The following is a 72,089-nucleotide window of genomic DNA, read 5'->3' as shown; positions in this document are numbered from 1 at the left end:
CATTCTCCACACTTTTTTCCTAGTATTTAATATGATTTATTAATATCAGGAGATGAGAGGAAGAGCTAGCGAAGGTTGAAGGCTTCCAGATGATGTGAGACTCTACCGTAACAAGAACCAATTCAGAAAAAAGATTTTTAATTTTTTTTCAATAAATCAGTCATTGTGTTTTTAGGAGACAATCGAAGTAGATTATTGTAATCAGAGACTACCAAAAATGCCATATTCAAGCAAATTTCTTAGAGGCTTTTACTGTGCAAAAATCAAGACAACAATAGGTCTAAGACCTGAAGAAAACCTCCTCCCAACATTTTCCATCCAAAAACTTTCATGCTTACTTCCAATGGTTAAAGGCTGAACATGCCCACTTCTTTTACTAACTACAATTCTTGCGGAGTAGATTGATGATAGATTATCATTGTGCATATTAGAGAAATGCATTACGCCATCACGATACATAAAAGATTCTATAAATCATGACCGCAGTACTACGCATCAAGGAAAACAAACAACTTTATGATAAAATGGAACCAAACGCAAGCATTTCCAGCGAAAACAAGAACATACCAAAAAGAATCCCAAGACCAGATGAGGAGCCAGTGGCGTTGACGAAGGCACGGGTGTTCACTCTTCAAGGATAAATGAGTGACACAAATTCAAAATCAGATAGCAATAAAATCAATAAAGTAACAAAGAAACCTAATCGATTCCGAGAAAGATGAGGATGTCAAGATAAATCACAAAAAGGAGAGACACTTCAGGCAAGGAAAGGGGACGAACCACTGTTAGTTGCCAATAAGCAAACGGCAACAGAGCATTGGCTCCTGTCACAGGAGGCAAAGGGATCGCCTTGATGACATTGCGAGGACCACGAGGTGAGAGAGCGCGGGCAATGACGGTCGGCCCCCGGTGGTGATCGGCTAGAAGAGGGGCGAAGTCCCAAGAAAGAGATGAGGATCGATGAAATTAGGGCGATGAGGAATCACGGCGAAATTAGGAGAAAAGCATTATTTTTTGTTCAAATTAAAATTTAAATATTAAATGGCTTAATAAATTTTTAATTTTTGGGTCCCTTTAAGAAATGGGTTTGAGGCGATCGCCTCTTGGGCCTCACCTCATGTCCGGGTCTGTCTGCAATCTGGACTCCAAGAACTCGTGCTCGACCTTCTTGAGGGGGAGGGTGATGCCGACTCTGATGACAAAGGGGCTATGCCGAAAGCCCAAAACCTTCACGTCCTCAATTCCAGCTCCGTCCATGGGATTGGGAGCACAAATTTTCGATGCCAATGTCAACGAGTGATGGGTCGCGGTCCTGCTATTTATAGGCGCGAGAGGCGAATGATGATCCAGAAGTGTAGTGACACAACTCCTCTGGTCAAGTCAAATGTACTCGAGATCGGGTCGCTCGTGACTCTACCGGACTAGGCCAGACAGCATACGAGCTAATCTGGCACGATCCAAATCCAAGCCAAGTACTATCATTGTCTATGTATTATCAATACAATAATTCGATCAAGTCTACTTCTAGGGTAGTAAATAAATCAAGTCAAACTAAATTTAATTTTATTCAAACTTATTTATTTATTTATTTATTTATTTATCTATCCAGATTATTCAAATTTATTTATTTAAAATCCTAACAACTAAACTCAGCTCCACTCAAATTGCTTTATAAATAGTGTACATGTTTTAATCGAGTTCAATTATATTTTTATAATTTATATTATAATTTATTTATTTATAAAATTTATACTATTTTTTATTTGAAAAGAATATTACAAAAATCTATAAAATTATTAGAGAATATTTTTCATATATACTATTTTAATAATTAGATTTTAAATAAGTATTATTTATAAATTATACATGAACATTATCTGATTCCATCCGGAGGTTGAGTTAGATGAAAGCTGGTTGTGCTATACCCGCGGTTAACAGAAAGTCATTGCGAAGTCTGCTCGATCTGGCACCTGCCGAAAGGGCTTACACGGACGGATGATGGGGGGTGATGACAAGGATGATAACGCGAGGGCTCTACGCACACTCAGACAAGCCACCTCTGCGTTAGAGACCAAGAACCAGGGAAAAAGTCCCCGGATCAGGCCCTCCGACACTCAAGTGAGGTACTTTTTCCCCAGAAGCATAATGAAAGGACGAAAAGTAAAAGACGAGAATGAAAATGACGAGAATGAAAATGACGAGTGAGCGTACCTGCATGGAGACAAAGCCTCCCTTTTTATACGGCAGTGGATGCTTCTGGAGTCTGACGAGTGTCAGGGAATGTCGGGTGTCAGGCTTTGTCTGGCAGTGAATGACACGTGGCATCTTTTTATAGGTCTGAGAAGGGATCAGGAGGCAATGAGCCACAGACCATTAGCATATTCCCTGACATGTGATGATTATTCTCTGACGGGTTGTTACGATTCTCTAGCTTGATTATCGCGTAGTGCCTATTCGCTCTGGTCTGTTAACCTTAGACTGGGTCTTTGTACCTATAAATCTTACCTGTGGGCCCAGACCTACATTCCCTGGCCCAATCCCCGGCTTGTGTTTATTGTCCCCCAAATCCAGATCTGTACGTTCTGCCTTGCCTTTGCCATTCGGCTTATCTCAGTAGATCCAGACCTCTGCCCACCGTCCTGCCTTGTTCGTCTTGATCTTTGTACTGTTTTGCCTGTCTTATCCTGCGAGTTCCTGACCTACAAACCTTAAGTCGCCTATCCTAACCTGTTCATCCTAACACGTGTCTCCCATCCTGTACGTCTTTGGTCCGCTTATCTTGCTCGACGAATCTTATCCTGTAGATCCCGACCTGTACACTTTGGTCTGGTTATCCTACCCCGCAAGTTTATAAGTTCTGCCCTGTATCGCAAGTATATAAGTTCTGCTCTATAATCCTTGGTTTGCATATCCCGATCTGTACGCTTTGGTCCGGCTATCATGCTCCACGAGTCTATAAATCCTGTCATGTAATCCTTGGTTTGCATATCCTGACCTGTACGCTTTGGTATGGCTATCCTGCTCCGCCAGTCTATAAATCCTGTCCTGTAATCCTTGGCTTGCATATTCCGACCTGTACGCTTTGGTGTGGCTATCCTGCTCCGCCAGTCTATAAATCTTGCCCTGCAATCCTTAGCTTGCATATCCCGATCTGTATGCTTTGGTCTGTGTATCCTGCCCCACAAGTCTATAAATCCTGTTATGTAATCCTTGGCTTGGATATCCCGATCTGTACACTTTGGTCTATGTATCCTGCCCCACAAGTCTATAAATTCTGCTCTGTAATCCTTGGTTTGTCTATCCCAACCTGTACGCTTTGGTCCGGCTATCCTGCTCCACCAGTCTATAAAACCTGTCTTATAATCCTTGACTTGCATATTCCGACCTGTACACTTTGGTCCGGCTATCCTGCTCCACCAATCCATAAATCCTGCCCTGTAATCCTTGGCTTGCATATTCCGACCTGTACGCTTTAGTCTAGCTATCCTGCTCCGCCAATCAATAAATCCTGCCCTGTAATCCTTGGCTTGCGAGTTCCTACTTGACACGTAGGCATAACTCCGGAATGCCACTTGTGCCTGACCAGGACCATTCCGTAACTTGGCCCTCTGAACTCCACGTAGGCCGAACTTTTAACCTCCACGTAGGCCGGACTTTTGACCACCACGTAGGCTTGACTTCTGACCGCCATATGAGCTTGACTTTTGACTTCCTATTGGGCTTGACTGCTGACCGCCCCGTGGGCTTGACTTTTGACCACGTCCGCTATCCAACCCCACTATCATGCGTTGTATCACAAGCCTCCCTCTCAAGTCTAGTCGAAGGAGACTCCAGTGCGACTGACTCGACCCAAGTCCTAGTTCACTCGTTCCCTTTACTGAGGCTTTAACCCCTTTTCTTTTACCTGAGTCCTTGGGAATTTCACCATGCGCTGAAGTGTCTCACTTCTTCCTAGGAGTTTTGAGTTATTGCACCCACTAGCATATCCGGGGAGATGCAACGCCTCCATAAATGAGTCCTTATTTCCTAAAGGTGTTCACCTTTCCCAAGGAGAATGCCTTATACTCATCTCTTTAAATAGAGTCATTCCTCGTCAATAGAATCAACTATTCTCCTACTTAAGCCTCCCCGGAACCTATAATGGGATCTAGCAAACCCTCTTCTTTGCATCAACAGATTACCTATCTGACTAAATTATTGGCCCAGAAAGATGAAGCTTTACTGGAGATGACTCAAAGTAGAGATCTTCAAGTTTCCCTTACTCGTGAAATGGAAGAACTCTGGCTGGCTGCGAAGTCCAGGACTCAGGCTGAGATAGCTTTAAAGTATAAGGCATGTTCCGACGTGAGGAGTCAGACTCATTATATTGCTTATATGAAATTGAAGCATGAGGATGTTGTGGCCCTCTTGCAAGAGGAAAATCAGATCAATGATGAAACCATCACCCATCTGCAAAGTAGCATCCAATGCATCAAGGAAGAACTGGCTCAAGCACAGGCTCTTTTAGCGAAGAGGAACCAAGCGTCTTGTTCTTGTAATAGCGTGAATCCTTAACAAATGTCGCTCAACTCTTATTAAATAAACCTTGTTTTCTACATGATCTGCCTGTTAAGTTGTGGGTCTATATTTCTTTATCTTTCCTATTATCATGTTCCGTATGCGCATGTCCCCAAGAGAATTTGCTAAAAAAGATAATTTAAAAAGGACAATGTACTTACCACACCTTTTTCTTACCGTAAGGGGTGAGAAGTTGTGGTTCATACGGCCCCGCATGTTTGCATCTCATATTGGCAATAGCGGTATGGATGCAGATCTGTTGAGCATGAAAGTATACCTCACAGCTTCCTATTAAGGCAAGAGCTAGAAATACTGACCGAGAAAGTCGATCGTGAGAGCAAGCTCACTTATAACTCGCACTAGGGAGAGAGTCTGGAACACCGACCTAATAAGGTCGTTGGACATGAGAGCATGTTCACTTATAACTCGCATTGGGGCGAGAGTCTGGGACACCAACCTGGAAAGGTCGTTGGGCGTGAGAGTATGCTCACTTATAACTCGTACTGGGGCGAGAATCTGGGACACCAACCTGGAGAGGTCGTTGGGCGTGAGAGCATGCTCACTTATAACTCGCACTAGGACGAGAACCTAGGACACTGACCTAGAAAGGTCGTTGGACGTTAGAGCATGCTCACTTATAACTTGCACTAGGGCGAGAGTCTGGGACACTAACTTGAAAAGTCGTTGGGCGTGAAAGCATGCTCACTTATAACTCGCACTGGGGCGAGAGTCTGGGACACCGACCTGGAAAGTCATTGGGCGTGAGAGCATGCTCACTTATAACTCACACTAGGGCGAGAGTCTGGGACACCAACCTAGAAAGTAGTTGGACGTGAGAGCATGCTCACTTATAACTCGCACTGGGGCGAGAGTCTGGGACACCAACCTGGAAAGTCGTTAGGCGTGAGAGCATGCTCACTTATAACTCGCACTGGGGCGAGAGTCTGGGACACCGACCTGGAAAGGTCGTTGGGCGTGAGAGCATGCTCACTTATAACTGACACTAGGGCGAGAGTCTGGGACCCGACCTGGAGAGGTCGATGGGCGTGAGAGCATGCTCACTTATAACTCACACTGGGGCGAGAGTCTGGGACACCGACCTGAAAAGGTCGTTGGGCGTGAGAGCATACTCACTTATAACTCACACTACAGCGAGAGTCTGGGACACCGGCCTGGAAAGTCGTTGGGCGTGAGAGCATGCTCACTTATAACTCGCACTGAGGCGAGAGTCTGGGACACCGACCTGGAAAGTCGTTGGGCGTGAGAACATGCTCACTTATAACTCGCACTGGGGCGAGAGTCTGGGACACCGACCTAGAAAGGTCGTTGGGCATGAGAGCATGCTCACTTATAACTCGCACTGGGGCGAGAGTCTGGGACACCGACCTGGAAAGGTCGTTGGGCGTGAGAGCATGCTCACTTATAACTCACACTAGGGCGAGAGTCTGGGACCCGACCTGGAGAGGTCGTTGGGCGTGAGAACATGCTCACTTATAACTCGCACTGGGGTGAGAGTCTTGGATATCGACCTGGAAAGGTCGTTGGACATGAGAGCATACTCACTTATAACTCGCACTAGAGCGAGAGTCTAGGACACCGACCTAGAAAGTCGTTGGGCGTGAGAGCATGCTCACTTATAACTCGCACTGGGGCGAGAGTCTGGGACACCGACCTGGAAAGTCGTTGGACGTGAGAGCATGCTCACTTATAACTCGCATTGGGGCGAGAGTCTGGGACACCGACCTGGAAAGTCGTTGGGCGTGAGAGTATGCTCACTTATAACTCGCACTGAGGCGAGAGTCTAGGGCACCGACCTGGAAAGGTCGTTGGGCGTGAGAGCATGCTCACTTATTATTCGCACTAGGGCGAGAGTCTGGGACACCGACCTGGAAAGTCGTTGGGCGTGAGAGCATGCTCACTTATAACTTGCACTGGGGCAAGAGTCTGGGACATTGACCTGGAAAGGTCATTGGGCGTGAGAGCATGCTCACTTATAACTCACACTGGGGTGAGAGTCTGGAACCCGACCTGGAGAGCTCATTGGGCGTGAGAGCATGCTCACTTATAACTCGCACTAGGGCGAGAGTCTGGGACACCAACTTGGAAAAGTCGTTTGGCGTGAGAGCATGCTCACTTATAACTCGCACTAGGGTGAGAGTCTGGAACCCGATCTGGAAAGTCGCTAAGAAACTCTTATGGGCTGGTCCAGGAATCGGATTGATATCTGCGGATTGGCTTAAAGGTTGTCCCCAAAATTCCCGCCCGAATGTTACACTGTAGATGTCTAGCCAGCTACGCGCTACTTGTGATGTTTCCTACCAATATCTCAGATAAATTTTAATTAGATCAGCTATTTGTTTATTTTCAATCTTAAGGAGCGCCAAATTCAAATCCCTACTTTTCTTCATTTTCCCTCCTCTTTCCAGAGGTGGCTTCATAATCATGACGTATGGTTTTCCTTTGCTTTTCCCAAGTTAACCGCACGCCTTTTCTCCTGACGTATAGTCTTCCCGCGCCGAAATACTACCGTACAAAAATTCCCCACCATGATTTACTTATCATATCCATCATTAATACCTTTCATAGGGACGCGACACGTGTCCCATGACCCTTTACCGTCACTATGGCTGATCAACGCCTTTAAGCACGCAACCCTAAATCCGACACTTCACATCATCATGCCTTCCCTCTTCCCTTTCAATGCTTCCTAGGGTTTTGGCTTTATAAACCCTAAAGGTTGTCCGCCGTCACCCTCTCACCATTCGCGCTGCTTCCGACTCTTCCACCTCTCCTCGCTCTTCCTGCTAAGTCTTCCTGTTGCTTGCGAGCTCTTCTTTTCCTTCTCTTCATTCCCCCGTAATCTCCTCATGGCTGAAGGTAATGAGGCTCTCTGGTATTCATATTATATTTTGGACTTAGACAATAGCGACCTGTTCCAGATCAGTACTAATCTGCACCTTACCGAAGACTATCAACTACGAGCTCCCCGACTGGATGAACACCCTTCTTCCCCTCCCCAAGGCTTTGTAACTTTCTTTAAGGATCAACTTTTGGGAGGTCTCCGATTTCCTCTTCATCCAATTTTCTCTTTCTTGAGTCAATATTTCTGTATTCCACTTTCACAGTTTGCTCCCAATGCTATTCATGCTATCTCTGGCATGGTCATCCTCTGTAAGGTATACCAGATTCCTTTAACCGCACAACTCTTCCACCACTTCTATTCTTTGAAACGATCCGAGCCTGGTGTATTCATGGTGCAATCCAGAGTCGAGTGTAAATTCTTCTCTAACATGCCTTCCTCCAATAAGGGTTGGAAGTCTCGCTTCTTCTTTGTCAAGCTGCTTGGGTCTGTGACTTGGCCGACCCAATGGCGCTCCAATCTTCCTACCCCTTTTGAATTACTAGAGCACCAGCATCAACCAGGCTGCCACACAGCTTTAGAAAAAATAAAGGGAGTCCGCCTTCTCCTGTCTATAATATTGTGAGAAGGTTTTTTGTACTTTTTTGGACTCAGCCCGATCCCCGCATATATAGGAGCTCCATTCGGCAAGACTTTGCTTTTCCTTCTGCTAGTCTTCACTAACTGAGATATCTTCTTCTTGCTTTGCAGAGGCTACTATGTTCCAGGCCTATTCAAGTGAATCTAGCAGGCTGCCCAGCCATGTCTTGAAGGTTGTGGGCGAGGAAATCACAAGAGGCCTCGCAACTCCTTCGACTGTTTCCTCCCATGATATAGCGGAGGAGCCATCAGAATCCTCTACTCCATTGCTTTTGTCCGTTGCCCCTCCTGAAATTGGGCCCACAGCTCTGGAACCCATCAAGAAAGAGAAGGCTCCTTCTCCTCCAGACAAATGCCTGCGCCTCCAACGAAAACATAAAAGAGTTGCGCCTTCCGTTCAGTCTTCTTCTTCCATTCCTTCACTCGAGCAAGCTTCCTCCAAGAAAACGTAAAAGAGTTGCACCTTCCGTTCAGTCTTCTTCTTCCCTTCCTTCACTCGAGCAAGCTTCCTCCAAGATCCCCAAAGTCCAGGTGCAAACTGCTAAAGTCCCTGCTCAGGAGTCTCCACGGGTGGCGGAAGTCCCGGCCCCTACTCCTGTCTGGGTCTTAGCTCCTGAGCAGGCTGGTCCTTCTACTGGAGACCTACCCTAGAGCTCTGCGACCCCTTCTACTCTTCATGTCGCCCCCTCTCCATCGGCTGCTCGCACCAGGGCCTGGTCTCAGAGGAGTGAACAGGATTTCACAACTTCCTGGCGCCTGCCCTCTGTGGCTGAATCAGACCCAGTAGGGGCTTCAGCAGAGACTGGTGGCATTCCTGTCCGCGGTAAAATTCAACTACACGGTACCCTAGCCACCTTTTGGCGGTCATCCAACAAACAGTTCTAGGGAGGCTCTCGGTGGGAAAGGCTGGATTTGGTTTCCCAACATATTATATCGGTGAGTTTTCCTTTTCCTGGCCCAACTTTGACATTATTTCTTACCCTCTCCTTTTTACCGGGCAGGCCTGCTCCAGTGGCCTGAGCTTGACCCAGTTTGCCACTGACCTGCTGCAAGAAAACAAGTCACTGAAGGCTCGTCTGCGAGAGCTAGAGTTGCCACTTACTCCCCGCGATCCGCTTGACCCTCTGGATTCTTGTCTGCACACGGTCAGGGAGTCTGCTCAAACCTCCCGAGATCTGGCTCAAGAGTCTTCTGCAAAGATAAAATAACTGCAAACGGCCTTGAAGACCAGCGACTCCAAACTGAACTCAGAGGGGCAGCGTCATCGCCAGCTGGCGACAGAGCTGGAGGAGAAGGAGTCAAAGTTGGCCACTCTTTCTGTAGACTTGAAAGCATTCCAGGAGTCTAATAAAGTTATATGGAAAGACCTGGAGGTTGCCTGAGCAAACTTGGCTGCCAATGCTGACTGGGAAAAAACTCTCAAGACGCAGTGGGATCTGGATCAGGCTACCATCAAATCTCTTCAGGGAGATCTTCTCAAAGTCCAGGCGGAGACTTCCACCCTTAAGCAAGAGAAGGCGTTGGCCCATGCTAGTGCTGACAAAATACAGGTCGAGTTGGTGGAATATAGGTCAAGCGAAAACGAGCGCCTCAGAGCCTATAGAGTTTCCTATGTTAAGTATTAACTCTTCTGGAATAAGATAGGGGACTTAATTGATCTGATTCTCTGCTTTGGAAGGGTGGGCACTGTGCGCCAACTATTTGAACACGGTCTTCTCCGCTCCGCCCTTTCAGATGATTTCCTAGACAGGGACTGCCTATTGCAAGAAATTCCGGATGAAGCCTTCCCTTCTTTCCTTGACGATGATGACTTCCTGACTCTTCCGGCACCTCCTCCGAGTGATGTGCCTCCTGCAATTCCTCATCCATAATGTAAAACTTTTAATGTGTAGACGTGCCAGATCTGCTTTTAATTGAAGTTAATTTAATCTTAGGCAATCCATCTGTCTGATTTTATCCGAAATTACTTAAGCTTAGAAAACCTCTCAGTCTCTATCTCTATCTTGAGAATTCTTGATTGCGTGTTCCTTGATCCCAGATCTACTTGTTCTTCGACCTAGGATCTGTTTGTTCCCTAAGCTGGGATCTGTTTTGATTTTGATGACGTTTAACTAATGCCCTTGCCCTGGAACTCTGCTCGTTAGTGTCCCGAGTTGGCTCTCGAACTGGGTTCGCCCCTTAAACTTAGCAGGTCAGGGCAAAATACATAGAGGGAAAAAGCTCACGAAGACTTCCAACGTTTCGTAACACTCATAACATAGTATCGCTCTTTCCCGAGATAACTCATGATGACTCTCGTATGTCGCGCCATTTACTCTCTTCGACCCCTCTCCTCCCGCTTCGTTTTCTGTGTCGATCGTTCAACTCCTTTTGCTTGGATATCCTAAGCCGCTTTTATTGTGAGTCGTTAGATGGTAGTTTGACCATGCTGCTCTCGTGAATATCGGCTATAAATAGGTAGCCTCTGTTATTCCATGGAACTTTTTCGACTGCTTCCTCTGTTATCGCTCTCTGCTCTCTCCTACCCCTCGCTTCCTTGTGCCCTTTGCCTCATCTTCTTGTTCCCGGCTTCCTCTTAGTCTTTCCTATAGCCTTTCCTAACATCGTTTACTCCCCTGGTGTCTCTACTTTTGTTGGCCTGGATCTAGATGATCTTTGTTTCACCTATGAAATCTCCGATGACATGCATATCATCATTCCCAACATACTGCACCAGGCCTCTTCCCCTCCAGCAGGTTACGTCACCTTCTACCAGGAGCAATTCGTGGCGGGGCTTCGTTTCCCCATTCATCCTCTGTTCTCCGACGTAAGCTATTATTGCAAAATTTCTCTGAGCCAACTAACTCCCAATTCTATAAGGATTCTGTGCGGCTTTGTGGTCTTATGTGAAGTTTGCGACATATCCTGGTATGCTCGTTTATTCCACTATTTCTTCACCCCTCGTCAGCACAGTGAGGGCGTGTTTCGCTTCCAGGCTCGCACCCGGACTACCTTCTTTTGTCCTATTCCCTCATCTGAACTTGCTTGGAAGGATAAATATCTTTTCCTTAAGTTTCCTTCTGCTGTGGAGTGGCCTACTCGATGGCAGCGAACCCTTCTCGTAATGCCCAATATGGGGGATTTCAGTAATTCACAGATGCTTTGGCTCAACTGAGGTGCTGGCGACTGGATTTGATGAGACTGCTATATGAGGATGTGTTGTCCTTCTTTAAGTTGAGCTGCATCTCTTCTGCTGAGCTACCTTGCTCTCTGGATGAGTTTTGTCTGACCTTGAATTACTTAATTGTTATTTGGTGTGGTGACTACAACTCTGGTTTCCTCATGCAGCTAATACCCTGCTCCGCACATCAGACGTCCAACCACTCCCCTTTAGCGAATAGGAAATATTGCGGAGAAGCAGAATCATATTGGATAGGAGACCCCTCCCCCATTCTGCTCCTGCTCGGCTAGGAACAACTACCACTGCCACTCCTCCGTCAGTCCCTCAATCAACTCCCCAGTCTGTCCCTCAATCAACTCCCCAGTCTGCCCCTCGAACAGTTCCAAAACCTTCTGTCCGACCGCCCCCCCCCCCCCCCCGACCTCCTTCAGGGTCGGTGGATATTCCCCCTGCCAGTCCTTCTTTTAGAGCGACGTCCCGGGCGACATGGCAGGCGCGTCTCGCTGTCGATCCCACCAGCAGACCTGTTGCGCCTCCTTCGGCTCGGCGACCTCGACCTTCCTCTGAAGATTCGGACTCGGACGACCAGCCCTTGACTCACAGATTTCGCTAAAGGTATACAGCACCAGACCTAAGTGCTGACAGTCCGTCCGGTGAACCAGTCAACAGGTCTTCCATTCCAACTCCATCCTTGCACATCCAGGATCCTCCCGTGTTTGGCCACAGTTCTGCGACCCCCGCGGATCTCTCTCCCACACGTTCACGGGAGCAAGCTCCGACTTCCTCCCGACCTGCTTCTTCCTCTTTGCCTGTCAGTGCTCCTTCAAGAACACCAGGAGATACAGTGGGTCCCTCAACAACTCCCCTGCTTGATGAATCACATCCAGGGCCATCTCACTCGCCCCCTCTCAATCCTCCTGAACTTGCGGCAACAGCTTTATAGCCGCAGGAGCCCTCTTATCACGAGTATTATTCCACCAAACCTTCTGAACAAGGGCTGATGCAATAACAGAATGCTCCTACTAGCTGCCTTATTCTAAGAGGTCAACTAGCTACCTATTGGGATGAAAACTTTCAGCAGATGGAGGGTCTGTCTGTACCTGATTGAATGGATAGGTTCTCGGAGTTGTATGTTCAGGTGAGCATCACTTATTTGTGCAACAACACTCCTTCCAGTATTCTCAAACATTTTACCTTTTTGGCTCAGGCTCAGGCTCATGCTGAATCTCTGGTGATGAATCAAACGCTTCATCTCTATTGCCATCGTAATAAAGTGTTGTCAGATAAGGTAGCTGAGCTGGAATTGCAATTAAATAATCCTGCAGCGGTCGGCCGCGTACAAAGGGATGAAATAGGGGCTTTGAAGAGGGCCAATGCTCAGAACCAACAAGTTTTGCGGGGAGCCAACCAAGAGCTCCACAGCCTCCGTGAGGAGAAAAGCCAGGCCGAGAGTCTCCATAAGAAGAACGTAGATCAGCTGACCCAAGAGCTAAGATCTAAAGAAACCCTCCTACAAGAGCAGGCCAGGACTTTGGAATCCCAAACCGCAGAAGCAGCTGCACGCCCTGAAAGCTGAACTGTCACAAGCCCGTTCTGGCCTTTCTGGAGTTACCTCAGCTCTGGAAATATACAGAGCAGGAGAAATTGAATGCTACAGGCTGAGTTGGGAAGCTTACCTCCATTCCCAGGAGTTTGGGATCCAGGTTGAGGATCGCCTCATGACCTCCATAGCGTATAGTGCGGCAGGGGCCATACGACAACTATACGAACAATGGTATTTTAGATCTGCTTCCGCTGAAGACTTCTTAGATCATCGTCGTATTTTGGACGAGATACCAGACGAAGTCTTTTCTTCCTTCAAGTAATCTATATTTGTATATTGTGTAAACCGAATTACTTCCTACTTAATGTTCTGTCTTACTTCTTGCTTTGTGTATGAATCCAAAATGGGTTTGACAATTTACGAAGGACGTACCAATCCTGACCAGACAAATATTCTTACTAGCCGATCAGGTAAGTACTCCCGACCCGACTTATCCTACCTTCCGTAGACCTACACTTATCGAGCCCCAGCTTTACAGATAAGAAAGTTATCTATGTGCAGTAAGGCCGAAGATAATTAGCGCTCCAGGGCCGATCTAGATTCCTACCCCGGTCATCCTGTAGGTAATATGCCCCTGATGCCAACTTTTTAATAACTTTATAGGGCTCGCCCATTGGGGCGCCAACTTGGCTACATCCCCTACATGCTTCGTCCGCTTCCAGACCAGGTCCCCTTCTCTGAAGAAATGAGGAACCACCCTTTTATCATAATTTTACCTCATCCTTTGTTGATAGGCAGCTAGCCTAACTGTCGTTCGCTCGCGAGTTTCACTAATGAGGTCCAACTCTGTGAGTCGTCGCTCAGCATTCTCCTCGTCATATAGCATCCTCTTAATGGAAGGCACCTCGATCTCTATAGGTACTACTGCTTCATTGTCGTAGACTAGATGAAAAGGAGTGAGACCTGTGCTTTCCCTAGGCGTTGTACGGTAGGTCCAGAGAATACTTTGCAATTCTTCTACCCAATCTCCTCCAACGTGATCTAGCTTAACTTTCAATCCCCGCACAATTTCTCGATTGATAACTTCTATTTGCCCGTTACTTTGTGGGTAGGCTACGGATGTGAAGGCCTGAATAATTCCAAACCCTTGACACCAGGCTTGGATCTTCCGACCTTCAAATTATCTTCCGTTATCTGATACTAGCTTATGGGGTATGTCGAACCTGCACAGAATGTTTTCCACAAAAACATAATAACTGCTCCTTCTGTAATTCTTGCCAGGGCTTCGACTTCCACCCATTTAGAAAAATAATCCACGACCACAAGTAGAAATCGCTTTTGACCTAGCGTTATAGGGAATGGTCCTATAATATTCATACCCCACTGATCAAAGGGGCAGGAGACGATGGGCGTCCTTAGCATTAAGGTGGGCATATGTGTCAGATTCTGATGCTTCTAGCAAGATAGACAAGTGTTTACCAACTGCTTAGCATCCTTTTGTAATGTGGGCCAGAAATAACCGGCCAGCAACACCTTGCGAGCTAATGTTCGACCCCCCGCATGACTGCCACAACACCCCTGATGTAGCTCTCGCAAAGCATGCTCTGCCTCTTCCATGCTTAAACACTTAAGTAAAGGCCTGAAAAATGCTCGTTTATATAACTGATCTCCTATCATTGTATAAGCATGGGCCTTTTTCCTGACCAGCTGTGCTTCCTCCAGATCGGTTGGTAGTATGCCTTGCTGCAGATAACTAATCATTGGGGCCCTCCAGTCAATAAGCTCGTCCCTGTTATTCTGAAGATCTATTTGAGCTATGAGGAAGGTCTGTGCTATTGACCTGTCCAGTACCCATGTTGTCAGAGAGCTGGCCATTTTGGCTAACTCGTCAGCTCGGCCATTCTCTGTTCTGGGAATTTTGCTCACCGTGACCTTCTTAAATTCTTCTTTCATTTTCTCATAAGCTTCCCGGTATACTTGCACCTTGTCACTATTGACCTCAAAATGGTCCGCCACTTGTTGTGTTACCAATTGGGAATCCGAGTATACAATCACTTGGGCGGCTCCTACATGCGGGACTGCTTGCAGACCTGCCAATAGAGCTTCATACTCTGCTTCATTATTAGTGGCTCTGAAGTTCAACCACACGGCTAGCTGCAAGATATCTTCCTGAGGTGATATCAGAAGGACTCCGACACCACTTCCTTGATGTGTGGCCTATCCATCCACATATACCTTCCAAGTTTCTTGTGAGTCAGTCTAATGAATCTCGATCAGAAAATCAGCTAAGGCCTGTGCTTTAATAGCTGGACGAGGTTGATAAGCTATATTATACTCCCCCAGTTCTGTTGCCTATTTGATAAGCCGACCTGCAACCTTGACATCGGTAAGGGCTTTACCCATGGTGCTATTCGTCAAGATTGTGATAGGATGAGCTAGGAAGTAGGGTTTTAAATGTCTAGCCATGAGCACCAGTCCGTACACCAACTTTTCCATGGCTGTGTATCTGGACTCAGCCCCCTTCAATAGATGACTAAAAAAGTACACTAGTCGTTGTACATTGTCCTGCTCTTTCACTAACACCGCCCCCATGGCCTCATAGGTGGCTGACAGGTAGACCCATAACGGCTCTCCTGTAATAGGCTTAAATAAGGAAGGTAGGGTCTCCAAATACTTCTTTAACTCCTCAAAAGCTCGCGTGCACTCTTCATCCCACTGGAATTTAGAGGCTTTTTTGAGCACTTTGAAGAAGGGCGCCGCTTTGTCAGCTAATCTGGAGATAAATAGATATAGGGTTGTTATCTTGCCTACCAACTTCTGAGCTTCCTTCAAATTCTAGGGAGCTTTCATGTCTCGGAATGCTTAGACCTTCTCAGGATTGGCTTCGATTCCCCGTTCAGTCACCAAGTATCCCAAGAACTTCTCACCTTTGGCTTCAAACAAACACTTTAAGGGATTTAATTTCAACCCATATTGTCACAGGGTGTCGCAAGTCTCCTCCACATCAGCTATCAGATTTGCGGCTGAACGAGATTTGATGAGTATGTCGTCCACATAGACTTCCACATTACGTCCGGCCTGCTCCCGGAAGATTTTGTCTATCATCCTTTGATAAGTAGCTCCAGCATTCCTGAGCCCAAAAGGCATGATAGTGTAGCAAAATGTACCATCTGCTGTAATGAAACTAACATTCTCTTGATCTTTCACAGCCAAGGGGATTTGATGGTACCCCTAATAAGCATCCAGCATGCAAATTCTTTCACAGCCGACAGTTGAGTCTACTAGCTGATCAATTCGGGGCAAAGGATAACAATCTTTAGGACTGGCCCGATTGAGATCCCGGAAGTCTATGCAGACCCTCCACTTGTTATTGAGTTTAGCCACCAGGACCACGTTAGAGAGCCAGGACGGGAATTGTACTTCCCTAACGTGACCCGCTTTCCTGAGCTGGTCCACTTCAGTTCGAATAATTTTATTCTGATCGGCCAAGAAGTTTCTCTTCTTCTGCTTGACCAGCCAGGCGTCAGGCAAGAGATGTAGCTTGTACTCCGCTACTTCAGGTTTGACTCCTAGTAATTCTACAGTGGACCAGGCGAAAACATCCCTATTGCGGATCAAACACCGGATTAACTCTTCTTTTAGCTCAGGAGGTAGATCTCCAGCTATGTGAGTGAGAGTCTCCGGACGCTCAAGATACAATTGGACCTCTTCACAGGGAATAGGCTCTTCCGCTATAGGCATAGGCTCCTCCTGAGTAGCATGAACGGCCCCGTCCTAAGTCTTCTGAGCCTCCACTTTGACCATGTCAATATAGCATCGTCGAGAAACCCGCTGCTCCCCTCTAATTTCCCCGACCTGCTCGCCCACGAGGAACTTGATTTTCTGGTGGAAAGTGGAAACCATAGCCCGAAACTCGTGCAAAGCGAGTCGGCCCAGGATGACATTGTAAGAGGAGGGAGAATCTACCACGATGAAGGTGCTCCTCCTAGTTCTTACTAAGGGTTCGCTCCCCAAGGATATGGCTAGCTTGTTCTGCCCCATAAGTTTTACCTCGTTACCGGAAAAACCATATAAGGAAGTAGCCACCGGCTGAAGCTCGCTAGCAGCAATCTGCATTTCATCGAAAGCAGACCTAAACAACACGTTGACAGAGCTTCCAGTGTCAACGAAGACCCTGGCGACGCGGCTATTGGCTATGACAACTTTGATGATGAGAGCATCATCATGAGGTAATTCCAGTCCCTCCAGGTCTTGTGACCCGAAGTTGATAACAGGGCCAGCAGCTTTCTCTTGACTACATCCAACAGCGTGGATCTGCAACCAGCGTTCATGGGACTTGCGTGCCCGACCTAAATCTCTGTCAGTAGGTTCTCCGGAGATCATGCCTATGTCGCGGATGGTCGCGTTGCCTCGATTCTCCACCTCATGGGCTTCTCCTTGCTCTCTAGTGCGTCGTTGTTGCATGCTTGGCCCCTCCTGCCGAGACCGAGGTTGGCTGGCCTGTCCCGCTGCATTACGTTGCTCCATCATTCATTAGATATGAGGAGCCAGCTCGGGGGGTGGCAAGCTCAGCTCAGCAGCACACCTGGAATCACGGGCGAATTGAAATCCCTCGCTGGTAGCATGTGAGTGGGACCGATGATAAGTGCAATAGCGCGGCCCCCAAGGTCCGGGTCGGGGAGCATGGACTGCGGCTATGCGCGGGATCGGCCGAACATCCTGACCGGGGTGGAAAGTAGGTCAGGCATCCCGAGCGCGCGGGAGAGGTTGAGCAGGAGGTTGAGGTACTCTTCTCTCAGACTTGTTTACGGGAGGAGGTTTGTTTGTCTTTCTTCGCACCGCCGCGCTTCCTCCACGTTGATGTAGTTGGTGGCCTTCTCCAGCATCTTATTGAAATTCTTTACGAGATTTCTGATGAGATCCCTAAAGAACTCTCCCTATGTCAACCCATGAGAGAAGATGCTCATGTGTATTTCTGTTGTGGCCGAGGGAACGTCCTGAGCCACTTGATTGAAGCGCTTGATATAGCTCCTCAACAGCTCGGATGGCCCTTGCTTGAGAGCAAACAAGCAGTGGTCCGTCTTTTGATACTTCCTACTACTAGCAAAGTGGCGCATGAATGCAATCTTGAAGTCGGAAAAGCAAGTGATGGACCCATGCGGCAGTCCATTGAACCACTTCTGGGCAGAGCCCGATAGAGTGTTCAAGAACACTCGGCACTTAACGGCATCGCTGTATTGATGTAGCATAGCCGCATTTCTAAACTTGCGAAGGTGGTCTTCAGGGTCCTTGCTGCCATCATATTTCGCAATAGCAGGGGGTCGGTACCCTTTGGGTAGCCTCTCCTCCAAGATTTTGGAAGAGAATGGCACTTTCTTTTCTGGCTCCACCCGACGTTCTTCGCACGGGATGATAGACTTCCCTCTCTTCGAATCCTTGGGCAAAGAACTCTCAGCCATCGAAACTTGTGGCTGCTCCTTGCGACTATAGCATCCAGGGTCTGGCTTATAATAACCCTGGTCTGGCTCTCTATAGAAGGTAGGAGGAAATTCCATGGGTTGTTTTCTCTTCGAACCTCGATCCGAGGCATGAGCCAGTTATTTAGAAACCTCCGGTAACTTCTGTGGTCGGGATGCAGTAGCTTGTTGCTTTTCAGAGGTCGCCCGCTTCTTGGCCTCTTTGAAGAGTTCGTACTCTCCCACTGTCATGGTCATGTTGATTCTGCCAGAATCCTCCATCTTCACGTTCCGGAGCAGGTAGCTGTGTTCCCACAGACGACGTCAAATTTGATCCCGTCCGGAGGCTGAATCGGATGAAGACTGGCTGCGTTGTACCCGCAGTTGACGGAAAGTCGTTGCGAAATCTGGTCGATCTGGCACCTGCCGGAAGGGCTTACATGGGCGGATGACGGGGGATGATGACGAGGATGACGACGTGAGGGCTCTGCGCACACTCAGACAAGCCGCCTCTGCGTTAGAGACCAAGAACCAGGGAAAAAGTCCTCGGATCAGGCCCTCCGACACTCAAGTCAGGTATTTTTTTTCCCCAGAAGCATAATGAAAGGACGAAAAGTAAAAGACGAGAATGAAAATGACGAGTGAGCGTACCTGCATAGAGACAAAGCCTCCCTTTTTATACGGCAGTGGATGCTTCTGGAGTCTGACGAGTGTCAGGGAATGTCGGGTGTCAGACTTTGTCTAGTAGTGAATGACACGTGACATCTTTCTATAGGTCTGAGAAGGAATCAGGAGGCAACGAGCCACAGACCGTTAGCATATTCCCTGACATGTGATGATTATTCTCTGACGGGTTGTTACGATTCTCTAGCTTGATTATCGCGTAGTGCCTGTTCGCTCTGGTCTGTTAACCTTAGACTGGGTCTTTGTACCTATAAATCTTACCTGTGGGCCAGACCTACATTCCCTGGCCCAATCCCCGGCTTGTGTTTATTGTCCCCCAAATCCAGATCTGTACGTTCTGCCCTGCCTTTGCCATTCGGCTTATCTCGATAGATCCAGACCTGTGCCTACCGCCCTACCTTGTTCGTCTTGATCTGTGTCCTGTTTTGCCTATCTTATCATACGAGTTCCTGACCTACAAACCTTAAGTCACCTGTCCTAACCTGGCCGTCCTGACCAGTGTCTCCCATCCTGTACGTCTTTGGTCCGCTTATCTTGCTCGGTGAATCTTATCCTGTAGATCCCGACTTGTACGCTTTGGTCCGGCTATCCTGTCCCGCAAGTTTATAAGTCCTGCCCTGTACCGCAAGTCTATAAGTTCTGCCCCGTAATCCTTGGTTTGCATATACTGACCTGTACGCTTTGGTTCGGCTATCCTGCTCCACGAGTCTATAAATCCTGCCCTGTAATCCTTGGTTTGTATATCCCGACCTGTACGCTTTGGTATGGCTATCCTACTCCGCCAGTCTATAAATCCTGCCCTATAATTCTTGGCTTGCATATTCCAACCTATACGCTTTGGTATGGCTATCCTGCTCCGTCAGTCTATAAATCCTGCCCTATAATCCTTGGCTTGCATATCCTGATCTGTACACTTTGGTCTGTATATCCTGCCCCACAAGTCTATAAATCCTGCTCTGTAATCCTTGATTTGCCTATCCCGACCTATACGCTTTGGTCCGACTATCCTGCTCCACCAGTTTATAAAACCTGCCCTGTAATTTTTGGCTTGCATATTCCGATCTGTACGCTTTGGTCTGGCTATCCTGCTCCGCCAGTCCATAAATCCTGCCCTGTAATCCTTGACTTGCATATTCCGACCTATACGCTTTGGTCCGGCTATCCTGCTCCGCCAGTCAATAAATCCTGTCATGTAATCCTTGGCTTGCGAGTTCCTACTTGACACGTAGGCCTAACTCCGAAATGTCACTTGTGCCTGACCAGAATCATCCCGTAACCTGGCTCTCTGAACTCCACGTAGACCGGACTTTTGACCTCCACGTAGCCCTGACTTTTAACCACCGCGTAGGCTTGACTTCTGACCGCCATGTGAGCTTGACTTTTGACTGCCTAGTGGGCTTGACTGTTGACCGTCTCGTGGACTTGACTTCCGACCATGTTGACTATTCGACCCCACTATCATGCGTCGTATCATTATCTATAAATATTAACCGAGTTTTATCAAAACCAACGCTAAATTTGTTCACATCTAGTTCATTTGCAACTTTACTTTTTGTTCTTCTTCTTCTTGCTATTTGATGCAAGGAAAATTGCTATTGTCACTCGATAAGAGGAGGAAGAACACTTTGATCTATTTAAACAAAATGGAAAAAATAATCATGATGAGGAAAATGAGTTCATTGGTATAAATGTTCCACGCAATTGCCACACAAAGTTACTACTTATTCCGAGAGTATAGATGACAACAAGTTCGTTCGCAAATTCACATCTTTCATCTGTGAATCACTTCGAGGAAGAGGCCTCCGTCGATCAGCAGAGTCGTCGAGGCTTTGCAGCGCGCAACCTCCCCCTCATTGCCGAGCTTGAATTGGAAGAATCGCAGCAGCACTGCCGCGAATATCTTCATTTGTCTGTAGGCAAACTCCTTCCCCAAGCATAGCCTTGGCCCAGCCTGAAATTAGCAAACAAGATAAGCAGCCTCAAATTTCTACTATTTTCGAACCGCAAAGCCTGATACTCAGATTGTTTTTGTTACTTGAAAAGCTGTGAATTTGTATGGGCTTTCCGGCTGGAAGATGCCGTCGTCATTCAGCCACCTCTCCGGGCGAAAAGCTTCGGCATCGGCACCCCACAAGTACTCCATCCTCCCCATTGGATATGGTTGATAGAACACAACATCATCTTTCCTTACAGTGTAGCCTCCAGGTAGAGTGTCATCCGAGAAGCAAACCTTACTGTCCTGCAATTGTAAACCATTCGAAAAAATTAGCTTCATTTTGATACTTTCATAGTGAAAGGGAGCTTCACGGATTTGAATCGTGGAAACAGTCACTTATTATAACGTAGGATAAGACTACCCAATATGATCACGTTTATAGCCTAAACTGACACTTACCATGGGGCCTGGAGGAAACAGCCTAAGTGTTTCGGTGAGCGCGGCATGGAGATACTGCATTTTGTTAAGTGAATCCTCGCTTATAGTCTCCGCGAACTCATCCACAGCGGCCGCAGGCTCTGCGGCTTCAGTCACTTCTATGACTTCTTTGCGAATCTTCTCTTGAACACGAGGGTTCTTGCAAATCAAGTAGAAGAACCACGCCAGTGTGCCTGCTGTGCTATCTTTCCCAGCGAGCACAAAGTTGAGTATTATGTCCCTCAGGTACTCAAGGCTGATGCTTTGTGGATCCTTTTTTCGCTCGTCGAGAAATCTCGATAGGATGTCTTCGTTCTGTTCTTCGATTCAGATCGAATAAGAAACATTAGTCTTCCAGCAGAGGAGGAAGTTGATGGTGTAAAAGGAATTACTTGTTCATTTCCTGTTTCTGAAGTCTGTTCAATCCTGATACTGATCAATCGGTACACAAACTCATTGACAAGCTTGATTTTGTCTCTGAGTTTTGCTTCAGATCCAATGTTCAGATACCTCATGGCCTTCCACAGCGGGTTTATGTATCGCAAAATGAGGAGCTCGTTGGCAGCATCGAACGACTTTGCGAACTCGTTCCCCCCTTGAGACTGACCAGAGTCGTCCAAGCAATTCAACTCCACTCCGAACCCGATTCTGAATATCGAGTCCATCGTCGACTTCATCAGTAGGTGCTGTCAGTCACAAAATTCAGACTTTAGGAGTCCTAAACGAGGCCATAGATGGACTCAAAACCAAAACGACTTCATACTTACCTGAACATCGAACTTTTCATTGCTTTCGGCATAGGATGAAACAACGTGAGCAAGCTTAGATGCGTTTTTCCTGAAGATTGCAGAGCTAAAATCTCTCAGGGCCTTTGTGGAGAACCCATAACTGGCAAGCTTTCTCTGGTGCCGCCACTTATCACCGTCAACTACGAAAATTCCATCGCCAAACATATCTTTCAGGTTCTCATAGTTCATCCACCCCTGAAAGCAAAACAAGTACTAACTTGTTAGTACTCAGTAGAGTTGTTCATCCACCCCTGAAAGCAAAACAAGTACTAACTTGTTAGTACTTAGAGTTGTAAATCAATCAAATGTTCATAATAAAGTTAGTGTTCAATTTAATAAAAGTTTACTTTAGGTTCATTCAATATAAATAAGTTTGAATAATTTATCATACTAAATGAATAAACTTAAACACATATATTCAATCCGTCAATGTTCATGAACAGAGATGATAAACTATTGATTATCAATATGATAAATAATTAAAGAAGCGCTCAAAATGAAAAAAAAAAAAAAAAAACTTGTAATACCAAACTCATTAATGAAAATTTTAAACAATTAGACAAAAACCTAATAACATCCAAACGAACTAATTAAGCTCAAGTTTATAGAAAAGAAATCAAGTCAAATTTGAACAACAATTTCAGTTAGCTTGATTCATTTTAAGTTTAGTTTTATTCGGTCAGTTACCTTATCAAATAAATTTAAACAATATAATATTTATCTCAACTTAGCTCCTTTACCCCCTACTAAAAAACTAAGTCCAAACATATAGTATTTACTAATACCTTGCCATAATTCTGGAAGTTTGTCTTGAGGAAGTATTCCACAACAATAGGATCAGTGGTGTAGATGTACTGGCAGAAGGGACTCAAGAACCTGAAGGTCTTGTGCTTGCGCGAGAGCTCTATGTGGTAGTCATAAATCCTCGGGAAGTTTACTATCTGATGCAGAATTGTCCCAACTGCAGGAGCATATTGCTTCTTCTTCTTCTCGTTGTCACTGCTGCTGCTTCTTGATCGAAAGAGAAGCGCAAAGGCACACACAGCTGAAAAGAGAAGGCCTAATGTTGCAGTGGCAGTGAACAAGTCCATTCTTGCTCCAGGTGAAGAAGCAAGCTGCTGTTTGTGATCACTTGGGAAGAAGAGGAATGATAGACATAATGAATAGGATGGATGTTTCTTTCTGGACAAGTCTTCGTTGCTTTAGATATCTTGCAGAATTTCTGAGATTGTTTGGAAAAGGGGAGATGAATCCGAGGGTTTTGTCTGACTTTCCGAGCCTACATTGTATTCATCAGTTGAGGGTGACTAATGCCTTGTTTATCTAGAAGGGCGTTGATGGGGTGAAGGTTGAAATGCACATGGTGTTTGGTGGTTAGTGTTTTAGCTATTGTAAAATAATGGATGGACAAGTTTAAGAATTAATCGTGAACCATTTTTTAATTTGTCCGTCCAAAGTCGGGCGAAATGATCATTCGTTTCTCCCTCGTCGAAAGTCGATGCCGATCTCTCACGGTCACGGATAGCCTCGCTTGCGGCCAAGAGGTTCCACAAAGCTAGTTTTTTCGGCAATTTACTAAAAGACGTACTTTGTATATTGTATTTACCAAAAGGTGTAGAGTAGTTTGGTTTATACCAAAAGACGCAGATAAAAAAAATTCAATTCTCAGTTTACCCCTCTGGCTACCTGCCAATCACTTTTTTCAATCACCAGTTTCCAAGCATCCAAGCCACAAATTGAATTGAAAATTATTTTATGGTTCGGATGCACGTCCTCTCACCGTCTCTCTCCCTCCATCTCTCTGCCTGATCTTATAAACACGAAAGAAATATGAACCTCCTTCGCTTGTCATTCCTTCTCATGCTGGTTGGCGGGATTGCAAAAGACCAGTTAGGGTTTTGGGATATTTCCGTAAGAGTTTCAAGAAGAGTCCAAAGGACAACTGCAGTTAACAATGTCAGCCGTGAAGGACAAACTTCTAGCAAGAGTAAAATTAGTAGAAAAATACAGTTAAAGATTTAGACATGTATGTATAGATTTATTACTGTAAAATAGGGTAGTGCTGTAAAAAAATTATAGTTTTGTTGCAAAGGGTGATGAAAAAAATCGTGTTTATGGTTTCATTGGATGTGTGAGGAATAAATATTCAACAACACCTACAATATGATGTAATCTAATACTTAATCGATTTGCAAATTGCTCCAGTATAATGCTAAATTTGAGATAGACCTTGCTCATGTATGTTAGGTTAATATGGTAGGTATCAGGACCTTGATCATATCAGGCCCACTTTCTGCCTTGATCAAAAGTTTTGTTTGTTACCATGTCTACCTTCTCTCCTCGCTCAACCCTTCATAGTGATTGGGAGTTTTCATAAATCAAATTACCCTTGGTCCATCAATGTGTGTTGACCAAAAGTCACTCATGGACCTAAACTTGTTTGATTACACTCATTAATGTGTTGTTAGTTTCTGTGGTTGTTAGTTAAATTGGGCTAATCATTTTTTATTTAGGTCTCGCATTCTGTCAGTGGTGGTCTTAGTTTACAAGAATTTTCTACTTCAATACGGGTCTGATATTGATGATATCAGGCCCACGTTAGGCCTGATATTAGATGATATCATCATATCAGGTCCAACATGATCTTTGGTTAAAACTTTCCTTTTACATCATATGGATCTTTTCCTCGCTCTACCCTTCCTAGTGGTTGGAATTATACAAAATTACAAAATAACAACAGCACTTGATTATGTAGCTACAAATTTACTAAATTAGTTTGTAATTTATTTACCAGGGACGATCATATAACTGAAGAAATTCTTTCTGAGATATGGAATATGCTTGATACAAATTCTAATATTGGACATGGAGCTAATGTAGGAGAATTATCCAGAACTCTTCGCAGTATAGTTGTGTGCCTAACACAAATAGAAATACAAGCAGTAATTTCACATTTGATTTAAATGAAGAAGCTAGTATTCAAGAAGATGAAGTTCTGAATCCTTGTACAACACTTGGTGATTACTTTGAGCCTACTTGGAGTGAGGAGGAAGGGTATTATACCCGAATTAGAGAGGAATTACAATGTAATACAGATGTACAAGAATTCTTAGCTAATGATATGCAGATTAAACAATATGAAATTTCTCCAGAGCAGTATAATGACTTAGAGGAGGAGTTCTCAATAGCTGATGATTCATATATTCTAAATTCTCGATTGCTCCAAAGGTCAATTGAAGAGGCAATAGATGAGCATGAATTTTTTGTTGGACAGATTTTTCCGTCTCGACAAGAGTTCAAGAATGCACTTGTGAAACATGTCATGGTTAAATATATGAGATATAACCCAGTTGACACTCGGAAAAATAAAGTAAAAGTCATCTGCTTCAATCAACCGTGTACATGAAGAGTAGTTGCCCAGGGGAATGTAGAGTTCATTGTTATAAAATATATAAAGGAACATCAATGTGGCACCATTAGAGAAAGTGCTGATCATCAAGCATGCTCTTCCTCCTTTGTAGCTTCTTTTGTTTAAGAGCAATTTCTTGCTAATGAATAGTATAAGCCAAGTATGATTATAGCAGATATAAAAGTTAGGTTTGGAGTGACTATATCATATAGAAAAGCATACATAGTTCGAGAGCAAGCGATGAAGAAAGTCGTTGGAGATTATGACCAAGCATATAGAGATCTTCCACTATATCTGGGTGAGTTAAGAGTCAGGGATCCTGAAACCTATGTGGCACTACACAGGAATGGGGATAATCAGCTCCAATGCTATTTTTAGGGTTTTGGAGCTTGTAGAAGAGTATTCAGGTCTTATCTACGTAAATTGATTGGAATTAATGCCACACATCTAAGAGGGAAATATCTAGGTGTGTTGTTGATGGCTACAGCAATTGATGCTAATGAGAATGTCCTCCCAGTAGCCTTTGGAATCACTGAAGTTGAATGTGGGTCTGCATGGGAGTGATTTTTGGATCATACAAAAAGATTCTTTGATGTTGATCCAGAGTCAATAATCATAGTATCAAATAGACATCGCGGCATTATATCAGCAGTTAGGAAAGTCTACCCTACCGCCCATAATGCTTTCTGTTGCCACCACATGTCTTGCAATATGGTAACAGATACTGGCAATAGGTTAGGTTTAGGCTTGTTTTGGGCAGCAGCTCAAACAAACACAACACTCCAATATGATCTCATAATGCAGGCCATGCAACATCCAGATGCTCATAAGTGGCTTTAGAACATTAACCCTAAAAGATGGGCTAATGCACACTTTAGTGGCAGAAGGTATACGATGCTAACCACCAATTGTGTAGAGAGTTTAAATGCTTTGTTCAAGGAGACACGTGAACTTCCCATAAGCAACTTAATTGATAATACTAGAAGAAAGGTAGCTTAATGGTTCTTTAACCGTAAGGAAGAAGTCTCGAAATGGTATGTTGTTTTGACACCTCATGCTACCAAAGAAATGGATTCAAGGAGGGAGAAAGCTAGACGATATAAAGTCCACCCCTACTCTCAATCTAAAATGGAAGTAGAGATATGGGGTACTTCATTCATTATTGATTTGGAGAGAAAATATTGTAACTGCGGGGAGTTTCAAATTTCAGGATTGCCTTGCTCACATGTAATTGTCGTCATCATTCACCGGAACATGGATACACTCCCATATTGTGAGTATTATTTTCATTCACAGAATTGGAATGCGACATACATGGATTTACCCCTGTCGAAGCAAGGAATTTTGGCCTAGGTGAGTAAACAACATTATAGTTCTATGTCCTCGTAGCCTTGTGCAGCCGAGTAGGCGAAAGAAGACACGGATCGAGTCAAAACATAATGGGAAGGTAAAAATCAAATGCAGCCGGTACAAACAACTAGGTCATAATCGGAGGACCTATAAAATGCCGCCAGCCCCTGGGTCTTGACTCACTTGTAAATTGGAGGAGTTAATCCATATGTTTTGTATGTAGTACATATATAGAATTATAAGAAAATAGTTGTCCAAAATGATGTTACTGTTATATCATTGTACGTAGTATTTATTTTATAATACAATGTTATTGTAGGTATAAGAAGTGTAAACCATCCCTAGTAAGGCAGAACTAATACTTCACACCATATCTCCATTTTGTAAAATAAAAATGCATACCAGTTGTGAATATTCAGAAATATAATAGGTTTAATCCATCTCTACATTTCAATTCAACAGGTAAGGGTTGTTAATTTCAAAGTCATATAAATATGATTTAAACTATAAATAAGTTAAAACTTGGACAAAATGATTGTAGTGATGCTTGAAAAATAAAATTGGACAGTGGCTGATGTTCATTGAAAAAAAACAAGTGCACTGTTCCGTGTCAAATGGCACGGAGCAAGAACTTCTAATCCAGGGTGTATAACTAAGTTTTGACACCATATAAAGCTCCTCCCCTCTCAAACCTTCACAGGGAAAGTGATTTCAAGTAAATCCATGTAGCGTAGCGTCATCAGTAGATTTTGGTCAAAACCCACTAATGGACCAAGACACCTGTGATTGGACCCATTTCAGGTCGAGTGAGATTCTGGTATTGCAAGGACTCCAGCGGTGTTATCCATTATTAATGTACAGCTCTCTAGGGGTGGTAGCAAGTTCTGAAAAAAAAATTCAGCCTCTGTTGGGCCTGACATGATACCATATCAGGCCCAACGTGGGCTTGATATGAGACCATATCAGGTCCAATGTGGGCCTGATAGGTTTCGTTTCAAAGAGTTGATTCTCCCTCCCCCTTCTATAAACTCAAAACGTGCTACCATGGGGTTTAAGTCTACAGCAAGGGGAGTGAAATACAGCTAATAGTATTGTAACATATCTTTAATTTCTACTTACTATTTGACTTTAAAATAAAATGGTGCTTGTTGGTTCTCCTAACTTAAAAAGTGTTGTTTAAAATCTATAGCTTCTCCCTTCTCAAACCTTCCTATTGAACTAGAATTTGAGGAAATCAAATACCCTAAAAAAATGAGTAATATACAGAATAAAATAAATCGATACACTATGAGCGAAAAAATTATAATTTTTGAATAACTAGAATAAATTTAGATAAAATATGAGTATTAATATATATATATATATATATATATATATATATATATATATATATATATATATATATAAAAACTAATATTACATCTTCTCCTCTCTCGGTTGTTGTTCATTGAAAAAAAACAGGTGCATCGTTCCATGCTAAATGGCACGAAGCAAGAACTTCTAATCCAGGGTGTATAACTAAGTTTTGACACTATATATAGCTCCTCCCCTCTCAAACCTTCACAGGAAACGTGATTTCAAGTAAATCCAAGTAGTGTAAAGCCATCAGTGAGTTTTGGTCAAAACCTACTAATGGACCAAGACACTGTGATTGGATCCATTTCAGGTCGAGTGAGATTCTGGTATTGCAAGGACTCCAACGGTGTTATCCATTACTAATGTACAGCTCTTTAGGGGTGGTAGCAAGTTCTGAAAAAAAAATCAGCCTCTGTTGGGCCTGATATGATACCATATCAGGCCTAACGTTGACATGATATGATACCATATCAGGCCCTATGTGGGCCTGATATGAGACCATATCAGGCCCTATGTGGGCCTGATATGAGACCATATCAGGCCCAACGTGGGCTGATAGGTTTCATTTCAAAAAAGTTGATTCTATCTCCCCCTTCTATAAACTCAAAACGTGCTACCATGGGGTTTAAGTCTACAGCATGGGGAGTGAAATACATCTAATAGTATCGTAACATAGCTTTAATCTCTACCTGATATTTGACTTAAAAATAAAATGGTGCTCATTAAAATCCATAGCGTCCCGCCTCTCAAACCTTCCTATTGAACAAGAATTTGAAGGAAATCAAACACCCTAAAAAAAAGAGTAATATATGTAATAAAATAAATCGATACAGTATGAGCTAAAAAATTTGTAATTTTGAATAACTAGAAAAAAATCAGCTATTCATTAAAAAAAAATAGGTCCACTGTTCTGTACCAACTGGCACGGAGCAAGACCTTCTTAGCCAGGGTGTATAACTAAGGTTTAACACCATATATACCATCTTCCCTCTCAAACCTTCACAGGGAATGTGATTTCGAGTAAATCCAAGCAGCATAGAGTCATCAGTGGGTTTTGATCAAAACTCACTAATGGACCAAGACACTTGTGATTGGACTCATTTCAGGTTGAATGAGATTCTGATATTGCAAGGACTCTAACGGTGCTAGCAAAACCTGATGTACAGCTCTCTAGGGGTGGTAGCAAGTTCTAAAAAAAATTTAGCCTCTGTTGGGCCTGATATGATACCATATCAGGCCCAACGTGGGTCTGATTTAAGACCATATAGAGAGTTGTACATCAGTAATGGATAGCACCGTTGAAGTCCTTGCAATACCAGAATCTCACTCGACATGAAATGGGTCCAATCAGAGGTGTCTTGGTCCATCAGTGGGGTTTGACCAAAACTGACTGATGGCCCTGCGCTACTTGAATTTACTTGAAATCACGTTCCCTTTGAAGGTCTGAGAGGGGAGATGGCATATATGGTGTCAAACATTTGTTCTAAACCCTGGCTAAGAAGGTCTTGCTCCGTGCCTGTTAGCACAGAACAGTGGACCTGTTTTATTTTCAATAAACAGCAATCAAAAAGAGGAGAAGCTTTAATTTTAATTAATATATACCTTTATATATATATATATGTGTGTGTGTGTGTATAATCTAAATTTATTCTAGTTATTCAAAAATTACAATTTTTCACTCATAGTGTATCAATTTATTTTATTCTATATATTACTCTTTTTTTTAGAGTATTTGATTTCCTCAAATTCTCGTTCAATAGGAAGGTTTGAGAGGAGAGGAGCTATAGATTTTAAACAGCACCTTTTAAGTTAGGAGAACCAACAACCACCATTTTATTTTTAAGAAAAATAGTAAGTAGAGATTAAAGGTCACGTTAGGCCTAATATGGTTTTATATCAGGCCCACGTTGGGCCTGATATAGTCTCATATCAGGCCCACATTGGGCCTAATATGGTCTCATATTAGGCTCAACAGAGGCTGAAATTTTTTTTAGAACTTGCACCCCTAGAGAGTAATGGATAGCACCATTGGAGTCCTTGCAATACCAGAATCTCACTTAACCTAAAATACCAAAATCTACTGATGGCCCTACGCTACTTGAATTTACTTGAAATCACGTTCCCTATGAAGGTCTGAGAGGGGAGATGGTATATATGGTGTCAAGAATTAGTTACACACCCTAGGTAAGAAGTTCTTGCTCCATGCTCGTTGGCAAAGAACATGTGAAGCTTGGAGTTACCAGGATAACAAACGATTTTTTTTTAACTCAAAACTTAGTTACTTTGGAGTTCCAGATTTACATGCCTAATTCAAATTTCGATGCAAACCTTGTACACTTGAAACCGAGTGTTGGACCTATCCTACTGGGATTTCTGAAAAATCCCAACCGTTACCAATTTTTTAGTTTTCAGAAGATAGATATGGTGTATAATATAATTTATATAAATTATGTCTCTTTTAACTGATAAGCACCGGCATGATAATTTGGATATTGTGATTTTTAGTTCACTAATCACTATGCAATAGTATTATTATTCTTGTGACAGTTTAGTGTACCCTTCTCATATCATACATACCACTATATTAAACTACATAGACTGCATACAAAGACATAAAACTACAAACACTACGTAATTGTACCTTTACATTCCCTACCAACTTTTTGGTTTGCAACACTATGGATATTTAATATAATGTTTTACAGAACTTATCTCTCAAAATTGATACAATTACATCAATTCTAATTTTTTTCATGTCTCATTATTTGAAGTCCATCTTTATATCGTATAGAAGACATCAAATGTATTGGATCACAAAGAAGTCATGGTCAAGGCTATAAATAACATCACCAATTTAATGTTTAATATTTTATATCAATATTTTCTATTCACACTATTTGCTCGACTTACCTGGCTTCTTGTTGTGGACATTCTATTGTGCGAGACATCCATTAATCGAAGGGATGTTGCCTTTCAAATTTTGGATCAATAGTAGCAAGATGCTCACGACTATAGAGTTTTAAATCTGATACCTGTAAGATTGAGGAGGAAATTTAAATTTTACATCAAATAGCATTTATGTTAGAGTGTATACAGAAAGCCTAAGCTTTTGTAAACATTTATTTTGAATAAAGAATCACATTTAGTCAAATTATCTACATTTGTTTGTAGTTGTTCAATTAATTTATATTGTAGATAACATAGTATGTGGTGTCACATACAGAAGATAATGTTGTCAATACCTTATAAATTATAAACAATAGCTCACGACCAAAATGGAAAGGAACAAATCATTGGAAGGTCGTAGTGTAATTAGGTATTAGTTTATCTTAACTATATAATTACACTAGTACACTTAGAGTGTATTGAGTAGGACCATCAGAGGTCGTTTCTTTTATACTGACTTTATAAAGGAACAAAGACCTCAGTTATTATGGAAGTGTGTGCTCTTAATCCTAATATAATAACAAGCACATATATTTGATATTTATTTCTTTAATTTATAAATAGGTGAGATTTAGTTTGATAAATCAATAAGCCCGATAAATTGGGAAATGATATCACTTATAGTGTGTGTTGTTGATTATAGAAGGAAATTGTGTCCTAGTGATCTAGGTTGATAATGTCCCCAAGAAGAGCTCATAAGGATTGTCATGTTAAACCCTGCAGGTGGACTTAGTCCGACATGACGATAAGGTTGAGTGGTACTATTCTTGGACTAAGATATTAATTAAATGAGTTGTCAGTAACTCACTTAATTAGTGGACATTCGACATCTTAAACACAGGGAGACTAACACACTCATAATAAGAAGGAGCCCAAAAAATGTAATTTGGGATTGGTGCGGTAGTTCAATAATAGTTCTCTAGTGGAATGAATTATTATTGATAAAATTAAGTTGTGTGTTCGGGGCGAACACGGGATACTTAATTTTATCAGGAGACCAAAATCAATTCCTCCTCTCGGTCCCTATCGTAGCCTCTTATTTATAGAGTACTATACCCACCTATACCCACCTTCATACCCATGTTGTAGGGGTCGGCCAAGCTAGCTTGAGGATCAAGCTAGGGCCGGCCAAGCCTTGGTCCATAGGTGGCCGGCCCTAGCTTGAACCCTGAACCCAAGCTTAGGTGGCTGGCCCTATTAAATTAGAAAAGAATTTTAATTTTAAATTTTTCTTATGTGGAAGATATAATTTATTAGAGAGATTAAAAATTAAAATATCTCTTTTATAAGTTTCTACAAAAGATTAAAGAAAGAGATTAGATCTCTTTCCTTATTTGTAGATTGGAAGGATATTTTATTTTTCTTCTTTATAAATTATTCACATGTTGAAAAATTAAAATTATAGAAATTCCTTTTTATCAACCATGAAGGGATTTTAATTTTAAAAATTTTCGAAGATAAATAAGGAATTTTAATTATTGATTGAAAATTGCCTTGTTTGCTCTCCATTAGGTGGTCGGCCATGACATGAGGGATTAGGAAATTTTGTTTAATTTTTCTTAATTAATTCATGTCAAGGAAAGTTAAGGAAATTTTATTGTAATTAAATTTCCTTATTTGCCAAAGCTAAGGATTATAAAAGAGGGAGTTTTGGGAGCCTTCAAGGTAAACAACCTCTATTATTTTCTCCCTCTTTTCTTCCTTGGTGTGGCCGGCCTCATCCTTTCTCTTCTCTCCATCCTTGTGGCCGAAACTTCCTTTGCTCTTGGAGATCAAGTGGTGGCCGGTTTCTAGCTTGGAGAAGAAGGAGAGAAAGCTTTCATCCCTTGGAGCTTGGTTGGTTGAATCTCTTCATCCTTGGAGGTGCTCTTGTTGTGGCCGAACCTTGCAAGGAGGAGAAGAAGGTGCTTTGGTGGTTTCTCATCTCGGAAGATCGTTGCCCACACAACGTCCGAGGTTAGAAGAGGAATACGGTAGAAGACCTAGAGGTTTTTGCTTGCAAAAGAAAAGGTATACTAGTATTTAATTTTCGTATCATACTAGTTTTATCTTCATGTAAAAATACCAAATACAAGAGGCATGCGATTCTAGTATTTCAAATTTGTTTTCGATGTTGTGTTCTTTTATTTTTCTTTTCCTTGTGATTTGATTGTTCTTTTTGGTTGACCTAAAGTTATTTAAGGAAATTAAATATTAGCTTTCCTTAAAAGGCTTTGCCTAGGCGGTGGTGGTTGTTCCCATATCCAAGAAGGTCATGTGCCTCGCCATGCAGTCCTGGAAGCCAATTCTGGAAATTAATATTTAATAGAATTAATAACCTAGGTGATTTGGATCGAACGTGTTAAGTTCCGCAGGAGATCCAAGTCTAAACCTAAAAGAACAAGTAAATTAAACTTTGAATCAAACGTGTTAAGTTCCGCAGGCGATCCAAGTTTAATTTAAAAGAACACATGGTAGCTAGGAAAGGTTCAGACCTTTGTACAAAATTTTTGTACAATGGAACCATTAGGTTTTCCGAGTAGCAACCAATAATTTATACTACAATACAAATATACACATGAATATTGGATGCTCACCGCTGCATCAAATTCATATTTGTATTTTCTTCCACTTGCTAGAGAATTGTAATGATTGAACATCAGTGAATAGGTGTCCACTAACAACAAGTGGAAGTGTGCATTATCACTGCACAATGGTATAAAAATATACCTAACCTCTTCATCTTCTGTATCTGTCTTTATCAGTTGTTGGAAGGCAACCTTGCTTGAGAATTTTATTAATGACTACAAAAATGTAAAGTCATACATACTTAACCAAATAATAAATTGCATTCAAATTTTAACTATTCTCAAATAGATTCCTTACTGTGAAGAATGTTGAACAATAAATAGACTTGTTGTATGTCCTACCAGACGAGGATGCCCCCCTAAATAGAATCTTATAATACATGTCAATTACTCCCTCATTTGTCAACATCTCACCATTCACACCGGATAAGAGGGAATACACATTTAAAGTAAAGGGTGGCTCCTCCCAAACTAATTCATTTGTAAATCTATAAAGTAAATCAATGATTATAATTCACAAAATTTAATTAGAGAACCATATAATTATCTAAATTAGAAAAACATATAATTGTCTTGACTTATAAATTAATTAAATCAACTATGTAATTCACATACTTTAGTTTCTCCAACACTTTTAACAAGTACGTCACATTGTCATCTTATTTTTTTCTTCGAAGTCTTAAATTGCTTCTTGATAAACTATGTCCATCAACATAAAAGGAATTTAAATAGTGAATTAAATCAAACAAATTACTATAAATTTTGCAAATATCGACTTACATCAATGACTTGTTTCCTCATTTTGTTATGTGAGGCAATCCTATCTGCATCCTTCTCTGCTTCTTCTTCAGATTCATCTTCCTTCAATTCTACAATCTCTCTTTCTTCTTCCATATCATCCACATTAATTTTTCCTTTCCCCTTCTCCATAACATCATGTTCTTTTACACTTTTTTTCCCCTCTCCTTGTCTTGAAACGTTCTCCGCAGGCTCACATATTTGTATATTTCTCCGCTGCCTCTTAGATAAAATTTGGAGTCACAATGGACTATCAATTGGAGTATCCCTATAATCATAGCAACTTCTGTCATGTCCTCTCCTACTTCTTGTTGCAAAAGATACTTGATCCTGTCTAAAATCAGTGGGAAGGAGAGCTAGGATGACAACTGATAATGGCTCGGAAGAAGATGAATAAGAGGGACTCCGATGGCTCAGGGTATTCCTCTGGAAACTTGGTATGGAAACCTCAAACGATGAAATCACCGTAGATTTGAGAAAACCAAAGAAGATCTAAAGAAAAATACAATACAGGAAACCTTGCCGGGAAAACCGTAGACCCAGGAATGCCGATGAGGAATTCTCTCTCTCCTGCACACCACCAGACGAACCAACAAAGCGTTAGTGACCTAAGACCGGGGTGGGAATCCCTGGCTAGGCCCTCCGACGCTTAAGTCAGTCTCCGGCCAAAAGAGGAAGAAGACGATAGAATCCTTGAAATTAGGGTTTGATGCGTAAACTAGAGTGTGCTTGCTAGAGATCGCGTACCTTGCCAATGGAGAGGATTCTCCTTTTTATACCACTTCATTTAACCTCCATAGTCATGAAGTGGACCCCGGTTTGTTAGATTTTGTTAGGAGATGACGTCAGTTCTACCTGTAAAAATAGTTTTAAGGAATCTTTTTGGTACCCCAGATGTACCTCCTTTGTCATTTAGCACACCTGCAAAAACTTCTAGAAGTTGTTTCCCGCCTAATTAGTTAAGTCATCGTATGATCACATATTCTATTTATGTTGTTCACACATTAGGTGTGTTTGGTTGATTTCAATGTCCCTATACCTGATCGACCATTTTTACCCGGTCTATCCCGGTTGACCAGACTTGTTCATTCGACCGGTTTGTTTTATCTAGTCAATCAGTCTTTTCCTACCAGATGTGTTATCTCATGTCTCGGCCTTCCCGACTTATATGCTCGGTCGACCCTTCTCATTCAGTCGGTCCTTGCCTTTCAGGCATAATATGGCCTGCCTCGGCCTTCCGGACTTATATGCTCGGTCGGTCCTTGCCTTCCGGGTGTAATATGGCCTGCCTCGGCCTTCCGGACTTATATGCTCGATCGGCCCATCTTGCTCGGTCGGTCCTTGCCTTCCGGGCATAATATGGCCTGCCTCGGCCTTCCAAACTTGTATGTTTGGCTGATCCTTCTTGTTCAGTCGGTCCTCGCCTTCCGGGCATAATATGGCCAGCCTCAACCTTTCGGGGGTTATGTGTTCATTTGGCCCATTTCACTTGAGCGTAATATGGCTTGTCTCGGCCTGTATGGCTTTCATGCTTGGTCGGTTTATTTCGATCAGTCTTCCTTCCGTACGTATCCTGGCCTATTCCGGCCCGCTGGGCTTACCTGCTCGGTCGATCTATCTTGCTCGGTCGATCTTCACCCATCGATTATATTATGGCCTGCTTCGACCTGCCGAACTTATCTGCCCGGTCGGTCTTCGCCTATCGGATGCTTTATAGCATGTCTCGCCCTACCGAGTTTACACGCTTGGTAGGTTTCTATTCCTCTAAATGGGTCATTGCACCCCCTTTGGCTTATCTTCCGAACCTATGTTCACTATTCATGATCCACTCATCATAACCCATATCACTACTAGTTCAAATTGAGGATCGTCTACAGACTCGCTATATTGAGATTACATGTCTTTATTTTCTAATATTTTAAGTAATTCTTTCACCCCTATCATTCAAATGCATGTTTTCCCTTGTTAGCTCCTTAATTATGTTTGATTGAATAGTGCAATTAAAGCATTCCTTATTACTTTGCCTTCCTTCTTCCTTTACTTCAAATTGTGATGTCACCATTGCACGTGTAATGTCATCAACGCCAACAAGGTTCTCAACCAATGATTTCTCATATTGGGTAGGGATTAGGTCAATCATAACTTGTCAAAATATTAAAACACGTGTTAAAAAGTACTTTTACCCTAACTAAAGTCATAGAAATTAAAATTTACCTCTTCAGAGGCACGAGATGGAGATCACTCTCCACACATCGATCGCCCAGTGGTTCCGCAACACCACTGCAAACAACTTCTCCTATTGGGGCCTCGACTACCCATAGCTCAACCCATACCAGAGTCTCACCCACGCCTTCCTCATCAAAATGATCATTTTTCTTGTTCATCCCCTTTGCTCATGATTGTTTCTATTTTGTGACTCCTTGACCCCTAAATTGATTTGATGGCCTGTGTGGGAAGCTGGCAATGCAATGGTGTAAAATACCAAAAATAGGTGAATATTAATAAGGAAATTTTTTGGGATTTTTGGAAATTTTTCGGGAATTTTTCGGAGCTCGTATGGACGAGTTTACGGGGATAAAAACGGGGTTCGGGAAAAGCCTGTTTAGACTACCCAATTAAATGAGGAAATGTTTATTATTATTATTTTTTATTTTATTTCCTTTTTCTTTCTTTTCTCATTTTCGTCGTTTCCTCTTTATTTTTCCCCGCCCCGTGCCTTCTCCGCGCCTCACCGCCGGTTTCTCCTTATCTCCCCCAAACCGACGCTGCCCTCTCTTCATTTCGTCGAAGTCGTTTCACCTTCTCCACCCGACGGCGCCACTCTTCTCCGCGAGCAAAACCAGAGGACGAGGGGAATCCGAGCACTACTCTCCATTTCCTCTTCCCTATCGTTGCTTCCCGTGTCTATGCTGCCCCTTCTCCTTTGCCCTAGTCGCAGTAGTGAGGGAGGAGCCGGTCGATTTTCACCTCTCCTTGCTTCGTCTGGTCGCCATAGCCGACCGCAACCGTGCGCCTCTGACTACTGTCGCCGGCCGCTAGGTCCGACCCAGCGCCCCGTCGCCTCTGCCCTAGTGTCGTCCGCCTTCCTCTTGTCTCTGCCTGACGGCGCCGACACCTGCAAATGCCACTGATCGCCGGTTGTTGCTCCTCCTTAACCCTAGCGCCGGCAGCCGACATCACCCGTGCCCTAGCACTGTCGTTGGATTCTTGATCTCCTCCTATTCTGTTCAATGAAGGATTTCGGCTGGAAGGGGTTGTTCGGTGGGTTTTTTTTTCTTAGATTCCAGCAGCTAAGATCATTGGGTGTGGAGGGCTGTGAATTGAGATAAAGTGTAAAGAATTTGTTCTTTGTTGTAGATAATAGATGGAGAATGGTATCATTAACTGGTTATGATTATTATAAGGAAATTAGAATTTAAATATAATGTGTTGGTTAGGGAACATTTGATGTGGAGGACAGCAACATTACTTTGCTCCAGCTGTGGATCATCGGCTGAGGTTTCAGAGTTGGATTTAATTTAGGTAGGAATTGGTACATACATAATTGCTTATGTGTTTGAATTAGTTGATTGATTATGTTGATGATTAATCATGTGTAAATGGAATTAAGTTTGGATTCTTGATCTAGTGGTGGATTGAAGATTTGGTAACTAAACCATTGTATCATTAGACTTTGTTTAGGTGGGATAATGGTTATGTGATAAGGGTTTTTCCCTAAATTGGTTTAGAGGATTTTATTTGGCTATTTTAAATTTATTTGAAGGTAGCTAAATAAAAATGTATATATTGGTGATACAGGCCTTTGATGCGAGACGAGTATCTCGACGTCGTATTTGGACCAGATTGGACTTTCCTATTGGTGGCAGGTATTTTTGACTTTATGTCTTTGATATGCATAGTAGTGAACTTAACAAGTAGCAATAATTATGTTCTCTTATCTGTTTCGGTTAATCACTACCAATACTTGTTACATGCTTGATTAATTGATTGGTTTGCATCTCATGTATTCCTTACCTGCTTATACATGCTTGTAGGGGTAGTGATATACCATGCTTCACCATGTTCAGGACCTAGGTTGTATACCTTATCTGATCTGTGTATCGTTGTTTGATTCATTGACTTATGGTGCACCTTATGTATGTTTATGGATTAGTTCAGGATATTTTGTGGTTGTTGACATGCACCATTCGCATGATTGCATGTTATGCGATAGTCCGCTCCATTATTGTTGAGCACATCGCCAGTTACATGGATCTGTACACACCACCACTCATGGGTTAGTGGTCGATTCAGGCAGTGTATGTTGCAGCAGGGACTTTGTTTGGCTCTGTTGGTCCGCTCATGGGTAGTGTGATGCAATGTGTTAGCCGGCAGGGATTCCTCCCAGTCATCGTGTACTGGGAGTTGAGAGCATTGCGCTCCCCCATTTATGATTTGGGGTAGGAGGATAGGTGTACTCCGACAGCATCCCGTCCACTTGGTCGCTCATCAAGAGCAGTGATGACAGAGTGCACGGTTGTCACAGCCCTACCCACTCGACCTCACTATTGTGTGTGAGATGATTGACTAGCGTCAGGGGTGACCAGGACACATCATTGGCATCATATGCATGATGCATTTATTGCTTGTGTTTGTGTTTGTTGCATTTATATGTTGTATATTGTTTGGACGCCTATGTTTGACATGCATACAGGATTTCTATGCCACTTGGACTGTTTGTCCTTATACCCAGGTCCTGGTTAGTACAGTTTTTCTCTTGTTTACTTCAGTTGCATTTCATCCTTTTATATCAGGAGACTGTACGCATGATTAGTGCTAGATGTTATTTCCCTACTTTGCATATCAGTTGTACCTGCTGAGTGTTGGACTCACCCCGCCTCCATTGTTGATATTTTCAGGTTGATGCTGTCAGGAGAGAGTTCCAGTTGCTGGTCCCCTGTAGACCACGAGGACTTATTGGCCTTTTAGTTTTTCTTCTTATTTGACTATGTTTAGAATTGGTTTATTTTGATACTTGGATAATGTATGGATTGTATTTGTCGAAGGATTTTTATTCGATATGTTTTACTACATACCTGCCTGGACGGTAGAAGAGGTGAGTTTGTCGGATTTGTGTTTTATGAGTGTAGTGGAGTAGGAAAAATCGGATTTGAGCTTTATGGGTGTAGTGGAGTAGGGTTGTTTTCGAGTCATCTTATTACTGCTCTGTTTGTCTACTATTAAACTGCGTGGGTGATTGTTTATTTACTGTTATTATTCCAGTCGCATGTGGCTGAGGTATATGGATATGTAGAAAGTTTCAGATTATCCGCCGTACAGGGGAGATGCTGTCGAAATTTCTTCGGACAGGGACTCCTCCGGGGCGTGACAATTTATTTGGTATCAGAGCTTAAGTTTTACGATCTTTCTTTTCATATTTTGGATATTTGGGATAACCTGATATCAATTTATATAGTATCAGAGCTCCAAAGTTTGGCGATACTGGTTTGATTTTCGTGTTGCGGATTTTGAGATTTATCTGATACCAATTTATTGGAATTTGTATCAGAGCAGGGTGTGATACCTGCTTTTAGTATTCTGGATATTTTGTGCTAGCCCAAGTTTGCGAGTCAAACTGGGTAGTTATTTTGGTTGCACGGGTTTTCCATTACATATATGTTTTGGACTTCCGTTTCGGATTTATATGGATTTTCGATGATTTTCATGTTCAGAATTTTGAGGTCAGAAGTTGGGGACTGGACAGCGATGGAACATCTCCAGACGGCATATAGGTATGATGTGTAATTTTATAGTTTATGGCATGTATTAGCATTCTTTATTTAGTACCTGTCTGGTTGTTGTAACATATATTACATGTAATGGGTTAGCCATTGAGCATGGTTGACCTTAATAGAGATCAAGGATTATAGTCTCTGGTGATTTTTCACATCATACCATCAGTAGTTTTAGCGTCAGTTACTACTGGTAGGAGATGGAGGCACATACCAGCCTCTGCTATTGTTAGCTGGGTAATAGATGATACCTACATATTCCTGTTGATTTAGCCAGTAGAGTTTTTATACTCATATCTTTTGGATATTATGGTACCCGATACGATGAAAATTGGCCATTGGGGAGTTATCATGTTTGATCATTGTTGAGAATGGTTTGAGGTTGAGGGATATTATGAGATCAGATATTGTGATGTGTTGATTTCTAATGATTTATGAGAGTAAATGTTATGTGGTTGTCTGATGATCTATTACTAGATATTTGTTTTGATGATCTATTAGTAGATAACTATTTTGATGATCTATTATTTGGGTTGTCGTTGATGGTGACATAGTGAGTGTCATGTATGATATTCACAGGTTTGATGATTATAGTTGGTGATCAGATTATAAATCGGTTGCTAGAGAGTTTACGGTTGAGTGTGCCTATGAGATTTTAATAAATCTGATTAGTTGTGGTTAGTTAACAGGATGATAAAATTGATATTTGCTTCCTCTGATATTGGACTATGTGGATAAATAATGATTTCATGTTTTGAATGCTAACTTGCTCTCATGGGGAGTAGAGACTTATTCATCTGATATTATGTGGGCTGATATTATTGAGGATAAAAATGAGAGTGTCTTGATGTTCTTGAATTCTGACTTTTTCTTTTGGGTCGTACACATTTATACATATGATATTATGTGGGTTGGCATTTTCTAGTTTGAGTTGATGTAATTAGTGTTGAATTGACTCATGAACTGATTTAGTCATATACCATTGTCAGCTTGGATAGTTTATAGAAGATCGATGTATCTTATTCCATAGGATACTTTAATTTTTGACTGTATGTACCTAGTTGGATAACTTGGAAGGTAACATAGGGAATGCCAGGTTGATTGGGTTAAGTATGTTGATTATTCATATGATTGTCATGTGTTGTAGGGTTCCTGTGATAGACTGCCCATTTGCGAGTAGTATTTGTATACATGTTCTGATATGGTTATTGTAGGTTACTTGTGAATTTTTAGCTATGTAGTTAGATGTACGTGTCTGATGGTATTATTGAAGATATCTTGTCGATTAAATCCGAGTTGTAGTATTAGTACATCTGTGGTGTTTTGATGGAGGTATCTTATCGATTTAATCTGAGTTGTGATATGTGCAGATGTGTTCGGTGTAATATTTGAGGCATCTTGTTTATTATATGATTGTTCTGAGTGTATACTCGTGTCGATTATGATTTGTTGGAAGTATTACATTGATTATACTCTTGGCATAGGTGTATATAGGTCATGTGAGTGTTGTTTGAGGTGTATTGTTGATTATACCTATGTTGATATATGCACACGGGTTCGGTATGCATTGTTGGAGGTATCACGATGAATTATACCTATGTTGTGAGTATCTGTGGTGTGTATAAATTGGAGGATTATGTCGATCATATATATGTTGTGTGAGCAAGTGTGTCAGGTGTATTGTTGGTAGCAGCATGATTCTACTTATGTTGAATGCAGGATGTGGAGTGTCTGCATTATGTCATTTGTTGAATTACCCTGTCAACCCATATTCTTATCAGTGGGTGACTCACTACAATGTTGATAGATTTGAGGATGAGTTTGATTTGATTGCTGGATTGTTATACCTTTGGCTGCCCACAGTGATATGTGGTTGAGTGATCTCATGCAGCCTCTAGTAGGATAGTTAGGTGCCTTGGACACTTATGGATCGTTTGTGGTGGAGCGGAGCTCCCACATATTATTATTGGTTTGTGATAGAGCGTTGCTCTTACATATTTTGGATTGTTGTGGTGGAGCGTTGCTCCCACATATTACGGATTATTTGTGGTAGAGCATTGCTCCCACATATGTGGTATTTCTTGCGATGGAGCGTTGCTCTCACACTGGTGGATCTATTCTTTGGTGATTTGTATTGTTGGTGATTATATTTCAGACTTATTGTCAGGGATCTTATGGTTAGAAATGTCTGTGATACGGACATTATGTGTCATGATTTTACCATTAGGGTTTGGGAAGCCTTAGATGTTTTCAGAGACTTGATGATTTTGGTATTCCCAGGATGTTTGGATCGGTTTCCATTGTCCTTGTTGACGATGTTGTGATCTATTTCGGATCCACGGTGAGTCACGCACATCATCTTTGCATAGTTCTAGAGATGTGTCGATGGAAACGTCTAGATGTGAAGATCAGTAGTGCGTATTTTGATTGTCTTCTGTGAGATGTTTGAGACACACGGTCACCAGTAGGAGTATACCGTGGTTCCACAGGAGATCGAGGTTGTTACCGTTGGAAGTAGACAGAGTCTGTAGAAGAGGCTCGCAACTTCCTTTGTTTGGCTCGATATTTCCGGAGATACGTTGAGGGTTTCTCACGGATTGCTATGCTACTTACACGCCTGACCAGGAAAGGCGTGAAGTTCACTTGGACTGAGGATGGCAAGACCAGCTTCTAGGAGCTGAAGCGGCGACTAGTGTCGACTCCACTTTTAGTTTTACCTTTTGGAGAGGACGGATATGTCCTCTACACCGACGCATCTATTCAGGGTTTGAGCGTTGTTCTGATGCAGCACGATATGGTAGTCTCCTATGCTTCTCGTCGGTTGAAGGAGCATGAGAAGAACTACCCTGTACATGATCTGGAGCAAGTCGTCATTATTTTTGCCATGAAGATTTGGCGACATTATTTATATGGCGTTACATTTGAGATTCTCACTGACCATAAGAGTCTCAAATATCTGTTTATTTAGAAGGAACTTAATCTCCGACAGAGGAGGTGGATGGAGTTCCTGAAGGATTATGATTGTACCATTAGCTATCACCCGGGGAAAGCTAATGTGGTTGCAGATGCACTCAGCTGGAAGTCTAGAGAGACTTTGGCTTGTCACTGAGTTTCAGTTACATACTTGATTCTGGGTTTCTCCAAGTTAGACCTTGAGGAGCAGGGACATACAGAGCAGGGTATTCTTGTTACCATGGTTGCTCAGACGTTGATCAGGACGAGGATACGAGAGCCCTAGGCTGCTGATCAGTATTTGCAGTTTATTTACAGCCAGATAGTTTTCGGGCAGCAGACCGAGTTCACACGAGACTAGGAGGGTGTTATACACTTCTGAGGCAGATTTTGCGTACTTCAGTCTCATCCGGTCTTATAGGAGTTACTTCCGGAGGCTTATCGCTCATGATTTGCTGTCCACCCAGGCGGTACCCGTATGTACCAAGATTTGAGGTGTTTCTATTGGTGGAACGACATGAAGGAAGACATCGCGGATTTTGTAGCTAGATGTCTTGTCTGTCAGCAAGTGAAGGCCGAGCACCAGAGACCTACCAGCTTACTTCAGTAGATTCCTAATCCTGAGTGGAAATGAGAACACATTACTATGGACTTTGTGGTGGGTTTGCCGAGGACACGACGAGGTCGTGACACGATTTGGGTAATCATTGATCGATTAACCAAATTCGCGCACTCGTTAGCGATCCGGAAGACTGATTTCCTGGATCGATTGGTAGATCTATTTTGCCGGGAGATCATCAGATCACGTGGTGTCCCGTTGACTATTATTTCGAATAGATACCCCCGGTTCACGTCTCATTTTTGACAGAGTCTGCAGTAGGCCTTGGGCACGCAGCTCTGTTTCAGTACAACTTTCCATCCGCAGACAGATGGACCGTTAGAGCGGACCATTTAGACTCTAGAGGACTTGCTGAGGTCTTATGTATTGGATTTTAGGGGCAGTTGGGAGGACCATTTGCCATTGGTAGAGTTCGCCTACAACAACGGTTTGCATTCGGCTATCCAAATGTCACCGTTGAAGTGTTGTATGGTAGGCCTTGTTGGACACCCATCCTCTGGATGAAGTTGGGGAGGCCCAGTTGTTGGGACCTCATAAAGCTCAGCATGAGGCAGAGTTGGCCCGTACTATTAAACGGAGAGTGTCAGAGGCACAGGATTGCCAGAAGAGTTATGCTGACCGGAATCGGAGACTCTTAGAGTTCTCCATTTGCGACCATGTATTTCTGCGAGTTTCACCCACGAAAGGGGTGAAGAGATTAGCCTCAGAGGTAAGCCAGCTCCGCGATACATTGGACCTTTCCAGATCCGGGAGAAGATTGGAGTGGTAGCTTACTGGCTAGCACTACCACCGTCCTTGGTAGGCGTGTACTATGTATTCCACGTATCTATGCTGAGGAGATACATACCTGACCCGACGCATGTGCTGACAGATGTCTCAGTTCCGGTTCAGTCTGACGTCACTTATGAGAAGGTTCTGGTACGGATTTTAGACCGGAAGGAGCGTCAGTTGCGGAACAAGACTGTCCGACTGGTTAAAGTTGGATGGCAGTATCATTCGGATGAGGAGGCTACTTGGGAGCTCGAGGATACTATCCGAGCTCGATACCCCCATCTTTTCACTTGAGATATGTGATTTAATTTACCATTCAGCATTTATACTCTATATCTGTTGTTAGTACTTGCTGATGGTAGATAACGAAATTTGGGGACCAAATTTTTATTAGTGGGGGAGAATGTAAAATACCGAAAATAGGCGAATATTAATAAGGGAATTTTTCGGAATTTTTGGAAATTTTTCGGGAATTTTTCGGAGCTCGTATGGACGAGTGTACAGGGATAAAAACGGGGTCCGGGAAAAGCCTGTTTAAACTACCCAATTAAATGAGGAAATGTTTATTATTATTATTTTTTATTTTATTTCCTTTTTCTTTCTTTCCTCATTTTCGTCGTTTCCTCTTTATTTTTCCCCGCCCCGTGCCTTCTCCGCGCCTCACCGTCGGTTTCTCCTTATCTCCCCCAAACCGACGCCGCCCTCTCTTCATTTCGTCGAAGTCGTTTCACCTTCTCCACCCGACGGCGCCACTCTTCTCCGCGAGCAAAACCAGAGGACGAGGGGAATCCGAGCACTACTCTCCATTTCCTCTTCCCTATCGTTGCTTCCCGTGTCTATGCTGCCCCTTCTCCTTTGCCCTAGTCGCTGCAGTGAGGGAGGAGCCGGTCGATTTTCACCTCTCCTTGCTTCGTCCGGTCGCCACAGTCGACCGCAACCGTGCGCCTCCGACTACTGTCGTCGGCCGCTAGGTCCGACCCAGCGCCCCGTCGCCTCTGCCCTAGCGCCATCCGCCTTCCTCTTGTCTTTGCCTGACGGCGCCGACACCCGCAAATGCCACTGATCGCTGGTTGTTGCTCCTCCTTAACCCTAGCGCCGGCAGCCGACATCACCCGTGCCCTAGCACTGTCGTTGGATTCTTGATCTCCTCCTATTCTGTTCAATGAAGGATTTCGGCTGGAAGGGGTTGTTCGGTGGGTTTTTTTTCTTGGATTCCAGCAGCTAAGATCATTGGGTGTAGAGGGCTGTGAATTGAGGTAAAGTGTAAATAATTTGTTCTTTGTTGTAGATAATAGATGGAGAATGGTATCATTAACTGGTTATGATTATTATAAGGAAATTGGAATTCAAATATAATGTGTTGGTTAGGAAACATTTGATGTGGAGGACAGCAACATTACTTTGCTCCGGCTGTGGATCATCGGCTGAGGTTTCAGAGTTGGATTTAATTTAGGTAGGAATTGGTACATACATAATTGCTTATGTGTTTGAATTAGGTGATTGATTATGTTGATGATTAATCATGTGTAAATGGAATTAAGTTTGGATTCTTGATCTAGTGGTGGATTGAAGATTTGGTAACTAAACCATTGTATCGTTAGACTTTGTTTAGGTGGGATAATGGTTATGTGATAAGAGTTTTTCCCTAAATTGGTTTGGAGGATTTTATTTGGCTATTTTAAATTTATTTGAAGGTAGCTAAATAAAAATGTATATATTGGTGATACAGGCCTTTGATGCGAGACGAGTATCTCGACGTCGTATTTGGACCAGATTGGACTTTCCTATTGGAGGCGGGTACTTTTGACTTTATGTCTTTGATAACAAGTAGCAATAATTATGTTCTCTTATCTATTTCGGTTAATCACTACCAATACTTGTTACTTGCTTGATTGATTGCTTGGTTTGCATCTCATGTATTCCTTACCTGCTTATACATGCTTGTAGCGGTAGTGATATACCATGCTTCACCATGTTCAGGACCTAGGTTGTATACCTTATCTGATCTGTGTACCGTTGTTTGATTCATTGACTTATGGCGCACCTTATGGATGTTTATGGATTAGTTCAGGATATTTTGTGGTTGTTGACATGCACCATTCGCATGATTGCATGTTGTGTGATAGTCCGCTCCATTATTGTTGAGCACATCGCCAGTTACATGGATCTGCACACACCACCACTCATGGGTTAGTGGTCGATTCAGGCAGTGTGTGTTGCAGCAGGGACTTTGTTTGGCTCCGTTGGTCCGCTCATGGGTAGTGTGATGCAACGTGTTAGCCGGCAGGGATTCCTCCCAGTCATCGTGTACTGGGAGTTGAGATCATTGCGCTCCCCCATTTATGATTTGGGGTAGGAGGATAGATGTACTCCGACAGCATCCCGTCCACTCGGTCACTCATCAGGAGCAGTGACGACAGAGTGCACGATTGTCACAGCCCTACCCACTCGACCTCACTATTGTGTGTGAGATGATTGACTAGCGTCAGGGGTGACCAGGACGCATCATTGGCATCATATGTGATATAGGTTAGGTTTCATAGGTCACCGATAAGGAAAGAAAAGGAGAGGATAAAACGAAGAAGATAGGTTAAATTTGGCCGGGCTATCCTCAAAGGAGGTAGGCCAGTATCGGCTGGGATATACCTCAAAAGGAGGTATCGACCGAAATATACTTCCCAAAAGGAAGATTCATATCAATTAGCATATACCTCAAAGGAGGTAAGCCAATATTGGCCGGGATATACTTCAAAAGGAGGTATCGACCGAAATATGCTTCCAAGGAGGAAGACCCATATCAATTGGCATATACCTCAAAGGAGGTAAGCCAATATCGGCCGGGATATACCTCAAAAGGAGGTATTGACCGAAATATACTTCCCAAAAGGAAGATTCATATCAATTGGCATATACCTCAAAGGAGGTAAGTCAATATCGGTCGGGATATACCTCAAAAGGAGGTATCGACCGAAATATGCTTCCAAGGAGGAAGACTCATATCAATTGGCATATACCTCAAAGGAGGTAAGCCAATATCGGCCGGGATATACCTCAAAAGGAGGTATCGACCGAAATATACTTCCCAAAAGAAAGATTCATATCAATTGGCATATACCTCGAAGGAGGTAAGCCAATATCGACCGGGATATACCTCAAAAGGAGGTATCGACCGAAATATGCTTCCAAGGAGGAAGACCCATATCAATTGGCATATACCTCAAAGGAGGTAGACCACTATCGGTCGGGATATACCTCAAAAGGAGGTATCGACCGAAATATGCTTCCAAGGAGGAAGACCCATATCAATTGGCATATACCTCAAAGGAGGTAAGCCAATATCGACCGGGATATACCTCAAAAGGAGGTATCGACCGAAATATACTTCCCAAAAGGAAGATTCATATCAATTAGTATATACCTCGAAGGAGGTAGGCCACTATCGGCCGGGATATACCCCAAAAGGAGGTATCGATCGAAATATGCTTCCCAGGAGGAAGAACCATATCAATTGGCATATACCTCCAAGGAGGTAGGCCAATATCGGCCGGGATATACCTCAAAAGGAGGTATCGACCGAAATATACTTCCCAGAAAGAAGATTCTAGACCGGCCGATTGACCAATACCTGGGAAGGGTACTTGATAAAATATAGCCTAGGGCTAGTCAGGATCAGTGACATAGAAGGTTGCCTCATTAACTAAACCTAAACATGATTAGCTTCTATCGATATAAGGAATATGGATACATTAAGTTATCTACAGCAGGAGGGGTGAAACAATATATGACAAGAATTATATATTTTTTGGCGGGAATGTGTTTTTAGACTGTTTTGCAGGTGCTAGACGACAAAAGAGGTACATCTGGGGTACCAGAAAGATTCCTTAAAAAGTCATTCACCACAAGTACACGACTTACATCATCTCATAACAAACTCTAACAAACCGGGGTCCACTTCATGACTACGGAGGTTATATGAAGTGGTATAAAAGGGGGAATCCTCTCCGTTAGCAAGGTAAGTTCACATCATCACGCACATTGATAACCCTAATTTTCTCAACTACTGTTCATCTTCTTCTTCCTTCTTCCACACCGAGAAAGATCACTGACTTGAGCGTCGGAGGGCCTAGCCAGGGATTCCCACCCCGGTCTTAGGTCACTGACGATAGTGTTGGTTGGTCTCTTGTGCGCAGGAAGTCTTGGAAGCTTCGGATCTGGGTTTTTTCTCTTCAGATTTGGGTTTTTTCTTCGTCATCGGGTCTTCGTGCGAGGAGGACTCTCGGTAACTCTATCTTTCCCGATCCGCTTTGGGTTTCTCGGATCGGCATTCTGCAGACATTATTCTTCATCGGCGTGGTGGGTTTCCTTCTTCCGGATCTCCGTCTTGTCCAGCTTCTCAGACAGGATCAATATGCATGATGCATTTATTGCTTGTGTTTGTGTTTGTTGCATTTATATGTTGTATATTGTTTGGACGCCTATGTTTGACATGCATACAGGATTTCTATGCCACTTGGACTGTTTGTCCTTATACCCAGGTCCTGGTTAGTACAATTTTTCTCCTGTTTACTTCAGTTGCATTTCATCCTTTTATATCAGGAGACTGTACGCATGATTAGTGCTAGATGTTATTTCCCTACTTTACATATCAGTTGTACCTGCTGAGTGTTGGACTCACCCCGCCTACATTGTTGATATTTTCAGGTTGATGCTGTCAGGAGAGAGTTCCAGTTGTTGGTCCCCTGCAGACCAAGAGGACTTATTGACCTTTTAGTTTTTCTTCTTATTTGACTATGTTTAGAATTGGTTTATTTGATACTTGGATAATGTATGGATTGTATTTGTCGAAGGATTTTTATTCGATATGTTTTACTACATACTTGCCTGGACGGCAGAAGAGGTGAGTTTGTCGGATTTGTGTTTTATGAGTGTAGTGGAGTAGGAAAAATCGGATTTGAGCTTTATGGGTGTAGTGGAGTAGGGTTGTTTTCGAGTCATCTTATTACTGCTCTGTTTGTCTACTATTAAACTGCGTGGGTGATTGTTTATTTACTGTTATTATTCCAGCCGCATGTGGCTGAGGTATATGGATATGTAGAAAGTTTCAGATTGTCCGCCGTACAGGGGAGATGCTGCCGAAATTTCTTCGGACAGGGACTCCTCCGGGGCATGACAAGTAGATGGTGTTGTCTTCCAACTTGTTTGTGCTCTTTGCGACAACCATCTATTTTGTATTGGTTTATTGTCTGTGCAATGTTCGCGAGGCTGAGAAGGAATGGTCTTCCCTGTGGTTTCAAGCAATGATTTTACTTAATCCTTGCTTGATCCTCATTGATCATGGGTATTGATCCTTGTAGGTGTTGTCATTGAGCGTTTTGTAGTTAAAAACCATACGCTCTTTTCCTCTAATTTCTATTCCAGTGACTGGATCAATAGAAGTCCCTGATTGAACGATCATGGTCATTGTACAGTGTCGACTTTTACTTGGCCTAATAACCTTAAGCTTAAGAAGTGCTCCCACATGGCATTCAAAGGTTGCCTTTAATGCTGGTGTAACATTAGAAAGTGGTTTATCTTGTATAGTGATATCAGGATTAATAATGTCAATTTTACATAGAATTTCGTTCTTCATCTAATGTTGTAGGGGATTTTCCCCTATATATCCCTGTTCCTTAAGCCTGTTAAATAATGTGCCATGTTTAGCTAGAATATTCTGGTTAGAAATTGTACCAGCAAAGAATACTTCTTCCTGTATTTGGATGTATTCTATTTTCTCCAGGCTTAATTCTTCAATTGCTGCTGTTGTACTTTGATTTGTTGCAATAGTGGTTATGTTAGAATGTCACCTCGTTTCCTTCAATTCTTACTCCACCTTGCATACTTCTGATAATTGCAGCCCAGTACCATTTGTATGCCTCTTCCTAGTGTCATTTCAAAGGCATATGTGAATGAGATTCTGAACTTGTTTTCTCCAATAATCATCTGTCCCATTTTTAACTTCTTGCGAGCTTCCTGCTGAGAATTTACCCCGTTAATCATAATAACATATGAATTATTTTCTACAGCCTGACCTGGTATTGATCGGGTGTCAATACAGCAAGAGGTTGCTCCGGTGTCCAGTGTTGCATTTATGCTAAAAGGATGTACATCTGGGATTTCAAAATTTACCCGAATGTTATACAGACGGTTAAGGGTTCCCCTGTGGGAAACCTGTTCATCAGTTACCTTGGACACCACTTTTTCTTCAAGGTAGGAGATGTTGACTTGCTCCTTTCCTTTCTGAATTTCTTCAAGAGACTTGCAAGTCCTCTAATAATTCTTCGGATAATATATCCTCTTTATCTTGGTTTCTTTTGATGACTCTGGCTAACTCATTCTTTAGCCTCTTATTTTCATCTATCAAGTATTGGGTATAGTGGTTCCCGAACCATAAACCTTGAATATCTTGATCTTGCTGATACAGCTAAACCAAAACTTTCTGAAGTAGCTAATAACGTGGGTGTTATTTTCGATCGTGTATCTATTCTTTCCAAAGTTTCTTTGAAACATTTTTATTCCTTAAAAGAAGAAATTAGGGAGCTCAGACACAACATATCTTCTATACTCCAGAAGGCTGTAAGCTCGCTTGAGAAAGAGCTAATAAGTAGGAAACCCCTTACTCAAACTGAGGTAAGAAACCTCGTGCGAGAAATCTCACAGCAACCAAAGTTAGTTAAAGAAGAGGCCCTCAAACTAACAGAAGAATTAAGAAAAGGTGTGAGGAAGGTAGAATACCTTATTGAAGAAATAAAACAATTAATAGGTGGATGAACCTAGATGAACAAAAAGACAATCCCGAATATAAGAAGGCTCTATAGATTACTGAAGCCTTAGAAACTCCTGCTTATGGTTTTCTAGCCTCGGCAGAATTCAAAACTGCCTTTGATTTACAGCGAGCTATAATTAAGCAGAATAATACTCTCTTGTCTCTTGTGTTAAATTTAACAGAACAGGTTCAGGAGTTAAAAAGCCTGGTAAAAAGAGCTCCAACAGTAACCCCTACAATCTCTTCAAAAGAACTTGAAGGCTCTATTACAGATCTTACAAGGAGAATTGGAGGCTTAAGTTTGGGAAGCGACCCAATAATCGCAAAGAAGAAAGGTTCTATACTCGTTTTCAAAAATCTAGCAGATATTCTTAAGAACGAAAGGAGAAAATGAGCACTTCTACTAGACCTCCAGCCGTTATTTCCTCCACAACAACTATTCCCAGTACTAAAGACCAAATACGTGACTACCGTCGGAACCAAAGGCGATTATACAATCTACAGCGGTGACTGATGCCAAGCCAAAGAAGATTTCGGCGAACAATTGAGACACAGCTGAGTCCTGAAGCTCAGTTAGAAATCTCCATAACACAGAGAGCTAGAATGGTCCCAGCTAAAATTCTCTATTCAACAGGCTATAGACCTGCTCAACACCAGGTTTATCAGCATTATTCAGAAGAAGGCATCTTGTGCGTTGAAAATAACCAGGTTGATCTACCCCTGGTTACTGAACAGAGTCACCAAACTCTGCGAGAGGCCAGTTTCCAACATATTCATATTGGCCTCATTATGGTACGAATTTACGCTCTCCATCGGCGTGATACAGGTGCTATGACTCTAGTAGTCTTACAAGATACCAGATGGCGAGATGATCGATCAATGATCGCCACTATGGAGATGGATTTAACACGAGGAACACAAAAGGTGTATGTGATACCAGATATTATGATGAGTATAGAAGACTTTGCAAACCATGTGGAACTTTCCTTCCAAACACATGGTTATACAGAATGGTAGGGCGGTGCAAGCAACCTCCTCATCTCGCGAATGACGATTGGCAGGTTAACTAATACTAGCTTTACTAATTTTGCTTATAATGTGCAAAATATGACAGATTATTTAGCTAGTCGAGGAGTGCACGCACTACCAGGCACTCGCTTCACAACGGAATAACTCCAACATCAACGATGGATACTAAGGCCATCGATCAGAAGAAATCCAGTAGCACCTACTCAAGTCAATACAAGAACTCTACTAGATGGGAGCATATCCCTGCAATTTGAAGGATATACACCGGTACTTGAGCAACAGGCATATCAGGTGAACCAGCATGATGAAGAAATAGGTTCACCATAACAGGAGATCGTGGCCTACCTGTCAATTGAAGAGCCTCCTGTTTTGAAAGTAAAGAAATTACATCCAGCTGCAGTGATTCCGCAAAGGCAGACTGAGGAAGCAGCAGGGTATGACCTTAAACTCATACAATCATATGAAATATTTCCAGGAGATAGAGCTCTACTCTCTACCGGTATTCTCGTCGCAATACCAGATGGGCACTACGGTAGAATAGCCGCAAAGTCAGGAGCTGCGTTTAAACAAGGAATTCATGTTGGCGTAGGCGTAATAGATCTAGACTATCGAGGTGAAATTAAGATTCTTGTTTTTAATCTAAATTATGATACAATTCTTCTGGTGAAAGGAGAAGCCATAGCGCAACTTATTATTGAAAAGATCAGTACTCCCCAAGTACTGGAAGTTGATGACCTTATTGACACCACCCAAGGATCGTCTGGATTCGGTTCTACAAGCTTGGTGGAGTCCATTCCTGCGCAAGAAAAAGACGAAGTAGTTATCTCTGAAGATATGTCTGATTTTCAAGATAGGGAGCTCATATCAGAACCCAACAATAATCTCAGAAAAATGCAACACGGTAAACAAGTACAAGAAGAATCAATTTTTGATATCCTGATACCTAAACAAGTATTGCAAGAAGAAGAATATTGGTCAGTAACCCTACACAAAGATAATCCGAGTTCATCAATCTCTCAAACACGAGAATATTATGATGCCCCATTACGAAAACTTCTTCAGGGCATCATCACTATTGAGGAATTCCATAAGGAAAGAGAATGCAACAAATTAATACATGAAAATCTTTATATGATTCATGACAACGACGGTGATGAATGGATAAATCCATTCGCGAAAGGTAGTGGAAACTACACTTCTTGTACTTCTTCTTCTTCTACATCTACTTCTGATGAAGGTTATTATTCTGCGGAGGAAGATTTATATGAATATGTTGCTACCCTGGATGATGAACTAGAGCTAGACTACCCAGTCCAAAAGCCCACTATTGAAAGCTTGCTAGCCTCCACATCAGCTATTTCTCAGTATAATCCACCACCGGATTCAATTATGGGGCCACCACAATATGCACCGACTACTATTAAAAGAGAGGAGCCAAATGTTTATAACGACCCCAACTATTATGGCGCAAGAATTGGCAAGCTACAGAAGATATATAACCATGAGAACTGGGTGTTGCCCTCAGCACAACAACAGACAGGAGCTATGCTAGTACTTCCTGCTAATATTGGATTATATCATGATGTAATTTCCAAATGGGAATCTATTACGACCAATGTCGTAGATTCGAAAATTTGGGCTGATAATAGAACCAAGGTGCATCAGACTAAAATTCAAGCTTTTTAAGTAGATACATTTCACTTCAACTCACACTTCATGGATACATACAGGATGTTGTGCCTTCTTACTTGACTAGGTGTTATTTACTTGTGTGTATACATTAAGGCAATAAACTAGTAGGAATGGAATGAAATCTGATCTTGGTGTTATGCTTAGTAAATCATTTATTTGGAATTACCTAGATGGATTATTTTTGGACTTGGCCTTTGCTATGGACGATATCACTTTTATCTTTCCATTGTTGATGGGAGCTTAAACTTCATTGATCTTGTTTTATTTCTACTCAAATTATTGTTAGTCATATATTACAAACGCTATGAGTAGTCATCTCTAGATCTATTCTTGATTAGAGAGTGCAACTAATATTAACTCTAAAAGTCATACAGTTAAGAATATTAGTAGTCCTGGTATATGAGTTATGTTATCATCACCTTGTTTTTAATTATGTTTTTATTTATTCCTCCCATGAAGTTTATAGTTGTGAATTGAATCTCTCATACTTGAAGATCACATATTATGAGCAAAAACATGTAGATTACCTTTGTCGATAACTTTTAGAGATGCAATAGCCCTTTTATATATTAGATGTCTCAAAAATCTTTCTTTAACTATCTGTCTAGATTTAAGTTGGTTTATTAGTTGTAGTAGTATTTTTAAATAAAGTTCTTGTAGATTTTCTAAGGGGAGAATAATCCAACCACCCCGGATACAACCTATAATAATTATTTTCATCATTTAGTATGCAACCTCTTAAATCTAAAATCTTGAATCTACCTCTGGATGTAGGCGGCCCAAAACCAAGTGACAATGTGGTCGATGGGGTCGGTGGGGAGGATAGAGGAGGATCCATCGCTGCCCCTACCAGGCCACACCTCGTCGATGTACTCGACGATGACGGTGGACTTGTAGACAGGCTTTCCGTGGTCGAGCAGCAAGGGGATTTTCTTCTTCTTGTGCACCAGGTCGGACTTCACTAGGATCTCGCTCTTTAGCTCCACAATCTAGACCTCCAAGAACTCGTGCTCGGCCTTCTTGCGGAGGAGGGTGATGCCGACTCTGATGACGAAGGGGCTTTGCCGAAAGCCCAAAACCATCACGTCCTTAATCGCAGCTCCGTCCATGGGATTGGGAGCACAAATTTTCGATGTCAGCGTCGACGAGTGATGGACCGTGGTCCTGATATTTATAGGCACAAGAGGCGAGTTATGATGCAAAAGTGCAGTGACGTAACTCCTCTGGCCGAGTCAAATGTACTCGAGCTGAAAATCGATCAGGCCGCTCGTGACTCTACCAGATCGGGCCAGGCTAGATAGCATACAAGCTAATTTGGCACAATGCAAATCCAAGCCAAGTACTATGATTGCCTATGTATTATCAAACTCAATACAACAATTCGATCAAGTCTACTTCTAGGGTGGTAAACAAATCCAGTCAAGCCAAGTTTAATTTTATTCAAACTTAATTATTTATTTATTTATTTACCGAGATTATTCAAATTTATTTATTTAAAATCCTAACAACTCAACTCAGCTCCACTCAAATTGCTTCATAAATATTATTCATGTTTTAATCGAGTTCAATTATATTTTTATAATTTATATTATTTTTTATTTATTTATAAATTTTATACTATTTTTTATTTGAAAAGAATATTACAAAAATCTATAAAATTATTCGAGAATATTTTTCATATATGCAATTTTAATAATTAGATTTTAAATAAGTATTTATTTATAAATTATTCACGAACATTATCTAAAAATATTAACGACCCGAGTTTTATCAAATCCATTGCTAAATTTGTTCACATCTAGTTCATTTGCAACTTTACTTTTTATTGTTGTTCTTCTTCTTGCTATTTGATGCAGGGAGAATTTCGATTGTCACTCAATAAGAGGAGGAAGAACAATTCGATCTATTTAAACAAAATGGAAAAACGAATCATGATGACGAAAATGAGTTCATTGCTATATATAATGTTCCACACAATTACCACTGAATTGTGTTTGGAATGGATAGATAGGTTCAAGGAGTGATTCTTTGTTCTGAGAAAGTAACTACTTACTCCAAGAGTAGAGATGCCAACAAGTTCGTTCGCAAATTCACATGTTTCATCTGCGAACCACTTCGAGGAAGAGGCCTCCGTCGATCAGCAAAGTCGTCGAGGCTTTCCAGCGTGCAACCTCCCCCTCATCGCCGAGCTTGAACTCAAAGAATCGCAGCAACACTGTTGCAAATATCTTCATTTGTCTGTAGGCAAACTCCTTCCCCAAGCAGAGCCTTGGCCCAGCCTGAAATTAGCAAACAAGATAAGCAGCCTCAAATTTCTACTATTTTCGAACCGCAAAGCCTGATACTCAGATTGTTTTTGTTACTTGAAAAGCTGTGAATTTGTATGGGCTTTCCGGCTGGAAGATGCCGTCGTCGTTCAGCCACCTCTCCGGGCGAAAAGCTTCAGCATCGGCACCCCACAAGTACTCCATCCTCCCCATTGGATATGACTGATAAAACACAACATCATCTTTCCTTACAGTGTAGCCTCCAGGTAGAGTGTCATCCGAGAAGCAAACCTTACTGTCCTGCAATTGTAAACCATTCGAAAAAATTAGCTTCGTTTTGATAGAATCGTGGAAACAGTCTCTTATTATAATGTAGGATAAGACTACCCAATAGGATCACGTTTATAGCCTAAACTGACACTTACAATGGGGCCTGGAGGAAACAGCCTAAGTGTTTCGGTGAGCGCGGCATGAAGATACTGCATTTTGTTAAGTGAATCCTCGCTTATAGTCTCCGCGAACTCATCCACAGCGGCCGCAGGCTCTGCGGCTTCAGTCACTTCCGTGACTTCTTTGCGAATCTTCTCTTGAACACGAGGGTTCTTGCAAATCAAGTAGAAGAACCATGCCAGTGTGCCTGCTGTGCTATCTTTCCCAGCGAGCACAAAGTTGATTATTATGTCCCTCAGGTATTCAAGGCTGTTGCTTTGTGGATCCTTTTTTCGCTCGTCGAGAAATCTCGATAGGATGTCTTCGTTCTGTTCTTCATTTCAGATCGAATAAGAAACACTGGTCTTCCGGAAGAGGAGGCAGTTGATGGTGTAAAAGGAATTACTTACTTGTTCATTTCCTGTTTCTGAAGTCTGTTCAATCCTGATACTGATCAATCGGTACACAAACTCATTGACAAGCTTGATTTTGTCTCTGAGTTTTGCTTCAGATCCAATGTTCAGATACCTCATGGCCTTCCACAGCGGGTTTATGTATCGCAAAATGAGGAGCTCGTTGGCAGCATCGAACGACTTTGCGAACTCGGTCCCCCCTTGAGACTGACCAGAGTCGTCCAAGCAATTCAACTCCACTCCGAACCCGATTCTGAATATCGAGTCCATCGTCGACTTCATCAGTAGGTGCTGTCAGTCGAAAAATTCAGACTTTAGGAGTCCTAAACGAGGCCATAGATGAACTCAAAACCAAAACGACTTCATACTTACCTGAACATCGAACTTCTCATTGCTTTCGGCATAGGATGAAACAACGTGAGCAAGCTTAGTTGCGTTTTTCCTGAAGATTGCAGAGCTAAAATCTCTCAGGGCCTTTGTGGAGAACCCATGACTGGCAAGCTTTCTCTGGTGCCGCCACTTATCACCGTCAACTACGAAAATTCCATCGCCAAACATATCTTTCAGGATCTCACAGTGCATCCACCCCTGAAAGCAAAATAAGTACTAACTTGCTAGTACTCAATAGAATTACAAATCAATCAAACCTTCGTAATAAACTTGGTGGTCAATTTAATAAAAGCTTACTTCATACTGGTCAGGTCAATTAGATAAATAAGTTGAAATAATTTATTAAATTAAACCAACAAACTTAAACACATATATTCAATTCGTCATGAACAGAGATGGTAACCTATTAATTATCAATATGGTAAATAATCAAAGAAGCACTCAAAATGAAAAAAAATATATAAACTTGTAATAACAGCCTAATTAATGAAAGTTTCAAACAATTAGACAAGAACTCAATAGCATCTAGAAGAACTAAGCTCAAGTCCGTAAAAAAGAAATCAAGTTAAATTTGAACAACAATTTCAGTAAATTCATTTTAAGTTTAGATTTAGTTCAATTATCTTATCAAATAAGCTTGAACATTTATCTCAACCATAGAGCATTTACTAATACCTTGCCATAATTTTGGAAGTTGGTCTTGAGGAAGTACTCCACAACAATAGGATCAGTGGTGTAGATGTACTGGCAGAAGGGACTCAAGAGCCTGAAGGTCTTGTGCCTGCGCGAGAGCTCCGTGTGGTAGTCGTAAATCCTCGGGAAGTTTACAATCTGATGCAGAAGTGTCCCAACTGCAGGAGCATATTGCTTCTTCTTCTTCTCGTTGTCGCTGCTGCTGCTTCTTGATCGAAAGAGAAGCGCAAAGGCACACACAGCTGAAAAGAGAAGGCCTAATGTTGCAGTGGCAGTGAACAAGTCCATTCTTGCTCCAGGTGAAGAAGCAAGCTGCTGTTTGTGATCACTTGGGAAGAAGAGGAAGGATATAGGCATAATGAATAGGATGGATGTTTCTTTCTGGACAAGTCTTCGTTGCTTTAGATATCTTGCAGAATTTCTGAAATTGTGTTTGGAAAAGGGGAGATGAATCCGAGGGTTTTGTCGGCTTTCCGAGCCTACAATATTGTTTTCATCAGTTGAGGGTGACTAATGCCTTGTTTATCTAAAGTGCGTTGATGGGGTGAAGGTTGAAATGCACATGGTGTTTGGTGGTTAGTGTTTTAGCTATTGTAAAATAATGGATGGACAAGTTTAAGAATTAATCGTGAACCATTTTTTAATTTGTCCGTCCAAAATCGGGCGAAATGATCATTCGTTTCTCCCTCGTCGAAAGTCGATGCCGATCTCTCACGGGCACGGATAGCCTCGCTTGCGGCCAAGAGGTTCCACAAGGCTAGTTTTTTTTTGTTTTTTTAATTTTGTTTTCCCTTCTTGGTTTTTTATAGCCACTTTGTGGCTGGGACCTTCTTCAGATATTTTTTCAGTGGTCTGTGGACAATGGAGCCATGAGTACTTGTGGCATCAGAAATGTCAAAGTCTTTGTTGAAAATTGAAGGAGTTGTTTGGAGATGTTTATGTTGGAGATAGATGGCGATAAGGGTACCCATATTTGGTATTGTGTTTTGGTTTGAGTTGAGTCGTCTGGATGGTTCGAACTGCAGTGCGACCGAGTTTACTAAAGCTCTACCCGAATGTTCAGCTTTCTCTTCATGTCGGTATCAATCAATCCTAAGTTTTCTTTCCGGTTCTCTTCGAAGGATCATGCCACTAACCTTCGGAGAAGGTCCTACAACTGAATCCTAGTTTGTAGAAGTCTCACGATGCCTCGTCAACATATAGCATTCGATGATTCGATACTAATTTTTTTAATTAATTATTTTATTATTTTTTAACTCTTAAATTTATTTTTCTGAAAAACAAAAATAAAAATCTTTCCCAATTAAAGACACTCTAAGGGACTTTTATAAAATTAAAAAAAAAATCTAAAATTATTTTAAATCGTAATATAAAAATAATTCAAAAAACCATTGAATTTTACCACCTTGAAAGGCACGGCAACATTGTAATGATTGAGTAGGTGGTACGTCATTATTCGATTTCCATCACCTAATTTGGGTCATTTTGGAATCCTCCAAAAATAATAAAAGAATATTAATTTTTATATTTTATAATCCATGTGTTCGGGATTTAAGATATAATGATCTACTTGTAAGCTTAATATATTACATAATTTTATTTAGCGTTTAGGATTTAAAATTAAAATTAGTATAATAACCAATCCTATTCGAAAATCGAGGCAATAAATGCTGGAGATGTGACGATCCTACTGATCACGTGTGGACTCCGTTTAGACCTGTAACCACAACTACGTCAGTGTCGAGCCAGAGAAGGTGTTCCCAGTATTGACCCTCCGACGCTCAAGTTAACCACCGGCGATGTGGAAGCAGCGGAGCAAATAAGCAAAGGAATACTAGCAGCAACAGTAATGTGCATATCTCAGCTAAAGCGCATATCTCAGCTAAAGCTTAGACCCCCCCATTTATATAGAACTTCTGTAGTACGCGTGCACGCTTCTCAAAATTTTTCTTGAAAAAACGTGTCAGTAAAGCACTCCTAACACAATACCTTAAAGAGTCGAGCATATCTCTGAACTGACGGTGGAAGCTAGCTTTCGCCGTACGATCTTCTGTCTGACCATGCCGCCGACCATGCCATCTGTCGGCGGCACCAGCTCCCAAAAGGATCTCGTCAACTAATGTCCTGTGTCTTTTACTGGGCCGAGCAGGATAGCCGCTCTGTTCGAGTCTCCGTTGTTTGTTCGGTTGATGAGTCCGCTACCTGGCCGAGCAGGATAGTCGCTCGGTCGTTACTTCCACTATCTGGTTGATGACTGTACCCCCTGACAGAACAGGATAGTCGCTCGGCTACAGTATTGATGTCTGTGTGTGGTCTGCTCGGTCGTAACTCCACTCCGCTATTCTGTTCCGAGTATTGATGTAAGGTCGAGCGGGGCAGCCGCTCGACCTGCTTCTATATATACTTAGCGTTTGTTTCTTTTTTCGAGTGGCGGGTGCTCGGCTAGTGGTCGAGCTAGAAATGGTATCAAATCGGGCCTTTCATATCCCGGTCAGGCGACCCACTAGCATGATTGGCCAGTGATGATGGGGTGTTGATCACCTTGACTTTGACCTCCACCGTGGTGCTGACCTTTCACAGGGTGGGCCCCTCCTTATCACTGCATCACATATCTCCCCTTCAAGTCTAGTCGAAGAAGGCTGCAAGTCCGATTGACTGAACAAAATGTCTGAAGTTTTTCTCCTGATCGGCTGTTGACCTTCCCCTGATTCCAATTGGGGAGTCGTGGCCTAGCATCCCGCTGTGCGACCGCTACTTGCCAATCGATTTCTTAAAGACGGTCGACTGGCCGTAAGTCTGATCCCTTAGGCCGATCGGCGTGATGAGCATTTGTACTTGGAAATTTCTCCTCTGGCCTCCTTGGGTGAGCGCAATCAACGCTACGTCACTCGGATTTCTGGTAAGTTGTGCAAATCTCAACGCATTAAGGCTGAGCGTGTTCCCATGCCTGTTAATGGCTCTCATTAAATGTCGACCCATGGGAATGTGACACGTGTCACGCCCGCTACCACCGCACGCCTGACGTGACAGACGTTGATGTGACACTTGGTGGTTTAAATTCAACGGCTCGATCTTTGCCTCGGTTTCCATACCCCAGATCAATGTTGGCCAATCAGAAGTACATCATCCACAAGTTGTTGCTTGAAAGTGTCTTGTACATCTTTGGTCTGAGCCCGATCCGCACTCGGCTCCCGACCAGCCTAGGTATGAGATTACTTTACGTCCTTCCTTTGATGCTAACTGATTTCTCTCCTTCTTTTGCAGCCAAAGTCATGTTGCGTGCTTGTCTGGCCAGCAAGGCAAATCTTAAGGACACAGAGGTCAACGCGGCGGCTACTAAGGAACTGGAGAGTCGCGGCCCTTCGTCAGTCGGCTCTCATGAGGATCCGATCGGAGAGAGAGGGGAGACGCCTGCTGTGGTGGGCGAGGGTACATCCAGCCGGACGCCCAACATTGAAGTGGCTGGTGGATTTCTCCCTTCATCTGAGCAATTCCCCATCTCTCGGGACGAGGGCTCAGGCTCGTCCGGCGAGCCACTCTCCAGGCGCAAAAGGCACCAGGTGGACACTCCTTCACGATCTGCCACCTCAGCTGTGAGGACCGTCGAGCCGGTCGAGACTTCGACCCCCGCTCCTATCCCAAAGATTGTGGAGGCTTCATCGTCTGATCGAATGCCCTCTTTAGCCAAGCTGTCGTAGGGGGCTGTTGGTTGGTCCTAGGAAGATCGTACCGGTTCCACTGTACAAAATTTTTGTACAGGTGTCGAATCTTTCTTAAACAACCTATTGTGTTCTTTAGAAGTTAAATTAGGAATCGCAGACGGAATTTAACATCATTGATTCCAAATTTAACTTATTTGTTCTTAATGGTTTAGACTTGGATCGCAAGCGGAACTTAACACTATTGATCCAAATCCACCTACGTTATAAATTTCATTAAATATTAATTTTCAAAATTGGCTTCCAGGACTGCATGGCGAGACACATGACCTTCTTGGGTATGGGAGCATCCACCACCGCCTAGACAAAGCCTTTTAAGGAAAGCTAATATTTAATTTCCTTATATAACTCCAGGTTTAACCAAAAAGAACAATCGAATCACAAATTCGAAAAACAAAGAAAACATAAACTCGAAAAATAAATTTGAAAAACTAGATCTAATGTCTCTTGTGTTTGGAATTCTTACAAAAAGAAATAACTAGCATGATGCGGAAAATAATTGCTAATTATAACTTCTCTTTGTATGCTAATGACCTCGAGATCTTCTGTCATATTCCTCGCCTCACCTTGGACGTCGTGTGGGCGACGATCCTCCAAGATAAACACCACCCAAAAGCTTTCTTCCTCTTCCTCTAAAATCCGGCCACCACCACCACCAAGGAGAAGAGAGCAAAGGGAAAGGGAAAGGGGAAAGAATCGGCCACCATGAGAGAGCACAAGCAAGAGGCTAGAATTAGATGTCTTCTTCTTCTTCTTCTTCTTCTTCTCCTTCTCCTCCTTCTTGTATTCGGCCACTTAAAGGAACCACAAGCAATATGTGGCCGGCCCTAGCATGATAAAGAGCTAGGGGTCGGCCTTAAGGAGGAGACTAGAGAAAAGAGAGAAAAAGAATTCATTAACCCATGAAGCCTCTCCTCCCCTTTTTTTATAATACTTGCCCAAGGCAAATAAGGAAAGACTTTTACAAAAATTAAAATCTTCCTCTTATTTTTCCTTTTCCCTTTTATTTTTCCTTTTCTTTCCTCTTGATTGAATCAATCACCAATCATGAATCAATTTGATTTATTTGATTGGATGATGATTTAATCATATTGGTCGGCCCCTTGCTTGGGCACCAAGCAAGGGTGGTCGGCCCCTATAAGGAAAGAAAAAATATCTTTTCTAAAATTTTATAAACTCTTATAAAATTTTACAAGCTCTCTTTTAATTTCCTAAAGTGGATGTTAAAAAGGAAAGTTTTAAAAATTAAAACCATGTTTTAAAATTTAAAACTTCTTTTCTAAAAATTTCCTTTTTTAACATGTTTACAAATATTTAAATTTTAAAACTTCTCATCCTTTTTCTAAAACCATGAGGATGGTTAAAAAATGAAAGTTTTAAAACTTTTAAATTTTCTTTTAAAAACATGTGGCCTAATTCAAATAAGGAAAGTTTTTAAATTTTAAATCTCTCTTTTAAAACTTGTAGTTTTCTACAAAGAGAAGATTTTAAAAATTTAAAACACCCCCTCCTATTTGAAATATTGTGGCAGGCCCTTCCTATGCTTGGACACCAAGCATAGGGTCGGCCCTCTTGAGAGGAGATGTGGCCGGCCATTGCTTGTTCACCAAGCAATGGACCGGCCCCCTTCTTGGACACCAAGTGTCACGCCCCAGAGGAGTCCCTGTTCGAAGAAATTTCGGCAGCATCTCCCCTGTACGGCGGACAATCTGAAACTTCTACATAACACATATACCTCAGCCATAGGCGGCTGGAATTATAACAATAAATAAAAACAATCACCACGCAGTTTATATAGATATTCAGCCTCTGGCTGTCACAACCACGCAGTTAATAATAGTAATCACAAACAATAGTACTCTAACTCGAAATCCACCCTACTCAACTACACTCGTAAAGCTCAAATCCGTCCAGGCAGGCATGTAGTAGAATAAAATCCAAATCATACCAAAAGTCCATCAAACGGAAGGATTCCATACAATATCCATATGTAAAATCCAAAACAAGACTAAAACAAAGTCTGATAGAGAAAAGCTAAAATAAAATAACAACTCAAAACTAGCAGAGAGCACTACGTGCTGTGGGAACCAGCGACTGGAACTGCTCCTGACAGCCTTAACCTGAAAATATATCAACAATGGAAGCGGGGTGAGTCCAACACTCAGCAGGTACAACTGATATGCATAATAAAACAAATAACAGACAATACTAATCATACGTACAGTCTCCTGAATATGAGAAGGATAAATGCAACTGAAACGAAATCAGGAGATAACTGTACTAACCGGGATCAAAGTACAAAGGTAACAGGGTCGTCAGACCGGGAAAGTCATAATCCTGTATGCATGTCAATCATATGCATCCATATAAATGCAGCAAGTAAATGCAGCAATCACAAACAATAAATGCATATGGTGACCGTGCACTCTGACATCACTGCTCCTGATGAGCGACCGAGTGGACGGGATGCTGTCGGAGTACTCCTGTCCTCTGACCCCAAATCATAAATGGGGGAGCTCAATGCTCTCATCTCCCGGTACACGATTGTTAGGATCGATGATCGCGGCTAGAGAGGGGGGGTGTGAATAGCCGCCCCAAATTCTTTCGTTTCTTCCTACGATTAGGGTTAGCGCAGCGGAAATAACTAAATAGAAACGAAAAGGAAAAAGACAAACCTCAACACGAAGATGTAACGAGGTTCGGAGATGAAACTCCTACTCCTCGGCGTATCCGTAAGGTGGACGAAGCCTATCAATCCGTCGGTGGATGAGTCCCCGGAAAACCGGCTAATATAAACTCCTTATGGGTGGAGAAACCTCGCCACAATAACTTGCAACAACAAGATAGAAATACAGCAAGAACTACAAACAATATGAATGTAAAACACCTTGCTTGCCTTCGACTGGTTTCCGTTGTCGAAGCAGCAACTTCACGGAAGAACAGCAGCAGCTGACCAGCCGGGGAAGCTCACACGAAGCTTCACGAATCAGAGAGCTCAGCAAAGCTCAAGTGCAGCAAGAAGCAGGGGCAAGAAGGAAGAAGTAACTCCCTGGAACAGTAGCTCCTCAACCCCTTTTATAACCTGCGAAGAAGACACAGAAGAAACTAGCCGTTGCTACGCAACGGCTAGGACGTGGACCGATCAGGCTTCATCCTGATCGGTCCACAAGGGTCCTGATCGGTCACAAGACCGATCAGGCCCTTCCCTGATCGGTCATGTGGACCGATCAGGTCCTTCCCTGATCGGTCCCATGACCGATCAGGACCTTTCCCTCCCGAAGGTGATCTCCTTCTGATCGATCACTGATTGGTCTGCTGACCGATCAGATAAGCAACAGAATGCTTCTGTTTGGTTACTGATCGGTTACCAGACCGATCAGATAACCCAGCGTATCACTGGATCCAGGTTTAGAGCTCCCAGCCCTAAACCCTACTTGGTCCTGAGAACGAGCTACCGAGCCCTCTCCGACTTCGTCCGGTCCAGAGAACGAGCTACCGAGCCCTCTCTGACCTAGTCCGGAGAACGAGCTGCCGAGCCCTCTCCGACTTCGTCCGGTCAAGAGAACGAGCTACCGAGCCCTCTCTGACCTAGTCCGGAGAACGAGCTACTGAGCCCTCTCCGACTCCATCCGGTCCAGAGAACGAGCTACCGAGCCCTCTCTGACCTAGTCCGAAGAACGAGCTACCGAGCCCTCTCCGACTTCGCATGCCAAGCTTCCATACTTGGACTTTTCCCATGCCAAGCTCCCTGCTTGGACTTTTCCGTGCCAAGTCTCCATACTTGGACTTTACCCGTGTCAAGTCTCCATACTTGGACTTTTCACCAGATGTCTGGTCAACCTTGACCCATCTGGATTCCCCTTGCCTGGCTTCACTCACCAGGACTTCCGAACTGCCTAGCTTCACTCACTAGGTCTCTCCCCTGCCTGGCTTCACTCACCAGGTCTTTCCCAATTGCCTACCTTCACTCACCAGGACTTTCTCCAACTGCCTGACTTCACTCACCAGGACTTCCCGACTGCCTGGCTTCACTCACCAGGACTTTCCGAACTGCCTGTCTTCACTCACCAGGACTTTCCGAACTGCCTAACATCCCAGTTAGGACTTCCCAGTCAAGTATCCGGTCAACCTTGACCTACTTGACTCTTCTTCATCCAACCTGATCAGACCCTGATCAGTATCTTTCCGCATGGACAACTGCACCTGCATTGTCCATGTATACATATCTTTCTGTATTGTCAAACATCGAAACCATGACCAAGGTTTACGCTTGGTCAACTAGGTCAACCTTGACCTACTGGAAATTGCACCAATAACGATGACGGGGAGGATATCTCTGCCGGCTACCACGCTGAGTCATCTGACCAACGGAGCCAAACAGAGTCCACCATCTGCCGGCTACCACGCTGCTACACTAAATGCCAACGGAGCCAAACAGAGCGGAACTGACTGCCGGCTACCACGCTGAGTCACCTGACCAACGGAGCCAAACAGCAGAACCGCCACACACCTGCCTGATATACCACTAATCCATGGGTGGTGGTGTGTGCAGTACATGTAACTGGCGATGGGCTCGACCATAGTGGAGCCGACAATCGCACAACATGCAATCATAATGCATGACACTAAGCATGACAATCTCATGACTAACATAGTAATGACCAAATAAATAATACAAAGTGTGTACCACTGGAAGATGTATCAGATAGAAGGTACACAAATCAGATAGGGCATCAAATAAACCCTAGATCCAGAAGATAACATAGCATGTGGTTGGGTCACTACCTAAAGCATATATGATCAGGTAAACAATAACATGCAGTGCATAATAAATAAACAAACAACATGTAACAGATCATGTAGTGACCAACCGAATCAAATGGAAAACACAATCATTGCTATATGTTAAACATTTTATTATGCATATCAAAAGACATAAGTCAAAGTACCCGCCTCCAATAAAGTGGTCCAATCCGGTAATCAAGATACTCGTCGAGATACCGTCCTGAATCAAAGTCCTGTGTCGAACATATAGATATATTTTATTTAGCTACAATTCAAATGAATTTGAATAGCTTAATAAAATCCACGAAACTAATATCAGGGAAAACCCTAATTAACATAACCAATTGCCTACCCAAAATTAATTCTAACCATTGACTAAGGTTAATGGTCTTAACCCTAACCGTTCCATTAGATTCATTTAAAACCAACTCAATCTACAACAAGGATCCGCCCTCAATGTATCATCCTATAACCAAATTAGGTACGTATCAATTCATACATAAAACACATTTTCACCTCAAATCACAGCTGGAGAAGATTCGCTGTTGCAGCACAGTAGACGAAGTTGCTGCCAATAATCCTATCCGGAGTGAGGTGAAACCGTTGCCACAGTTCTGTTGCCTACACTACAAAGAACTACTTCTCCCTATGTGTCAACATCCCAGTCAAAAATCTAATACCCAAATATGCCTTACCTGCACGAAGCCAAGTTCTTCCTCTGGTTTTCTCTCTGCCGGCGCTAAGGAACAGCAGGGACGGATGTGAAGGGAAGAAAACAGTCGGCAATCAGAAGATGGAAATCTCAGCGGTGTGGCTCGGAAAGGAGGAGGAGAGGAGCTAAGGCTTCGGGAGCGGCTTCGGTAGGACTCAATGGTGGCCAATGGATCGTGCGCGGCGGCGAAGAGTGGCTGTGAGATGACCAAGGCTCGGCGGCGGGCCAACGCTAGGGCACAGAGACACCAAGTCTGTAGAGGAAGAGGACTGTGGTGGCACTGGCTGGCGGCGTCTCAGCGTCGGAACGGCAGTGGCGCGCGTGAGGGAGGAGAGGCTAGGGCATGGGGTGGCATCGGGAGGACAGGCTCGGCTTCACCGAGAAGAGGAGAAGATGAAAGGAGGAACCGCTACAGCCGGCGGTTAGGGCAAAGAGAAGAAAAGAGCAAGGCGGCGTCGGGGAGAAGAGGGCTCGGGTGCGCGAGGGAGAAGAATAGAAACGGCGTCGGGGAAAGAAATAAGAGAAAAAGAAAAGAAAAAGGAAAAGGAAATAAAACTTTTCCTCATTAAAACAGGGTAGCCTAAACAGGCTTTTCCAGGCCCCGTTTTTATCCCTGTTAACTCGTCCATACGAGCTCCGAAAAATTCCCGAAAAATTTCCAAAAATTCCGGAAAATTCCCTTATTAAGATTCACCTATTTTCCGGTATTTTACACCAAGATGGGCCTTTCTTTGGATGGACTTGAGGGTTTAATGAGGCTACGACAGGGACCTAGAGGAGAAATTGGTTTTGGCCTTCCGATGAGCTTGAGTATCCCGTGTTCGCCCCGAACACACAACTCAAGTTCATCGATAATAACTCATTCCACTAGAGAGTTATTATCGCACTACCGCACCAATCCTAAATTACATTATGGGCTCCTTCTTATCATGAGTGTGTTAATCTCCCTGTGTTTAAGATTACGAATGTCCACTAATTAAGTTACTGACAACTCACTTAATTAATATCTAGCTCCAAGAGTAGTACCACTCAACTTCATTGTCATGTCGGACTAAGTCCACCTGCAGGGTTTAACATGACAATCCTTATGAGCTCCTCTTGAGGGCATTCTCAACCTAGATAACTAGGACACAAATTCCTTCTATAATCAACAACACACACTATAAGTAATATCATTTCCCAACTTATCGGGCATATTGATTTATCGAGCTAAACCTCATCCTTTGATAAGTCAAAGAAATAAATATTAAATATATGTACTTGTTATTATATTAGGATTAAGAGCACACACTTCCATAATAACTAAGGTCTAGTTCTTTTATAAAGTCAGCATAAAAAGAACTTAACTAAAATGGTCCTACTCAATACACTTGGAGTGTATCAGTGTAATTTATTAGTTAAGATAAACTAATACTTAATTACACTACGACTACTTCAACGGTTTGTTCCTTTCCATCTTAGTCGCGAGCAATTGTTTATAATTTATAAAGAACTGACAACATGATCTTCTGTGTGTGACACCACACACCATGTTGTCTTCTATATAAATTAATTGAACAAATTATATTTAACAAATAAATGTAAATATTGACCACTGTGATTCTTTATTTCTAAATAAATGTTTATGCAAAAGCTAGGCTTTTAGTATACACTCTAACAATCTCCCACTTATACTACAAGACTATGCTGCCATATATCTTGTCATACATCTGATTCCCAAACCTTCAACATGCCCATCAAAAGCTCTTGCCTTAAGGGCCTTAGTGAAAGGATCTTCCATATTATCACTTGATGCAATCTAGGCGGCAACAACTTCTCCTCGTTTATACGATTTCTCGTATTGGGTGGTACTTGCGCTCTATTGTGTTTACTTGATGGACTTATGATTTCTTTGAGTTTGCTACTGCACTACTATTATTACAATAAATTGTAATAATTTTTTTTTGGGGCAAACCAGAAAATATGTCTAAGTCCATCATGAAGTATCTGAGCCATACAGCTTCTATGACTGCCTCAGAGGCTGCCACTTACTCAGCTTCTATGGTGGAGTCTGAAAAAACACCTTCTATGGTGGAGTCTGAAAAAACACCTTACTTATCACTCTTCCATAGTTATGACTTCACCTCCTAAAGTAAACACAAAACCCTGAGGTCGACTTACTATTATCCCTATCCGATTGGAAGTCAAAATCCGTGCAATCCACAGGGACCAAATTATCTACCTTGTAAGCTAGCATATAATCTCTAGTGCCTCTAAGGTACTTCAATATATGCTTTACCGCAGTCCAATGTCCTTGTTGAGGGTTACTTAGATATCTGTTAACTATGCCCTCAGCAAATTAGATTTCTGATCTCGTGCATAGCATACATTAGGCTTCCGACAGCCGAAGCATAAGAAACTGCCTTCATTTCCTCTATCTCTTTTGATGTCTTCAGAGGCATCTCTTTAGATAAAGCTACTCCATGTTGAAAAGATAAGAAACCTTTCTTGGAGTTTTAGATGCTTAAAACGAGCAAGGATTGTTTCGATATATGAAGCTTGGGATAAGTAAAATATTCTATTCTTGTGATCCCTTATTACTTTGATCCCAAGAATATATACATTCTCCCAAGTCCTTCATATTGAATTATTTGGACAACCATACCCTTACTTCTGACAACACTTTGATATTGTTTCCAACTACCAAAAATGTTATATACGTATAGTACAAGAAATACCACCATGTTTCCATCACACTTTTTGTATACACAAGACTCATTCGGTTATTAAATAAATCCATAGGTCTGGATTACTTTATTAAACTGGATGTTCCAAGACTTTGAAGCTTTACTTCAGTCCATAGACTGATTGAGCTTACACACAAGATGCTCTTTGCTCTTTGCAATGAACCCTTCTGGTTGCTATATATGGATGTTTTCTTCAAGACTTCTATTAAGAAAAGCTGTCTTGACATCCACTTGCTAAATCTCATAGTCCATATGAGAAGTAATAGATAAAAGAATCCGAATAGACTTAAGCATGACTACCGGTGGAAAAGTTTCCTTTTTCAACAAGTCTTGCTTTGAAAGTTTTTACCTTCCTGTCTATCCCTTTTTTCCTATTGTAGACTTATCTCAACCCAATGGCTTTTACACCATTTGGTGATTTAATAAGCTCTCAGACTCTATTAGAATACATATATTCTAATTCTGTATTTATTGCTCTTTGCAAAGATGCTGCATCTTTATCTTGGAGTGCTTCGTCATATGTCCAGGGATCAGGTTCATGTCCACTAGGGATCAAGTCCAAAGACTCTCCCAAAATATAAATCTTTTAGGTTGTCTAACAACCCTCCCACTACGACGAGGTACTTTCTGTAATTGTGTATCATTTGTGATACGTGGTGCAGTTTCTTGTGATATTTCATCTTGTACAGTTGGTACTAGATTATATGTGTCCTTTAATTTCCTTAAGAATAATTTTTACTCATGGGCTTGTGGTTCATAGTATAGTCCTTTTTTAAAATCGGGCATTGATGCCAACAATGACCTTCCGATTTTAAGGACTATAAACCTCTTTTCGTTTTTCTAGGATAACTCACAAACAAGTGAACTCATGTCCAACTTATCAGTGTCTCTCATGTGCTAGACCACCCAAATCCGAATATGCTTCAGACTAGGCTTATGCCTATTCTGCAATTCTGTGGGAGTAGAGAGTTCTGACTTAGAAGGTACTATGTTCACTTCCGTTTCCAGTGTATATCCTTAAAATGAATTTGGTAATTTTTTGAATAACTCATCATCGATCTAATTATTCCATAAGAGCCCTGTTGGGGTGTACCAAGTGCAGTTAGTTGGGATTGAATCTCGACTTCTGATAAGTGACTCCAAAACTCTCCTAAGAGGTACTCGTTACTACGATTTGTATGCTAGTGTCTTGATACTTTTACTTTGACGTTTCTCCACATCAGCCTGGTATTCTCTAAACTAATCAAAGCACTTAGACTTGTGGTGCGTCAAGTGAATGTATCCTTATCTCGAATAGTCGTCTATAAAAGAGACGAAATATTCGAAACAACCTCTTGCCTGGATAGTCAAAGGTCTACACAAATCAGAATGAACCAATTCTAACATATCTTTGGCTCTATACCCCTTAGACTTAAAAGCTTTTTGGTTATCTTTCCTACCAAGTAAGACTCGCAGGTTGGAAAGATTTCCACTACCAATGAACCCAAGAGTTCATTGGTTATTATCCTTTGAATCCTACTCAAGTTAATATAACCTAGCCTTAGATGCCAAAATATGATTGGTTCATTTCCGAAGGTTGCTTTCTCTTATTAAAGTTAGAAGATGTGTTATTAATTTCCATTTATTGTATCGTGGGAGTTATTGGATTATAAATTATCAACCAACATATCAGAACAGATAACTTTCCTATTTTTCTTGATAACAAGTTTGTTATCAAAATAGACAGAATATCTATTCTTTGATAGTTTAGAAACCGAAATCAGGTTCTTTCTAAACTTGGTATGTAAAGATAA

General features: G+C 42.4%; 2 protein-coding genes across 5 annotated transcripts; both read right to left on the bottom strand.

The window, feature by feature from the left end:
• Positions 1–12,829: 12,829 nt before the first annotated feature.
• On the bottom strand, positions 12,830–16,500 carry LOC122048350. The gene is made up of 6 exons (XM_042609928.1): positions 16,087–16,500; positions 15,740–15,990; positions 15,319–15,532; positions 14,239–14,976; positions 12,893–12,976; positions 12,830–12,835 (listed from the first exon to the last, which is right to left on the bottom strand). Exons 1-6 carry the CDS (start codon positions 16,498–16,500, stop codon positions 12,830–12,832), a joined length of 1,707 nt encoding a protein of 568 aa, XP_042465862.1.
• A 4,045-nt stretch (positions 16,501–20,545) lies between these two features.
• Positions 20,546–58,834, bottom strand: LOC122045888 (cytochrome P450 704C1-like). 4 transcript variants are annotated; one of them, XM_042606301.1, is made up of 6 exons: positions 22,886–23,337; positions 22,080–22,295; positions 21,705–21,998; positions 21,295–21,627; positions 20,935–21,138; positions 20,546–20,850 (listed from the first exon to the last, which is right to left on the bottom strand). In XM_042606301.1, the coding sequence occupies exons 1-6, from the start codon at positions 23,189–23,191 to the stop codon at positions 20,671–20,673; spliced, it is 1,533 nt and encodes a 510-aa protein (XP_042462235.1). In that variant the 5' UTR covers positions 23,192–23,337; the 3' UTR covers positions 20,546–20,670. The 4 variants fall into 4 exon arrangements, with proteins under 4 accessions (XP_042462235.1, XP_042462234.1, XP_042462233.1 ...); XM_042606300.1 differs by lacking the exons at positions 20,935–21,138; positions 21,295–21,627; positions 21,705–21,998; positions 22,080–22,295; positions 22,886–23,337 and adding exons at positions 56,526–56,729; positions 56,855–57,187; positions 57,269–57,562; positions 57,644–57,859; positions 58,337–58,834 and having other exon boundaries at positions 20,559–20,850; XM_042606299.1 differs by lacking the exons at positions 20,546–20,850; positions 20,935–21,138; positions 21,295–21,627; ... (1 more) ...; positions 22,080–22,295; positions 22,886–23,337 and adding exons at positions 56,095–56,441; positions 56,526–56,729; positions 56,855–57,187; ... (1 more) ...; positions 57,644–57,859; positions 58,337–58,831.
• Between the last annotated feature and the right edge of the window lie 13,255 nt (positions 58,835–72,089).

Source organism: Zingiber officinale, chromosome 2B, assembly GCF_018446385.1.
Source record: "Zingiber officinale cultivar Zhangliang chromosome 2B, Zo_v1.1, whole genome shotgun sequence".
Lineage (NCBI taxonomy): Eukaryota > Viridiplantae > Streptophyta > Magnoliopsida > Zingiberales > Zingiberaceae > Zingiber > Zingiber officinale.
Note: the sequence above shows the minus strand (reverse complement) of the source record. Positions and strands in the feature narration are given on the sequence as shown.

Excerpts from the sequence above, each read along its gene's own strand:
- LOC122048350 (XM_042609928.1), bottom strand. The coding sequence starts at position 16,500 with ATGCCTATAGCGGAAGAGCCTATTCCCTGTGAAGAGGTCCAATTGTAT. Across the intron at positions 15,991-16,086 it reads ACTTCCGGGATCTCAATCGG|GGGTACCATCAAATCCCCTT; the intron begins GCCAGTCCTAAA and ends GATGCTTATTAG. Across the intron at positions 12,977-14,238 it reads AAAAGGATGCTAAGCAGTTG|TTGTCGTATGGCCCCTGCCG; the intron begins GTAAACACTTGT and ends TTGTTCGTATAG.
- LOC122045888 (XM_042606300.1), bottom strand. The coding sequence starts at position 58,711 with ATGCCTATATCCTTCCTCTTCTTCCCAAGTGATCACAAACAGCAGCTT. Across the intron at positions 57,188-57,268 it reads CAGAAACAGGAAATGAACAA|AACGAAGACATCCTATCGAG; the intron begins GTAAGTAATTCC and ends AATGAAGAACAG. Across the intron at positions 56,730-56,854 it reads TGTTTCCTCCAGGCCCCATT|GACAGTAAGGTTTGCTTCTC; the intron begins GTAAGTGTCAGT and ends TTACAATTGCAG.